Source organism: Pyrgilauda ruficollis, unplaced genomic scaffold, assembly GCF_017590135.1.
Source record: "Pyrgilauda ruficollis isolate IOZ18807 unplaced genomic scaffold, ASM1759013v1 scaffold340, whole genome shotgun sequence".
Classification (NCBI taxonomy): Eukaryota; Metazoa; Chordata; class Aves; order Passeriformes; family Passeridae; genus Pyrgilauda; species Pyrgilauda ruficollis.
Window position 1 is genome coordinate 2,166 of NW_024524823.1, and position 67,981 is coordinate 70,146.

The following is a 67,981-nucleotide window of genomic DNA, read 5'->3' on the forward strand; positions in this document are numbered from 1 at the left end:
CCGGAGCGGCGGCGCGGACACGACACGGGACACGCTCAGCCCGGCGCTGCTCCGGTACCGGGCACAACCCGGGCTCCCTCCCACGCTACCGAGGAGCTTTTCTCGGCTCAACCCCCCCCGAGTCATTTCCTGCTTTAGCCGGGAAGGCTCCGCAAGGTCGCACGGAGCAGAAGCGGAGCCGCTCCGGCAGCCGACACCCAAAGGAGGAAGATGAATTTCTGCATCGCGGTGCTCCTGGTGCTTCAGTCCTTGCCGGGTAAATCAATTCCCCGGGGTTTTTTGGTTTGGTTTTTTTTTTTCCCCAGGGTTTTTTAAGGGTAATTTGATTTTAGCTCGCTGCTTTGATTATTCTCACGCTCCTGGGATGCCGCGGGGCAGTTGAGGGAGGGGATTTGGAGGCTGAAAGATCTTGGGGGGATTTTCTTGGAGAAAGGGGAAAAAGCAGCGGGAATACACGATGTAAATTACTGCAAGTTTCCTAAAGCCTCTGCTTGGAGAACAGTGGCATCGTGAACGTTTCCCGCATTGTGATCAAACCACTTGCAAACTCCAGCTGGGAGCTATTAGGAGACATTGAGAAAAAACCCCAACAGGATTTCCTGAGAGTTATGTGGGCAGTTTGAGATGGGGAAGAGCAGAATCAGGGTATTGAGGGAGGAAAACCCCAATCTGGAGCTGCTTAGGGATGAGCACGATATTCCCCCATCTCTGGGAAGGTGGGGTCAGAGCAGCACCGCCTGAGGGGAACTGAAAACTGCAGCTCTGCCATGCCAAGAGCTTCTCTCTTCCCCTTTCTCTTCAGCGAAGGAACAGATTCAAACACGAAACATCGGGCGAGGGGATTCCCAGCTGGAAGCTCTTTTCAGGACACGGTTGCCCTGTTATTCTTAGTGGGGCTGAAGTGTGAACGACCAGCTCGGAGTGACTTTCTGGGAAAGCTCCGTGCAGGGGATCAGGTGCCCCAGAGCTCAGTGCTGCTGGAGCACTGCCAAAGGATGAGCATGGGAAGGAGGGAGAAAGGTCACAATTTCAGCCCAAATTTCTCCAAAAGCTCAGGGTGGGAGTGGGACAGGTCAGTGTGAGGCTGGGCTGTGTTCCTCCTGCAGAGCCCCGGTTCCACCTGGAATCTTCAGCCTCAGGCACTGTTTTCAGAGAATTCCCTAATGAGGATTTTGGGATCTGGACTTCTCCCCGAGGTTTTGCCAGTGCTGAGAAAGTCAGGGATAGGAGAGGAAGAAGTGGGAGGGCTTGGAGAGGGACCTGCAGCTACAGCTGGCCCTGGGCATGACTGACAGCATCATTCCAGCTATTAATGGTGTCACTTATAATGACAACATTATAATTATCGAATTTGTGACTATAAATGAGAACCAAACTATAAAAATATCTTATTATTCCATATCTGCCACTCTCATGAGTATCTTAATGTATGGATCTGTGACTATTAGAACATGAATATTCCCAATTAATTTGCTTTTAAAAAATCCTCCCAAAACCCAAGAAAACACACAGGAATATGTTTGTAATGGGGAATGTTTAGAATAGGGAATGAGCCACTCCCTCCGACTGTGACAATGTCACATGGGTCAGAATTTATTTATAGTGGCTCAGCGCTAAGAAAACATGAGGGTCCCTTGTGAGCCCTTGGAAGCCAAAGGCACTGGAGCAGCTGGATCCTGGATGAGAGGCTCATCCCAGGGGAGATCCAGCCCAGCTCTGGGTCTGGGGTGCAGGAGCACAGCAGAGGCTCCATCCCCACCACTGCACCTCTCACTTCCAGCACAGCCACACCCAAAAACGAAGGAAAACCCCAGCTCTGCTCGGACCTCCCACACCTTTAGCTGGGATCTAATTCTGGGTCAGGTTGTAAATGCACCAGTCCCACAGGAAAGGGGTTTTGCCCAAAGCACCAACAAATCAGTGAAGCTTCCCACGACCCCACGCCCACGGCTCGACCCGAGGCTCCTCGTGCTGATCCAAACGTTATTCCTTTGCTTTCAGGGAAGGCGGAGGTCGAAGATGACAAGGAGGAGATCACACCGGATTTATACGAGTACATGGCTCATTTAAGTGAGAAATCCTTTTTTTTTTTAAAGCATTTTTATCATTTTCCACAAGCCAAAGGAGGGAGTTGGGATAACTGGGGCTGGGAAGGGATTTATTTAAGTTGTCCAGGTTAATTTGAGTTACACAGAGGAGAAAAGCTGGTGATCACAACCCAGGACATGGGGGAGGGACTCACCTACCCCATGCTGGACAGGAGTCCCCAGTCCCCACAGTGCCACCTCACCTGGTGCTGTTTCCATTCCAGGTAATTACTATTATTCCACAGAAGATTATTACGACGACAACATCACGGCAACCCCTGCCACGTACGTGTACGAGTTTGATTCATACGAGGTGAGTTGGTATTCCCCTAAAAAAACAGGTTTTCCTCACCCAAATCTCTGCCACAAGGAAGAATAAATGGGTTAAACCTGCTGATTTTTAGACCACAGAACAAATCTAGTGAGTTTGAGTGTCCATGAACAGCAATCATGGAATGGTTTGAGTTGGGATTTATTTCTCCAGTTTGCACAGAATCAATGGGCAATTCCTTGTTTTCCCAATTAAATACCATCAAAGCCATCCCAAGGAGGGATCTTTCTGCATAGGAGTTAATCCTGTGCTGTGACATACCAGGTTATTTCTTTTTCTCTACATCCAGGCAAACACCACTGGAGAGCTGGACTGGGAGAAGTGGTTTCCAGAAGAGAGTGCCACCACTGAGGTTTCAGGATTACCAGATACAAATACTCCAGGGGTTTCTAGGGATGCTAAGGACAGTCAGGTGGGTGCCTGTTAGCTCAGCAGCTCTGCCACAGGCTTTTAGCCCACGGGACTTTCTGACTGATTTCTTTTCCTTGATTCACCAGGATTTTCAGGACTCACTGGGATCATCCCTGCAGGGCCACCTCACCCTCATCATCCTCCTCAGCTTCCTGGGTCTTCTGCTATGACCCCCAGACTCCTCCTCCAAAGGTACTCTGGGATTGCAACACTCAAAGTGTGTCCTTCAACCCAGGGAAATCCAATTCTTTCTGAAGCAGCAGCTTTCCAAAACAAAGGAAAGATAACAAGCCCTTCCAGGCAGATATCAGGGATCCCAGCTGTGAGGCCAGGGAACTCACCAGCAGCTCTGACCCCACTGGAAAGGCTTTCCAGGGTGTTTCCCCAACGACCTTGGCATTCAGGGACCTTCAGGGGTTCAAGCAACCAAACCCCCTGTTCCATAAAACCCTGGAATGGTTTGGGTTGGGATGAACCTCAGAAACCAGCTGGTTCCACCCTCCTGCCCAGGTTCCTCCAACACTCCCTCCCACCTGGCCAACCTTTTCCCACTGGAGCTCTGCAACATCTCAGGAACACCCAAGCCCCGTCCTGCCACGCTCTGATCACCTTTTCCCCTCGTCCCAGACATTGTGGCTGGGATGGTGACCAGGACATTGTCAGGTGTTGATGATGACATCCTCTCCACGAGGCGTTGTGTTCCAGAACTGCTGAGACTTTGTGTCTGAAGGTTTTGCTGGAGGGCCGGTGCACGAGCACGGAGAGCTCAGCAAGCTTCAGGCCTTTCCTGTTTCCTCGGATTGTGTTGTAAATAAGAACCTCTGCCAATAAAATCCCCAACACCTGGTGCATGGTCTCTCATGGTAAATAATCCAGAACTGGAATACACAAACAATGAGTGCAGTGCTTGTCCTGTCAGAAGGATCTTCTCGAGCTTCTAAACCCAGCCAGGAGCTTCCAACTTTGTTTCTTCCAGAACTTCTCTTCACACCGTTTATTTTCCAGAAACATCCACAATATCTGGGAGAAGATGGACCAGAAAACCTCCCACCCCCCGCCATGGAGAGCAAACTGTTGCAGAAATGGGTGGTTTTGGTCAGGAAATCAGAGTTAAATTCCTTTTTGGGGGAAAAGAAGTGTCATCTCACACTCGGTGCCTATGTTGCTTTTCCTTGGGAAACTTAGCAGGCAGGAGAGATGGAAAACTGGCCCAGGTGTACCCAGGACAAAAGAGACTGAGTCAAGCCAAGGGCTGTTGAGTCAAGCCAACAGGAGACTCACGGTTGTCACAGCCCCAGAGCCCTCGGATCCCTCCAGACACCTCCAGACACCAGACCCCGGGGGAATCTCCCGAGCCACCAGAAATGCTCCCATCCCGCCCACCTCGCCGAGCAGCGGGGCCAGCTCACAATTCCCAGGATACCCAGGCCCCCAGCCTTGGAAAGAAGAAAACTGGAAAGTAAAAGGCTCGAAAGGTTCAGAAGCGGCGGGAGTGAGACCGGATGTGCTGCCTGGCAGTGCCACCTCCTGGCTCTGTGCTGCCATAAAGGTGGATCGAGAAAAGCCGAGAACGCCCCGGAAAATTATTCAGGAGCACACAGCAGTGAGATTTCCAACCCTGGAGTGGAGTAAAAAGCAATTAAAGGAAAATAAAAGGTGTGGATGAAGGTGATGAGTTTTTCTACAAACCATCCCTCTTATGCAGACACAGAAAATAAATCAGTTTGTTGTAACCTGGCCTAACTATAAATTGAATAACTCCCTTCCAGAGCAAATCCTCAAACCAAATCCTCACCTTTCAGCGGTGTTTTGGGACAGCAACGTCCAAACACACCACGGATGGACAGCTGGACATACCCTCTCTGCTCCCAAAGCTGGGAATATTCACCCAAACCTCTTTAGTCCCAAAATCCATCCTCCTGGCTCTTTCACAAGCTCCTTTCCTAGATTTACCCTTTTCCCACCACTCAGAGGGTGGTGGTGGCTCCATGGCCACTGTCTCCATGAGCAGCCACCCAGCTCTCCTGGCAAACCCCTGGGATTTAATAAGCAGCTTTAACACAAAGAGGATTTTCCCTGCAGTTGTGAGAACCTTTCCCATTTACCTCCTGGTAGGAAGCAAGCAGAAGGCTCTCCAGGTCTCTGGTGTTTTGCAGCAGCTCTTTGTCAAACCATCCTGGAAATATTTTCTCCATGGAGTTTACACAAAGCTGGAACAAACCCAAAATTCCCATGCTGGTTGTTGTATTTTTTTTTGTTGTTTGTTTTTGTTTAATTCTGTCACCATGCTGCCAAAATGTCTCCGGTTATTTGTGCCTCCAAAGTTAAGAGTCAATATGTAAATATTTAGAACTGCTTGTCCCAGAATTGTCCTGCCTGGGCATGAGGGATATCAGTGGCTCGCAGGCTCTTTTCAAGGATCATTTTCCAGGAGAAAAGCTTCAATAGAGAAACATTCATTTATTATTAATTTTAAACAGGAAAAGAATTTCCATAGGGATATAAATCCCGTCTATCCACTGGGGGAGATCTAAATTACATATATCCAACTAGAGGGAAATATAAATCCCATCTATCCACCCCAAGGGGGTTATAAATCCCATATATACAACCCAGGGGGGTACAAATCCCCCTGAGCGGGATGTGAGCCTCATATATCCACCCTGAGTGGCTCAGATTTTAGGAACTGGGCTATTGCCCAGCCGCGCGAACCTGCCTCCCCTCCCCAAACCCCTCAGAGCCGTGAGACCCTCAGAGCCGCGACCCCCAAGGCAGCGACCCCCGACCTCTGCCCACCCCAGAGCCCTGACCCCCTCAGAGCCGCGACCCCCTCAGAGCTGCGGCCCCCTCAGAGCCGCGGCCCCCGACCCCCGCCTACTCCAGAGCCGCGACCCCCTCAGACCCGCGACCCCCAGCTCGGTGCGACCCCCACAAAGCCCCGACCCCCTCAGAGCTCTGAGCCCCTCAGAGCCGTGGCTCCCGACGCCCTCCCACCCCAGAGCCGCGACCCCCTCAGAGCCGTGACCCCCTCAGAGCTGCGGCCCCCGACCCCAGCCCACACCAGAGCCGCGACCCCCTCAGAGCCGCGGCCCCCTCAGAGCTGTGGCCCCCTCAAAGCCGCGACCCCCGGCCCCAGGGCGCGCGCCCCCGCCGGCCCCCGCGCGCGAGCGCAAACCCCGCCCCCGCGCGTTCTGACGGGCAGCGCGCTCGGCCAATGGCGCGGCGCTCCTCGCGCCAATGACGGCACGGCGCGGGGAAGCCCCGCCCCGGGGCGGGGCGTGGCCGTGGGGGGGCGCCATGCGCCGTGTCATGGAGGCGCAGTGTGCGGGCGGCCATTGACGGTGCCGGAGCTGCTGCGGAGCGGCGCGGCCGGGGCGGCCCCGGCGACCCCCGACCCACTCCCGGCGCGCTCCCGGCGCCCGCCGCAGCCGCAGCGACCCTCGCGGCCGCTCTCGGCCACCCTCCCTCGCCAGTGCGGAACCGCGGGAGGGGGGGCAATGGAGATGAAGAAGCGCATCAACCTGGAGTTGCGGAACCGGGCCCCCGAGAAGGTGAGGGGCGGCGGGGCCGGTGGGGCGCGCTCCCCCCGCCCCGTGGGGCCGTCGCTGCCGCCTCGGGCCGCGCAGGCCCGGCGGCACCGCTGCCGAATCTGGGTCAGCCGTGGCGCAGGGCCCGGCGGGGCGCGGGCGGCGCTTCCGGCGCGGCCCCGGGACCCGCGGCCCCCCCTCATTCCCCCTCCGCCTCCTCTCTCGGGGTGCCCCGAAGTTCCCGGGGGGCGCGGTGGCCTCGGCTTCCCCCGACGTTAATCCGCCGCTTCCCCCGGCCGCAGTAAACAGGTCACGGCGACGGCCCCGGCCGCGGCCCGTCGCTCATCCCGGCGCCTTTAATTAGTATCATTAACGTTCTTTCCCGCCGCCCGCCGCCCCGCCGGGCGTGCCGTGGGGTCCCCATACCCCTCCCCTTCCCGCCGCCGCGCTTTCAACTTTCCATTTCTTAGGAAAGAGCAAAAAAAAAAAATTTTTTTTTAAAAAAAATATGAAAAAAAAAAAGCCCCGAAAGCCCTGGCAAGGCGGGAGCGCACGTGCGCGGCGGGGCCCCGCGCTGCCCCCGCCGCTCCCGGGGCTCCGGAGCGGCGCTCCCCGCTTCGCCGCTGGGGAAACCCGCGCCCGCTTCGCCCCGAGAGTAAAGTCCTGAGACTTTCGCTTTCCCTGACCCGACGCACGTGGGGTTTTTTTTTTTTTGGGGGGGGGAAAAAACCTGCCCGAAGCTGTTGGTTTAAGGCGGGTGGCAGGTAGCCGGAGAGGCCTCGTCGCAGCTGCTGGGGATGAAGCTGGGAACTTCCCTCTCTCCCCGGCAGATTGCCTTAAAATTTGGTGTCTGTATGGAATAAGGGGTGTATTTTAATGAAAAATTAAAGTAATGGTGGGAAGCTGGCCTCGTGGTGCTTGGGGTCGGCAGCACTCCCAAAATTTTGTTAGTGTGTGGGGAAGAGTCACCTTGTGCCTGTCCTTTACCAAGTGGATGTTCTACTCTAGATAAAATAATTTAAAATTAATTGGCTGCTTCTTGTTGCTGCTTCTCCAAGTACGCGACCTGTATTGATTATTGAGTGGCTTGGGCACAAGGAAATTATTTATTTGGGCTTCATTAACCTCTAGGACTCTCTGGGAAAATAATCTGGAGTCAGAAGGTTTTAGGTTCAGAGAGAAACTGGTTTTATGAGTTTGGTTATGCACAGTTAAATGATGAGGAGAAGTCAGCAGTTAGTTGGCTACAGTGCTTCTGTGCGGAGCTGCACCAGTGTTCTCTGTCGGTGGAGTTTTGGGGTCGGGCGGCAGTTTTTGCAGAGTTTAATGCGTGCTTAGAGAACAGGAAACTACTGCATAATTTTTAAATTAGGTGGGTGTTGGCGATTTCAGGGCAGAAACCTGGTCTGATTTTAAATGAAGCCCCAAAGCTGCAGTCCCTGGGGTGGCTTTCAGGGTGACTTTGCTGCTGTGACACCCGCGTGTGGCCCGTTTGCAGGTGACAGAGTTGGTGCTCGATAACTGCCGGTCCAGCAACGGGGAGATCGAAGGGCTCAACGACTCATTTAAGGAGCTGCAGTTTCTCAGCATGGCCAACGTTGAGCTGACATCACTGGCCAAACTGCCCACGTTGAGTAAGCTGCGGAAGGTGGGTATCTTTGGGGTGGCACAGTCAAGGTGGTGAGCCTTTGGCTGGATTGCTGAAGGTGCCTCGTGGGCCTCTGAAATGTGTTTTTTTAAGAACTGAAATTGTTTTGGGTGTCTCCAGTTAATTATGGCGAGATGGGTTTGGTCAGGGATTCTTGGGGCAGTAACTGCTTGGGCATTGTAAGGTCCAGCTATGGACTTATAAGAAAGCCTTGGTAAGAGGTTCCTGGGTCACTCAATGCTGGCAATAAGCTCCAGTCCTGGTAACTTAAAACTGAGATGCCCAAACCCACAAGACTTTAAGGAGCAGTTTATAATTCTCAATTTACAGGAGCTTTTTAACAGCTAAAGCTTGTTACCTTGGGTGAGTCTTCAAAAGTGATTACATTCTTAGAGGGAGAACAATTAATGATGCAGCTGAATCTGAGGCTGAAAATCTATTTGTTAATTCCTTTTTTTTCTGTCCAATAGCTGGAGTTGAGCGACAATGTCATTTCTGGAGGCCTGGAGGTCCTTGCAGAGAGATGTCCTAATCTCACATATCTAAATCTAAGTGGCAACAAAATCAAAGATCTTGGCACTGTGGAAGCTCTTGTGAGTATGAAGTGGGAGGGACTCTAGGGAGATGTAATGAGTACTATTTTTTATCAAAAACCCTTAATATTTTTGCAATGGATTGGTACAAATGTTCATCAGTCTCGTGGTTGGTGTGGTTTGATCGACTCAGTGCCATGGTTATAGGACAGCATGTGTAACCCCAGTGCTGGAAAATGTGTCAGGAATGGGATGTCCCAAATCAGAAATGGTTGGGCTTGTTTTGTCTTGGAAGAAAAAGTGGCTGAGGTGTGTGGTGCTGATTGCCCTGTGCTGTTCATTAAGGTGTTTTCATTAAACTGTGAAGTGACTCGGACACGGGTGTGATACAGCCAGCAGTGGGACAGTGCAGCAGTGGTGATCCATTCACCCATTTTTCTGGGTGGTTTGGGTTTCTGCCCAAACACACAACCATAACCCCCAAGGGAGTTATTCCATACAAGTGCCTTTGGTGGGATTTGGCTGCTGCCAGCAACTTGGACTGAACTTTGAGGGGAAAAATTCTAACTAGAAATGAGGGATGAGGATAAAGTAAATTCTGTTCTTCCTGGGTTGTCACCCTGCTGTATCTGGGAGCACCACAGGAAGAAAGCAAATATTTTCATTTTTTTTCAGCAAAATCTGAAGAATTTGAAGAGTCTTGACCTGTTCAACTGTGAGATTACAAACCTTGAGGACTACAGGGACAGCATCTTTGAGCTGCTCCAGCAGATCACATACCTGGATGGGTTTGATCAGGAGGACAATGAGGCACCAGACTCAGAAGATGATGATGATGGTAACTTCCTGAAACAAACTGGGGCCAGGAATGGGATGCTGGAATAAAGATCTCCATGTAGTGCAGGGTCTTCCTGAGCACACAAGTGCAATTCTGCTCGTGCTCCTGAAGAGCAGAGTCCAGGGTGTGTTTGGTATTAATGCACTGATAAAGAACAAAAACAGGGTTCCAGTCCTGCTGAAGCCACCTGGGCTTAAGGGAATTGGACTAAAGATACTTTTGCAAAGACAAAAAATATTCTTGTTGCCAGCAGCAAAGCCCTTTGTGCCACTGAGTGATACAGAGCACGGGGACATGAACACTATTTTGAATAAAAAAATCACAATTTTACAGGGTTTTGTAATGGTTTCAGGCCCCTGCTTCAATATAATACAAATTTTAGTTCCAAAAGCACACCTAGTTCTTTTTGGTCCCAACTTGGTTGGAGTCCTTAAGGGGGCTTTTAGGGCTGGCAGGAGTTTGTATTTGTAGCTGCTTCAGACATCAAGAGTTCTGCCTGAAGCTTGTGATGGAAAAAAACACTGGGAGTCTTTCTTTAAGAAAAAATGACAAAATTTAACTTGGTTACAATCATGGTCATTCCCCATGTGTTGCCTGGATTTAGAAAAAAATTAAAAATCCCCAAATCCTTCAGGAAAAAAAGCTTATTAGGGCCAGCCCAGCCTGCTATACTCATTCAGGAGTGAATGGAACTGAACTTCTGGTCTTATATGTGTGTCCTTCACTGCAGAAGGGGATGAAGATGATGATGATGATGAGAATGAAGCTGGGCCTCCAGGAGAATATGAAGAGGAAGATGATGAAGATGATGGAGCTTCAGATTTAGGTGAAGGTGAAGAGGAGGAGGAAGTTGGTCTTTCATACCTGATGAAAGAAGAAATTCAGGTAAAGTTTGCAAATGCTGCCAAATGCAGGAAGCAAAGAGAAGCTCCTGTGGGGTTCTGTGGTTACAGAAAACAGTTCTGGTACAGTTCCCAGAGAACAGAAAACAGCCACCTTTCAGGAGGTGATGAGTAGAGTTCTTGTAGCTATAAACTGGTCACACAAATTACAGGACAGCAGTAAAGCCCTGGGTCCTGCTCGGATCCTCCCCTGCTGCAGGGCCTCGACAGGAGAACGTGCCTGGTGTGGGGTTTGTGCCCCAAAACAGCACCCCCATTTGGGATTGAAGGCTCCTGTGGCCAGCCACTACTGGTTCTTTGATAAGAGTTTGCTTCCTGCCAGGGAGTTAATGTGGAGTGGGTTTAATTCCTGTATCCAAGGGCCGTTATCAGAGGTTTGTTTCCCCATTCTGATTTGTCACACTCCCCTGCGTACAAAATTCCGCCAAGCAGAGGGATATAAAAACAAGACTTGGGTTTGTCGAATTCTCTGGAGCTGATTGTTAATTTGTTTACATTCCTCATCTATCAGCTTTAGAACAAGACAAAAAAACCAACACAACTCACTTGTTTTTAGGAGTTATGCACCTTTCCCTGCTGACTGTGGGTTCAAAAGCAATCTAGAGCTGCTGGCATCTCTCTCACAGTTAATTTTTCAATAACCTTGAGCTGGCTTAAAGAAGTGAACAGTGGGAAAAGCAAAGAAAGGAGCCTGTAGGGCTGACTGATGCCCTGGTGGGGAAAGTGCAGGGAATTCCTGGATTTCTCCTTCACTGTGGAAGCAAGACTTCAATAAACAGCAGTTGTAAAAATGTCTCCCAATTTTTGTACAGGATGAAGAGGATGATGATGACTACGTTGAAGGAGGTGATGAGGAGGAGGAAGGTAAGTGCTCAAATATTGAAGTTGTGACTGAAACAATCAGTTCTCTCTTACTTTTTTTCTTTGTGGGTTTGAGGCATGCACGTTAACACAAAAACAAAATAAAGTAAAAGTGAGGAAGAAATAAGTTTTCTGAAAGGAAAGGCACTGTATGCTGTGCAGTTGCAAATTGTTCTTCTCTGATATGGAGAGGAGTGGGGCTCTGCTGTGCTTCTTGTTATTAACATTGAAAATATCCCTCAAGTGCACCAGAGTCTCTGCTGGCAAAGCCTGGCAGTGAGGAGCAGCTGGAGCTTTTCCTTTATCCAGCTTCTCCATAAACAATGGAGAATGTCCTTCTGCTACAGGGACAGAGTTCTGTTTGCAAGAAGTGCCTTACTGGAGTATTTTTTAATAAGTTTTTTCATAAAAAATTCCACGTTTTTGTAAAGACAAACCCCAGAATTTCTCCCCGGCTGAGCTCCCATCTCCTCCACGTGCTGGGCTCAGTGGAGCAGGTTTGGGAGCTGGATTGTCCACTTGCAAAAACGGTATTTCTGAAGGAGCAGTGTGAATTCTTCACTTTGTACAAATCCTGGAGTCAGGATGGGCCACTGGTCAGGGAGTGGCTGCTGGGGAGTGAATGGGCTGGCTGGGGCAGCATTGCACTGCGGGCTCCCACCAGCAGAGCGCACAGCACGCCGCCCAAATCCGGCCCTTGGCCACAAAATCCCGGGGATGTGCAGGATCCTGGGCTGGGATGTTCCATCAGGAGCACCACCCAAATCGCCCAAATCCAGCCCTTTGCCACAAAATCCCGGGGATATGCAGGATCCTGGGCTGGGATGTTCCATCAGGGACACCACCCAAATCCAGCCCTTGGCCACAAAATCCCGGGGATATGCAGGATCCTGGGCTGGGATGTTCCATCAGGAACACCACCCAAATCACCCAAATCCAGCCCTTTGCTGCAAAAGTCCCAGGATGTTGTGCAGGATCCTGGGCTGGGATGTCCATCAGGAGCACCACCCAAATCGCCCAAATCCAGCCCTTGGCGACAAAATCCCGGGGATATGCAGGATCCTGGGCGGGGATGTTCCATCAGGAACACCACCCAAATCCAGCCGTTTGCCACAGGGATCCCAGGGATGTTGTGCAGGATCCTGGGCTGGGATGTTCTGGCCCTTTGCCACAGGGATCCCAGGGATGTTGTGCAGGATCCTGGGCTGGGATGTTCCATCAGGAGCACCACCCAAATCCAGCCCTTTGCCACTGGGATCCCAGGGATGTTGTGCAGGATCCTGGGCTGGGATGTTCCATCAGGAGCACACCTGCACCACACACACTCCCCATTCCCCTCCCCTGGCTCTAAGTGCTGAGCATAATGGGCTGTGTGTGTCCCTCTCTCTTAGCAGAGGGTGTCCGAGGGGAGAAGAGGAAACGAGAGCCCGAGGATGAAGGCGAGGAAGAGGAGGATTAATTTGCAGGACCAGACTCTCCAGTTACGGAAGACGCAATAGTGATTATGCAGCTCTGTATGTCCATGTACCATAGATGTCCCGACAGAAATCCTATGTTAACTTTTTATAGCAGAAGTGTGGTTTTACTATTCCTGCCCCTTTTATCATTCCAGATAAGCTCTGATAGCCCATAGGGAACCTTCTGTAGAGAACAATTTTCAGCCCTATAATCACTGAAGCCATTGGCAAATTCCCCCCACCAGACTTTTCTTTGGAGCTCTTTAATTTCGTACAGTCTTGCTGTGTTGGTCATTGTTAGCCCTGAATCCAACCCCATGTCCCATGGGTTTAATACTGGGAGCTTTCATTCAGGATTTTCAAGTTTTCATGCTTAAAAAGCTGAACTGAAAAGTGCTCTACAGTGAATTCCCCACTCTCTTAGATCAGTTGACTCTAGGCCAAGTTTTCCATGGATTCAACTGGAAACCCCCAACTAGATGACACCTGTGTTTCAGTTTTTTAAAAGGTGACTCCTGTGATTTTTTTTTTTTTTTTTGAAGGCTCCTCTCTATTTTGGGTATTCCAGGGTAAAGCCTCAGTGGGTTTCAGAAGATGTTTTTGTTTTCCTGCTTGCTCCAATGTTCAGTGTTTGGAGTATTCACTAGATTCCTTCAAGGGTGTATTTTGGCAAACTGAAAGAGTTGTGATCCTTACAGGGTTGCAATCCATAAATTTTCCCCCAAGTCCATTGTCACTGCAGGTATTAACAAAGCAATTAATGTGTAGTTTTAAACCTTTTTGCCAGAAATCTTTGTTAAACTTTCACTCACTTTGCTCTTGCATTGTCATTCTGGGAATTCTGCACCACTCATGGCTATAAAATGTATAAAATAGATGAAATATGCATTTCTGATGCAGAAGTGAACGGGTAACTCCTCCAAGCGTGTTGTTTTCCACCCCCCAGCTTTTCTAGAACTGTTGAAGGGAAGAATGAACCCAAGTTGGCCCTTCTCTGCACGTCACCTCTTAAACTGTTTAAATCTGGCTGTAAAACACTCAGTTTGTGTGTAACAGTTGGGAATATTTGGGGGTTTACATTGAGTGGCTGCAGAGACATGTCAGGAAGCTTTTTATCTAGCAGCCTTTATAATTCCTAATCTGCCCCAACGTATCATCTTTCCCGTTGGAAACAAATTTTCACTTCCAGCATTCCTCCTTCAGGCGTGATCTGCGTTTCACACAGTGTAGTCGTGGTATCACACTGACTGACATCTTCTCACGTAGGTCCTGAACCAAATATCACACACAGCTTTATTCCAGAGACTTATTTTTGTATCTGTCCTGGCTGTCAATAGCTGCCAGAAACTGGGGAGAGCCTGCAGGTGGGAGGAGGGAGATTCCTGGGCCTCATCACCTGGTTCCCTGTGGATGTCCCTTAGGAATTTCACACACGAGTTCAGTGTGACCTCCAGCTCTTCGGTGGAGTTTAGATCGTGCAGGGTTGAAGTTCTGCAAAGCCCCACTCCCTGTGTGTGTGGTTTTTTTTCCCCCCCAACTAGAGCCTTAACTCTGGGTTTCTCCTGAACCTTCCCGGCCTCGAAGCGGAGTCTGGCGGGCGGTGGTACACTCGGGAACAACTGACTCCTTGGGCTTTGTGTTTTCTTAAGGAATATCTCTAAAGACACTAGAAAAGCTGTGGTGAAACTTCCTTTGCAGCCACAACCAAGTCCTGTGTTTGTGATGAGTCCTGGGTGGGTCAGTGCATGGTTGTCATGTCCTGAAGGCTCTGGGTGAGGCACTCACTCCGTGCTCAGCTTTGAGAGAAAAAGTGTTTTCCCATCCTTTTGCTTATTGTCCTTAGATTGAAACTTGTTATTTATAAGTGTGTACGTTAGAGCACCTCCGTGTCAGGGTTTTACTTAACTGTCTGTTACTGATGCAGATAAAATTAGTTTTAAATGGAAGGAAAAAAAAGAAAAAAAAAGAGTCTATTTTGATGGATTAAAATAATGTGGGTAGTGGGCTTGTTTGGATAAGCGAGTCCAGCTCCTGAGACCAGAGCTCTGAGGGGTGACAGCCCTTCCCCAGGCCAGACTTCCCACTCCCCAAACACCCACAGTTCCACCACGTGGAACCTGAGCCCCTCACGAACCCAAGAATCTGTCCCAATGTCACCATCCCCAGTCCTGTGTCCTCCGCTCGGCATGCAGCAACAGCGTTTTTTAATGAGGAATTCAGAGCCTCCAGATAACTTTTGAAACTTTTTTGCTTGGTGGGTGGTCTTTTCATGCAAATACGTCAGGGTGGGTTTTATATTTTGTAGAGGTTTTGTCCTATTTTAATGCTCTTTGTATGGCAGTCTGTATATAGTGTGGTTTGGTTCCTTCTCCGACTCTTTCCTGAAACTTTGGAGTAACTGATTTTGTGCAACTGTGTTTTGAATAAAGCCATGACAGTGTTAAATTAAAGACAACAGCCCTGCAGCACTCTTCTGGTAACTTTTAGTTGTAACAAAACATGTTTCCTCCCCATGTGTGCTGTAAATTTTAAATTAAAAAGTTTTCAAACCGAATTATTTCAAATAAATTGAGACTATTGTATTGGATTACTTCTCGGGGTATGTCCACCTGTGGCAAGGAATGGAGTAAGGGAATTTTCTTTCTGGTTCTGTTAAAATGGGGTGTAAATCTGCAGAATGGTGTGTGTTTCTGGGGATGGAACTTGGACTTGTGGACCTTGGTAACATGAGGAAGGATGTTCTGGAAAACCTGAATGGTTCCCTGAGTGTTTCCAGGTGAGTTTAACACAGATGTCATAAACATCTGAGTCTGGGTGAGTCTTGAGATTTGCTTTTCACAGGTCCTGCCTTGTGCCTGGCAGCCTGAGCCAAGTCTGGTGCTGAAATATTCCTCACACAAGAACAATGTTTAAAAAAAACCCTGCTGCTCCTCCCGAGCTAGAGAAAGCATTGTTTTATCTTGGGATTAGTCCAGCATTCCTGGCAAAAATCCCTTGGATGCACTTGAGAAAGCCCTTGGCAAACAGGCTTTTCTGCTGCTGGATGAGCAATTAGGCAAGAAATGGGTGGTGACTTTCTGGGATATTTTATTTAAAGGGTGGAGAAGAATTGCTGTTCCAGCTGAAGCCCCACACCTCTACCCTCTGCACCCATTTCCCACTGGATCTGGGGCCAAACAGGGAAACTAAATTTGGGATGACTTTAAACAGATTAAATCCATCTTTTGGGGCTGCAGGTGGGTGAAGCAAAACCAGACTGTCACACAGTACTTTGATGGCAAAGGAGAACGCTCCAGCGGTGTGTGGGCACATCTTCAAAGCCAGGAAAAACCTGCTGTGTGGTTCCTCAGCTCCTCATGATGTGGAACCGGCCCTCCCTGCCCCAGCCTCTGGTTTACACAGCTCACCTGCTGCCACAACGCCAGGCACCTGTCGCTGCCGGTCTCTCGAGATGGAATTGAGCAGGAACCGAGGGATGCGGCTGCCACCAGCGCCCTGGCCTTGCACAGCCTCCCCGCCCTCCATTTTGTTGCAGTGAGGGGAAGCCGTGCCGGCGGGCGGCTTCCTCCATCCTGCTCCTTCCTCCTCCTCCTTCTCCCGGAGCTTTTGTCTTGTTGTACTCCTTCTTGCTCCCTCCCCGGCCTTTATCTCCCCCTCCCAGTGGTGCTGCTTCCCCTCCTTTTCCTTCCTCAGGGCTCGGGGCTCCTCTCCCCCCTCAGCCCAAGCACCCTCCTGAGGGGGCGCGCGGGGCCCCCGAGCGCGGGAAACCGCGGCCCACGGGGCTCCCCAGCTGCGGGCAGCAGGGGCCGAGCCGCGACCCCGCCGCTGATTGGCTGAGATTTGCCGCAGTTCCGCCCCCTCCGCCTTCCCGCCACCCGCGCGCGCGGCGCCCCGCCCACGGCCCCTCAGGCCCCTCACGGCGGCGGTGAGGGGGAAAGGTGCTCCCAAAGTCCCATTTCCACCCCCAAAACAGCTTGTGCTCCCACCCGAAATGCCCCATTTCCGCCCCAAAGCCTTCAGGAGAGGCTTTTCCCTTCGGGTTGTGTGAACTTCATTGCGGTGATGGAAAACAACGCGGAGAAAAACCCCGAAAGTACGAACCGTGATCCCGAAGGTGGCTGTCAACGTCGCGTGAGGAAGGGTAAATTCAGCCAGGATTTGGTACAAATGCAGCGGGTGAAGATAGTAAGAAATTCCTCATAAAATTCCTCGGGTTGCTTAGTTAAGCCCAGTAGCAAGGGAACCCCAAAATGTGTTTTCAAGCAGATCCTACTGCCATGTAGTTCCTAATGTCCCCCAAATTGCTCCTGCTTTCCCAGGGCAATGTGGCATGTGCAGGTTCCAAGGCAAATCTCCCCCTTTCTCAATTACATCCCTACATCTCATTGCCCATTTCCAGGTTAATTCAACCCAGCCACAGTACTGAAGGGATTTGGGGTTATTTTTGTGACCAAGGTGCCTGGGTCAAGGGAGTGGTCTGGGAATCCCACAGATCAGACTTCCAAAAAAGGGATTTTTTTTTGGTATGAAATGTGACCAAGAACTACTAGAACTATCTCTTGCCATTCCTGCACTTTCCATAATGACCAGTTAGCATTTTTGCCCCTTTATTCTCCCTCAAATGAAATTAATTTAAAGACCTCATGCTGCCAAGGATATAAACCCCAAGGATCTCTCAATGCCTAACCCGCAGGCAGCTCACTTTCAGCTTTACTCATCTATATTTTTATGTGAGAATGGGGAAGCCAACATTCTCGTGGAATCCCCTGAATTCAGGAATTTGGCCTTGGAGAAAACTCTAAAATCCTTTGAACTGCATGATGGAGTAATGAGAAATCTCAGAATGAAAACTGCCCCATTTTCCAGCAAACAGAGCTGTTGTTGATTTTGGCAGCAGAGCTGCTGTGTGCTAAAAATACACCAGTTTCACTGGTCATACCCATTGCAAAGGTCTGAAGCGAAGAACAAGATCTGAATTTACGAGGTAAAAAAAAAAAAAATGATGCTTGAATTATTTTTACCCGTTTCCCAGCCTCTCACTTGTGCCAGGGGTTGCTGTGTCACGTTAGATGTGCACACTCGTGTTCTCCATTTGCTCATCGATCGACTGGCACAAATGGAGAGTCAGGAATGCAGCTCCCCCGGGGTACCAAAACCCATGGGAAAGGACAGAAAGAGTCAGGGACAGCAGCTGCTTGAAGCAGGACATGGAAAATGTCCCTCTGCAGAGCCTGGGGCAGGGAAATTCCTGTTGCTGCTGCTGTTGGGAGTTAGAGTTTGGTCTCCTGGGGAGCACTCCTCTGGTTTTAAACTTTACAGTTCATAGTATGCTTGGTTTCTGCTTTGAGTGTGTCTCGTTAGAAAAAAATAATAAAAAATGACCCCCACAAATAGCCAAGGAAAGTCTTTCCTATTGCTTCTAATTGAATTGGCACAAATGAGGGAGAATCCAAAGATAAATGTTTGGCCACAACAGCAAACCAGCAGAAAACCACAGGACACATTAAAGCTGGGAACTCCTGGCACTGAGAAGAGGATTCTGTTCTAGGAAAAAAATGACCCCAGAGTGTGGGTTCATGTTGGAAAAGGAGCTGGTCTCTCCTATCTGAGTGTAATATGTTCACACAGGATGTTTGAGGGGCATTTCCTTCTAGACTAGAAGGAAGATAATAAAAATAAAATAATCCAGTGATGACTGAGGAGCAGCCAGCCAGAGCTCCTTATCATTGCTCTGGTGAAGCACTGATGTCTTCTGGCCATTTGTGAGGGGCTTGGTCACATCCTTGTCCCTGGGAATGTTGAGGACATGCAGGAATCATGTTTAATTAGGAATCTGAGGCTGGAAGGGAGCTCCTGGCTAATGGTGAATTGAAGCTAAGGCGTCCCTGCAGCAAGTGCCTTTCTGCACTCATTTCAGAATCACATCTGTGTCTCTCAGCTTCATCACCACAATGAGTCATAATTATCCTGCTTTAAAGTGTGTGCTGTGTGTGTTTCTTCTACGCCCCGTGTGTTTTGAGTGAGCTCCCATGTCACAGCAAAACCCAGTTGGAGTGAATTGGGTAATTTGTGTTCCTGGAAACCAAGAACATCTTCAGTCTGTTCTTTCATCAGCATCACTGTCGGGGGATCCACACCAAAAGCTGTAGGATCAGCCTTGGGAATTCAAGTCTTGCCCTGTTTTGTGCAAGTCAGAAGAGTATTTAAGGATGTAATTGAGTGCTGACTTTTTAATGCCAAACACTGGCTGTGCTCACAGTGCACACCCACCCCTCTCCAGTCGTGCAGCTCCAAAAGTTTCTGCTGTTAAATTCTGTGTTTGAGGTGTGCTTTGAAGAGAGCAAAGAAAAAAAAATTTTTTTTGTGGAGATGAGGATGTTTTCTCTGATGATCTTCTGAGGGGTATTTCCATCTCAGTCATGCAGAGCTGGGGGGGGTGGAAGGCTGCTTGTTGATGAAACCTCTTACATTAACATACTACACAAATTGATGAGGTTTTTCCTGAGAGATCCCACAATCATCCAGAATTCCTCCTCATTCACATCCCTGCACAGAGCACATCACTCCTCTGCAAGCAGCAGGAGGAATGGAAGGAGGAACAATATTCACCTCTCTCTGCTCTGAGGTTCTGGATCACTGGAGGCTTCAATTGCTGCAGAATTTCTGTATGGATGTTCAGCATTCTCACTACAAAGAAAACTCCCAGATCAAAAAGTATTCCCTAGAACAGAGTGAGGAACCCCAGAGAAGACAGGAATAATCAAATGCCCACAAATTAGTTAAATTTGGGAATTCTCATGTGCATCTCAACGCAAGTTTTTGAAGTGCTTTACTAAACTTCCCAAACCACTCTTTCTCCTCTCTCCAGCACACCTGGGTTTCTGATGGTGTGAAAAATGCACTTGCACTGTGAATCAAAGAGGTCTGGAGCAAAGTTAGGGCTGGTTCTTGGCTGCGTTTTCCTGTCAATCCGAGCGCGCACTGCACGGCGAACCGGGTGTGATTCCTCCTGTGCCACGAGGGAAATAATTCAACAATCGCACTTCCACGGAAAGCTCCCGCTGGTTACCCCTTAGGATCGCATTTCCCAATCCTCCCGGTGAACTCGGGTTGCAGGAGCCCCGGAGCGGGAGAACGAACGAGCACTAGAGGGCACAGCGCGACCAGCGACCAGGGGGAGGCAGAGCGCGGCTGTGGCTGTGCTGCCTTCCACCCGTGAGAGTCCAAGTGACTCCTTGAAACGGCATCTTTCACAAGGTGCTGGGAGGCGAGGCCCTGCAGAAGTTGTGGTGCACTGGGGTTATCAAGAGCATGTAGGTAGAAGAGTGAAAAAAAAAAAAATTGTTAAGCACGGGAAGGAGTCAAAGACAGAAAATACAGAAAATCCGTGGTGGGAATTGACTGAACTTATGCTGTTCTTTGCACTGGGTACCATGGGAGTTTGGTGATGACAAACTTTCCTGATTCATTTCTGATCCCTCTTGCTGCCTCCCAAGAAACCAAGATTTCCCAAGATATCTTTTCTTTCCTATGACTTGATTTCTAGAAACCTGGAAGGGAAAAATGCCAGAAGGAGTAGCTCTTCCATTTCCTTCTGATTTCATTTCCCTACATCTCCTGTAACATAAATAATTTTATAAGTGATATAAAACATTTCCAGAAAGCAGACATTGAAAACATGAAGCCCTCAGGATCTTCTTCCAAACAAACTCCTTCCTTCCCTCTCTGTGTTTCAGTGAGCGCTCAAGCAGCCTCATTGTTTGGATAATTCAGGGTGCCAGATGGCTGTAAATATGTTCACAATCCTCCTTACCCTGCTCCCTCCTCCCTGGCACCCTCACTGCTCTACCCAGTACTGAGCACCTGGTCTGTTCCCATTTGGAGTCTCCCTTCTCCCCTCTGGAGCTAAATTGGCACTGCTGGTTTGTGTTTTCCCTTTAAATGAAGTGGGAAAATCTTAGGGAATGTTTTGTGCCAGGGAATGCTGAATATTTCCTTCACTGTCACTTGCACCATCAGTTAATTGAAAATGTTCCTCCTGCCCTGTGGCATTTCCTTCCTGCAGGAATTCTGTCCCTGACATAGGAGGGTGCAGCTCACCTGCCGGGAACCGCGAGGGAGGAGCGGCTTCTTCCTATTTTGAGCTCAGCGATCTCATGCTTACCCTTGGCATGGGGTAAGGGCACACAGAACAGGGTGATTCATCCCAAATCGTGCCCCAAGGCCCTGGCAGAGGCAGTGTTTGAGCAACCAGTCCCGTTCTTCCTGCCTCACAGGCTCTGGATTCATTGTTACACTCTGATCCTGTTATTCCATAAATCAGGAGAGCCCAAATCCTAGGGCCTGAGCCCCTGAGATAACTTTTCTGTGTAAGGAAACATTCCCAAGCTGCTGAGCAGTAAGAAAATGACAGAAAAGTGTTTCAATGGCACTATAAAAAGGGAAGTTGGTTTTAAACCATCTGAAAATACAGGCAGTGACGTTTTGAGAACTGAGGAATAGCTGAGGTCACGAGCTGCCTGAGGAACGCTGCAGCAGCACAGACTCAGGTCACGGGAAGGATGAGCTGTGCCCATGAAGAAACAAAAATTCAGCCAGATTTGTCTGTGGTTTTGCTCTCATTGATGAGCTGGTGGGTGAACTCTTCCCTGGAAGGCAGGATGGAGCAGATGGCAACAAGCAAATATCTGACTTGAGCAAGAAGAGAGAAGCTGATTTTCCAGAGGATCTATTTGACATACAGAGGCCACATGTTATTTTTATGAGCCAGTGTGAGCCAGACCTCTCATTTATTGAACTTTACCAGTTTGTGCCCTGCCAGCAGACCTAACTTGAGTGACCCTGTGACCTATAAAGGACAAGAGAGCCAGCAGTCTGGAGCAGGCATTCCGAGCAGGCTTTTCCAGGAGCCGTCAGCGTTCTGAATGCCACCTCACGATTTCTGGGAAGCATGACTCCCAGCTAGCTCTGCAGAAAGGTAGACAGCACTCAGATTATATATAGCAGCAAGTGGGCTGGGAGGAGAAACACTGGGCTGCACAGAGAGGGAGGCTGCTCTGGAGAAAGCCAGGGAGTGTCTTGTGGTGCAGCACAAACCTCAGTGGCACCTGGTGAGTGGAGCTGGGCCAGCGCTGGCCTGAGGGCAGCTGGCACTAATGGAGTGCAGGAGAGCCCTGGGCAGTGCCAGGGGCAGGTTGGGTGCACACAGACTGATCCCTTGCTCTCAGCTCTTCTTCATCCTGTTCCATCCTCTGCCATGGGGCAGGGACACCTCCCACAGGCCCCATCCAGCCTGGCCTTGGACAATTCCAGGGATCCAGGGGCAGCCACAACTTCTCTGGACACCCTGTGCCAGGGCCTCCCCACCCTCACAGGGAACAATTCCTTCCCAAAATCCCATCTAAACCTCCTCTCTTTCAGTTTAAAGTCATTAATGACTCAGCCCATTTGTTGAGAGTCCTTTAAATAATGATGTCCACATCTCCACTGGCTCATTCCAGTCCATGCCAGACCTTTGCCTGCTGCCCAGTGTCAGCCTGTGAGGCACAGATTCCTCCAGCTCTGAATGGTTCCCTCTGTCCTCCTGTCCTACATGTATGGGCTCTTTATTCCAACCACAGGCCCCTCAGCCCCAGGGCAGGGGTTTGGAAGGAGAAATCACCATTTCAGTGCAGAACTCCCAAGCTACTGGTGTCAGGAGGGGGCTGAGCTCTGCCCTTTGAACTCTGGCTGGTCTGGCCTCTCCCAAGCATTCCCAAATGTTAGAAAGATCTTAAAATCTTCTCTTGCCTCTGAGCTGTGTTGATTTGTGTCAAAACAGAGCAACAAATTTTTAAACACATTACAAATTAAGGAAGTGGAAGAATCACTGTAGTTTTCAGTCCCTCAGGACATTTTATAGAGTCAAACAAATCAACAGAGTCTGAAAGCAGAGATTTGATATTCCTGGGCCAGGCTCAGGAAACACTTCCAATAGGAGGGAATGCTGCACCTTTCACCTTTTCTGTGGTGTCACTTTACTAGGTGTCATGTCAAACATCCCCAGTGCCAAACCAGCCCCTCTGGCCACTCAGGGAGAGGAGTGTGGGGATCTCTGAGCCTGATGAGGAACTCTCTGACAGCTCAAATTTGATTTAGGGAAAAGAAATGCAAGGCACTGAACTGTGTATCTCACCAAAAAATTCCTTTCTAAAGAGAGGGAAGACACACAAATCTCCACATGTGCATATTCCAGGGATACATTTTGCACCAAGGTGTATCTGGCATACAAAACCACTGAATTATCCCCTTTTCTTTCTTTTCTTTTTTTTATTTTTTTTTAGGGAAGTGGGTCTGTTCTTGCTGAGCTTTAATTTGAAAACCCACTTGGAACTTGTTAAGTCAATAATTATTCTTGTGAATGTGGGTCAAACTATTTTATGTCTCTTCCTCTCTAGGGACTTGGAAGAAGATTTAATCCTCCAGCACTCCAAGGTAGGAAGCACCACATTTCCCATTTTATTTCAAAAGTCCAAACTGATTGTCCCATGGGGGTAAAAGCTGAAGAGGGACAGGGTCAGGGTGTGAGTGAGTGGCATTGCTGGAGCCCCAGGTGTTCACCTACAGCTGCTGACACAGATGTCTAGGAAAGAATGCCCCCAGCTCTGATAACATATCAGAGTGCCTTGGGATCCCATGGAATTTATTCTAAGGGTATGCTGAACATATTATTCAGTTGGGATATTGGAGGGTCTATAGCTTCCCACCTTCCACCTCTGCACACAAATCCTACTTTCTCTTTTTAAAGCATTTGCTTTATTGGAGAATAACAAAATAAGCAACTATTTCTGTAGTTTTCTCCGTCAGTAACTCCAAGAAATCCTTCTGCGCAGCAGGAGCCATTGGCTGTGTTGAAAAATTGTATTTATCCACCCCCTCCTCAGCCTGAGAACCCTCTGCCATGGGTTACTGGTGTTCCTGCTCACTTGGGAGGTTAGGGGCTATTTCCAAGGTTGGAAACTGGTGAAGAAACTGGACTTTATCCACCCCAATTTTATTGCTGTGAACTGCTTTGTTAGGTGTAATTCCAGCCTGCAGAGTAGCCCACTGCTGCTGGAACAGCACGAACCCATTTCTGCTTTACCCCCGAGTTCTGCCGCCCGTCAGCAGTGTGAAAGTTGCCTCCAAGTGTAAATTCTATTTAAAGCCACCAAAAGCTTCTTAATCGGTACCTCCTGCTTTCCAGAGGCCTCTGAGCACTGCAGAGACACTGCAGCTGCTCCCTGTGTCCCCAGAGCTGCAGTGGGTGAAACTCAGGGCAGCCGTGTGCCACAAGGGGCTGATCTGTGGGGCTGCTCCCCAAAATGTGTTCCTTGGGCAGGAACTCTCTGGGGTGGGCCAGCTCTGTCTGAGGGCTTGTGGGGGTTTGTTGGGTTGTCAGCCCTCTCCTCCCAGGGTGTTGCGTGCCAGTGTTTCATAGAATCGTGGAATCACACAATGCTTTGGGTCTTGGGAAGGACTTTTCATCCAAGTCCACCCCTACCATGGGCAGGGACACCTTCACTATCTCAGACTGCTCCAAGCCCTATCCACCTGGCCTTGGACATTCCCAGGGACAGGGCCACCACAGCTTCTCTGGGCACCCTGTGCCAGTGCCTCCCCACCCTCCCAGGGAGGAATTTCTACCCAAGAATTCCATCCTAAGGTGTCTCTCTGTTAATTCCCTTAGAAAGGCAGAGGATGGAGAGAGGGAGGGAGAGAGGGAGGGAAGGAGGGAGGAGGGGGTTCGCTTAAAGCTTTTGAAGCAGAGAGGGAGAAAAATAATCCAAAAAAGGCTCTTTGGCTGGGAGGGTGGGTGGGCTGCTGAGTGCAGCGTGCAGCCGGGGATCCTCGCCCCGCGGTCCTTATTTGGCTGGGAGCGGGAGCACTCCGGGGATTGGCTGTGCTGGGAAGCAGGCAGGGAGCGCAGGCACCGGAGCCGAGTGCCAGCTGACGAGCAGAGCACACGCTTACCCACTCCTCAGCATGTGTTGAGCAAATTGCAGCTATTTTTATAGGAGACGCTTTGCCTACATCTTAAGAATCCAGTCCCAATCCCGTCTCCCTGTAGTGTAATGGGAAATCCCCTTCCCAGCCCCCTTTTCCCCCGTTCTGTACGTGTTTTCCAAGGCACAGTTGGGCACAACCCAGAATTCTTGGCCATTATCATGCTTCAGACTTGTCTGCTGTGCACTGCCTGGCCAGGGCGCTCTGTATTCCTGTAATGATCCAATGTTTTGTCTCCAAACCCAACATAATTGCCGGACTGGACAATACCAGCCCTTTCTGGGCATGGCAGACGGCTGCTGCACTGCTGGGAGAGCACGGCCCCTTTGTGCAGAGTTACTCCCGCATGGATAGAGCCACCGGCCAGGGGGCGGTGCACAAAGCCACGTCTGTGCTGCCCTTGGCTTTGCAGCTCTCTAGGGCTCCCGGCACCCTGCCAGAGGTTTTTGGAATGCCACCGAGGGCAGGGGGCTGGCAGGAGGCAGCAGGGAAACAGAGGGGGAAAAACTGGGAGGGGTGAGCAGAGAGGCAAGATCGCCAAAATTGCCTGTAGGAGCTTCAGGGCAGGGCTGCTCAGGTGTGCCAGGGGCAGCTGCACCAGCAGCTGCTTGTGGTGGCCTTTCAGACCTTCCCAGAGGGTGTGCTGGCTCTTCTTCTGTTCAGAGCAGCATGGCACTGAGCATTCCAAAATCCAAGGAGAGTTGCTGGTGTGGGACTGGCACTACCTGAATGCAGGTCACAATGGTGGTTCAGTGGTTCCTTGAAAAAAAAACAACTTTGTGAAGCAATCCAGTTCATCAACGTGGAAAGTTATCCCTGGAAGTATCACTGGAGTCTGGTTAAGCCAAATTCATTGGGAAAGGTTTGGGGTTTGGTTTTATTTTTCCTTTAATTTAAAAAAATATTGTCATCACAGCCAGGAGAGGAAAGAGAAAACATTAACCAGGAGCAGGAAGTAACTCTGTGGGTTTAATATTTTTGTGAACTATTTGCCATGTAGGTAAGAGAATTAGGTTTCCTTTTAAAAAACAAGGAACAGTTGGATGTTACCACGAGTGAACTTGTGAGACACAGCCATGTCCTGCTCGTGGGTGGGAAAGCTGAGCCAGCCTGTGAGCTGATGATCTGAGCTCTGCTCTGGGCTCAGCTTTCCTTCCAGCAGGGCTGATTCAGATCTTGGGCAGAGCCTGCTGCTGACTATGACACCTGAGAGAGCAAAGCAAACCTATCAAAACTGCCACTGGCTTGTGGTGTCTGGCTCCCACACACACCCCCTGACTTTTCAGCTCAAAGAAAAGGTAAAAAAAAAAAAAAAGAAATTAGAATGGAAAAGCCCAACCCCCCCCAGCTGCCTGTGTGGGCTGTCAAATCCAAGGCTTTGATCCTCTGGTTGCACAGAAGGGAAGACACATCGCTGCTACCTCCCACTGCTCAGGGCCAGGGGGGTCTGTGAAGCATTCAGGATCAGGGTGGGTATGAATTCTGTCACTGCTGCCCTTCTGGAGGGCTCTGTGTGCACCCCAAAATAACAGCTGCCAGCCCCAAGTTTTCTAGGGGACTGTGCCAGGACAGAGCTCTGAGAGCTACACCCAGCAAATGCCTCAATGGTCTGAGACCAGCCTGGACTTCCCACATCTTCAGGAGAGTTCCTGGATGATGGGGACTTGCAGGCAGTGCTGGGGATGGACACCTTTTTTTGACCTTTTAATGTCATTTATTTCTGAGAGGGAACAGAGCAAGTGTCCCAGTGAAAGAGAATTTGGGGCACAGCCCAGACATGAGAGCAGCAACACCAGGGCTCATGCAGCTCCACCCCATGGGATGCTCCAGGCAGACATGGGCATTTCCAGGAACTTGCTCCTGTCCTTGGAGCATGACAGGAGCTGGGGCCTGCAGTGCAAAGGGAGTTCTTACAAAGGAGGTATAAACTGCAACTGATTTATTGGAACACTGGGTTGATTCATCAGGGGATGCGATGGAGGAAAGGAAGGGTCCAAGCTTTGAGAAGCAAATCTGGGTGAGAACAGGCACCTTTTCACTCTTTTGAACACTGTAAATAATAATAATAATTAAAAAAAAGACCAGATGGCTGCCCTTCCCAGTCCCTCCCTCCCATCCCAAGGCTTGCCTTCACATCATGCTCTTCCTAAACTGCAACTGTGAGCTCTGTTTGGGCTTCGAGTCTGACTGCTGCAGCTCAAACTGTTTGTACAGGTCCCTCAGCTCTTTGATCTCCTGCAGCACCCTCTTGGCTTGGCTCCAGGTGGAGGAAGCCTCCCCCAGCAGCCTCTCAGATTCCTGCAGGATCCTTTCAGAGTCCGACTTGGAAGATGATGAGGAAGAAGAGGTGGTGGTGATGGTGGTGCTGGTGTTGGAGTCCTTGGTCTTTCTCTTGCCTTCCCCGTAGCCCTTCACCTCTGTCAGCAGTTCCTGAGTTTTTTCCAGTTTCAGTGCAACCAGTTCCTGTATCCGGGACAGCTGCTCCGGCTCTGCCGAGGCAAACTGAGCCTCCAGCCCCTTCCTCAGCACCGCCCGGTGTGTGGAAGAGTCCCGCCGGGACAGGATTTCTTCCATGGAGGCACATTTATTCTTTTCTGAGTGTGAGAGCTTTTTGGGGACCTGCGGTGTGTACATGGTCCCTTTGTCAAAGGAGTCATTGCGCTGCCCGGCTCTGTCCCACGAGGTCGCGTCCTGCCGGGGGAGGCTCCCTGTCCGCCCCTTCTCGGATGATTTGGTGTTCTCCGAATCCGAGCGGCGCCGTCCCGCGGTGAGGTGTGCCACGGACTTGTCCAGATCCACCCGAAAACTCTCCTCGCAGGTGCCGTGATCCTCCGGAGAGGCGTCTTCCTCCTGGATCAGGTCGAGGGTCAGCATTCCGTCAGAGGTTGAGGTAGATGCCTGGAGGAGCAGAAAGCAGAGCTGAGTTGGCACCAGAATGGCTGTCCCTGCTTCCAGGGGTGTCTGCACTGCGGATACACACTACAGGGAGGGAGGGGGAATGCTCCCTCACTCAGAGACAGAGCCCGGGGATGGACTTTGCCACAAGGTTTGCACAGTGCAGTGATCCACGAGAACAGAGGATGAGAGCTGACGACCCCGAGCTGTCCTCATGGCAACTCTTCAGTTCAGGACGGAGCTCCAACAACTCCACCTCCAAATGGAAACGCTTCCAGGGGAATTTCACCCCAGCAGGTGTCTGGGATTGGTTGTACCTACCACAGCCATGAGGTGACCCCGCGTGGGAGGGCGCCGGGAGTGCTGGATCTTGGCTCTGTCACGCGTCGGGTGGGCAAGGAAACTGTCCTCTTCCACGGTGACCTGCAGGGTGACACAGGCTGTGAGCAGGGAACAGGAGCCATTCCCAACTCCTGGAGCTGTAAGCAAGAGGAGGCTGGCAGGGAATGGGGTATGGGAGTCCAGCCTTGGAAGCGACCCAGTGTTTGCCTGGTCTCTCCCCTCTGTGCCGTGGTGGGATTACATCTGCTCAAGTCAGATTCCTGACAGCTGAACCTGTTTGCAAAGACTCCTGTGACAGGCTGTCCTGGAAGCCATCTCTCCTGGTGTTTGCTGTGCTGTCTCCTGCTCTAAAACCTCTCCCACAGTCTGACCTTGGTTTTTCCTTCATTCAGGCTCTGTGCTGCCATCCAGGAGAGGAAAGAGCCTCCTGGCAGTGCCATGGTGCTGTGGGAAGCTGAGTGTGAATGGGAGATCTGAGACAGGTCTGAGCTGAGGAAGGGTTGCCATGAAACATTAATGTGAGAGTCAGGCCTGGAGCGAGGGCACAGCTTGTTCCAGGCAGGTTCTCCTTCCCACTGAAGGAAACTGTGGAAATGCTCACCCTGACCTGCCTCTGCCAGCCCACCTGGCATTCTGAGTACACCCCGTGTCCCCAGGAGGAGGCTGAACCGGGGCTACACTGTTATTTTTCCTGGCAGAAGCTGCTTTGTGTAACTGGGACTTTCACACTCCCCTTGAGAAGCGGGAGGAGCTCTGCTGGAGACACTTTGTGTGGATGTGCCCCCAGGACAGGGCTGTTCCCAGCAGCCTCAAACCTTCACCCAGGCTGACACAGGGTGAATCCCACTCACCTCGTCCAAGATCCGGTTTTTAGCACGTGTGATTGCAGAGTTGAGGGCGTTAATCCAGGACTCTTTTTCTTCTGGACTCACAGCCAGGAAGATCAGATTTGGTGCCTGCAAAAGAGGGAAGTCAGGTCAGTGCTGGAACTCACACAGAGACAGGCCCTGGCCAGTGTGAGGCCTCTACAGAAAAGGCAAAGCAGAGCTGAGCCTCCAGCCCTATTTTCCTCACACAGCAAACCCCAGGAGCACCTACATCCCTTCCCTGCATCCCCCAGGACCATCCACATCCCTGCCCACCCCTGGAGCCAGTGGCTTTTGGGCTGGCTGCATCTGGGCAAGCTCCACACACATACCGTGTTTCCAGGCTGCCTGGAGTGGGCAAGGGTAAATTTGCTGTGGTTCTTTTTGCTTCTACTTTTGGACTTCCTGAGTTCTTCACATTTCTCGTAGTCACTCAGATCAAACATTTCCTGTACGTTTTTTTCATCTTTTACCTGCAAGACAGCAAGAAAATTAGAGCTTTGCAGATGTCAGACAGAGACTCTGATGCTCCAGGCAGCAGGATTTCAACATGAGGGTTTTGACTTGTCTCTTCTGGAATGAGTGAGCATATTTAGAAAGACAGCAAGAAAATCTCACTTTGCCAGGTTAACTCCTGCCTCTTCTACCCCCAGAGAGCAGGGGCTGCCAGGCTGTCACAAGGCTTTTAGTGTCCTTTAAAGAGTCCTTTTGAGCGACCACTTTATAAAATGTCCCATTTTCCAGGTCTGTTCCCCAACACTCTGAAGTGTAACAGGTACATGGGATGGATCAGTGTCACAGAGGCTCAGATGAAAGATGGAGCTTGCAGAGGGTCACTGAGGCTGCAGCTGCACTGGGGGACAGGCAGGGATCTAGGGGCACACAGGGGTCTGGATGCTGACCCCTGAGGGTGCTGTCCCTTGGAGGCACTTGGAGCAAAGGGGAAGTGGCAAAGCTTCCTCTTCATCACTCTTATAACGCATCATCCTCAATCCCACTCCTACAGCAGGGAAGCTCTGCTCCTCTATGGTAAACACAAGGAATGAGGGTTTGCATGTCCATTACAGACACTGCAGCAGGCTCAGATCTACATCCATCTGCTTAATCCGACTTCAGCCAGTCATCCCAGGCTGCAGCAGTGCTGCAGGGTGTGTAACTCGGGCGCTGGGCAGGCAGATGGTGGTGAGGTCTGAGCCCTTGGATTTCCTGAAGGGACTCCACCCCATTTCATACATTTCCTCCACAGTTTTGGGAAGCACTGAAGGAACTCCCTATGATTCTTCCACAGAATTTAATCAAAGAGGGTGACTAAACCAGCTTCCTAACCCAATGGAATGGATAAACTGACCATCTGGCCCTGCCTGATGACAACAGCTCCCCTCTATCCTTCATCCTGACTGTGTCCTCAGGATCCACAGGACAATCACCGGCACTGCTGGTTCCTCTTGTGACACATCCCCTGTGTCTGGGTGTGATAACAGAGACTGTCTGGCTGCACATCCTCCCCACGCTCTGCTAATCGGCTTTGATCTCTTCCCACTCCCATCCTACAATCCACCTCTTTCCAAGAATCTCAGCTGAATTCTGCCCCACTCATTTGCAGCAGGAAAAGCTGATCCCCCTCCGAGCCCCCAGCTGTGCTCTGTGGCTGAGACCAGAGCTCTTGCTCCAGATGTTTGCTCATGTGGGTCACTGGGGCTTCCCCAGCCCTCCCTTTCCTCCTCAGAGCTCACACAGCTGGAACTGAACCTCCTGCCTGCAGGAGTGTCCCCGGGAGGCTGCAGGACAGAGCAGGTGCCTTTGGTTCAGACAAACACCCTGCAGGTGCAGCTCGTCCTTTAAACACCTCTGAATGACACCAGGGCTCTGACACTGCACTGGGACAGCTCAGGGGATCCTGCTCCTGTGTGTGACCCCTTATCAAATGCTTAAAACTGGGAATAAACAACATCCACGCTGGCATTCCTGGGGGAAGAGGGGCAGCAGCAGCCTGGAGTAGGTGGCTGTGGTGGCACAGAAATGCCAAGGGGGCACAGGAAGAACAGTGGGTGTCTCGCTAGGGGCATGGCCACCTGAGCCCCCTCTCATGCTCATGTAACAGAGCATCCAGTGTGCAGAAAGAGAAACTGGACAGGAAGGTGAAAGGCAACTCCAGAGGCACTTGCCAGCTCTTTTGTCCTTTGTGGGAAGCTCCTGAGGCCAAAAGGAGGGAGGTGGTGGCATGAGAGGCAGCACAGAGCAGCCTCGGAGGTAGGAGAGGCTGAGGACAGTAATGCTGCCCATTCTCTGTGAAAACAGGACAAAACCAGCCCCTGAGGAGCCATGTGGGCAACAGAGCTGAAATCCCAGTCACCGTGTCAGTCACAGGTGGGTGACAAACCTGCACGGTGTCACCTCCTCTATGTTCTCAATGAGATAGGGGCTGTCCAAATCAAACCTTCCAGGCTTCTCCAAAGAGGATTTGGCTGGATGTTTCCCAGACCCAGGCAGGCCCCAGGATGAAGCAGCCTCTGGTATCAGTTCTCAGTAGGAAGGGATGAAGCAAGAGGCTGGTGGTTGATTTTGGCAAAACCATTCCCTGCTGGGAAGTTTCCAGCAAGTCTTTCCTTCCCCACAGCTGCCAAGGGCTTAAGAATTGAGGGATGTCAGAGCCTCACCAGCAGGCAGGTCCTGCTCTCTGTGCCCTGTGGGGAGCTCAGGATTGGAAGGATTAAGGTGAATCAATCCCAGCAGGGGCTGCCCTGGCTGTCTGCTGGCATTGCTGAGTTATACCCATCTGAGGCAGGCAAAACAACCTTGCCCTGCAGTTCCACCTGCCTCCTACCTGTGGCTAGGTGAGGGAAGAGAAACTGAGGCATGGAAAAGGAATCAGAAGCATCCCCCATCCCTACAGCAGGGAACATTTCTCTGCAGCTATGGGATCACACAGCCCCACACCCCTGGCAGCTGCCCCTGCTCTGCTCGGGGTGTCAGTGCCTGTGCCAAGGCTGACGCTGCTGGGATCCGAGGAGAGGAGCTGCATTCCTTGCACTCCTTCCCCTCCTTCCCCCGCAGCTGCTGCCCGCCCAGGCTGGCCCCAGGGGCACCCAGCACTCCCTGTGCCCTGAGATGTGGGGGGCTGTGGGCATGTAATGGGTCACAACACCAGCCATGGCACCCAAATCCCTTCTCCAGAGGGTCACAGCTGTTTGTGCTTCCAAAGGTCTGCTGCCATAGGAAGGCTGGTGGCAGAGCACTGGCAGTGGGAGGGTCTCTGACCTGGTTAATTAACTGCCCTTGGGTGTCTCACTGATGAGAGTTTGCATTTCCTCATCAAGCTGTGACCTGCAGTGGCTCAGAATCTCCTGGACCCGGCTCAGGGCTGTGTTTTGGGACCAAACCATGCACAGAGGGGCAGGGCAGGTGCTCAGTCACCCCAGTCTGGGATTTTTGGTGATGATTTGAGCAGTTCCCTGCTGCAGTGGGACACAGAAAAATGCGGAAGGTACAGAAAATCACAAGACACTCAGTGTAAGGCACCCATGGGACACTCGGGGGGGGTCACAGTGTTGCTCAGGATGTAACCAGAAACCTCCAGACTCTCTGTACAGCCAAATACCCAAACATGGGCAGTTTTGGGACAGACAGTTCCCCTTGCAGGCTACGACCAAAGTTTCAGTTCCTCCAGCTGAGAAGCTCTGCTTCAGCAGGGGACAGAGCTGCCTGCAGACCTGGCCGAAGCCAGGCTGTCACTGGGACAGGGATGCACACTGGCACTGTCCAGTCCTTGTCATGGCCAGGTCGCTGCCCTTAGCTGACCAGGGGATGGTGGCAGGACGTGGCTGCTTCAATCCCTTCCCCAAAGAGTCACCACCAAGGCTACCAGGCACACAGGTTCCTCAGAATCACTGAATTATGACATGGTTTTGGAGGGACATTAAAGCTCGTCTAATTCATGGCAGGGACACCTTCCACCAGCCCAGACTGCTCCAAGCCCCATCCAACCTGGCCTTGCACACTTCCAGTGATGGGACAGCCACAGCTTCTCTGGACAACCCATGCCAGGACCTCCCCACCCTCACAGGGAGGAATTTCTTCCCCAAAATCCCACTGTGCTGTATTCAGCGGCGCTCACCGACGGCAAACTCCCCATGGAGCATTAGAGAACCGAGTATGCAAACACACCCCCAGCCCCCTCGCCGGCTGTGCCGAGCTGGAACCGAGGAGCAGCACCTCCTCGAGTGCTCTTGTGCTAATTGAGCCGATGCCTTTGGTAGCAAACAAGCGAATGCTCAAGAGAAGCGTTTCCTCATCCCCCGAGCTGACACAGCCGGGCTCGGGCTGTCTGGCAGCCCCCGGCTTCCTGCGAGGAAGTGCCGAGCCCGGCTGTGTCAGCTCGGCCGCTGCTCCCCGGCTCAGGCAGGGACAAAGCTGGGCCAGGAACAGGGAACAATTCCCAGAAATGTGCCGGGAGGGGGAGGGACCGAGGGGAAAGAATGCAAGAGTGAGTTAAGAAGGTGGTGGTGTGCTCAGCACAGCTCAGCTCGCTGCAGCTCATCTCTACAGAGCTGGTTTTGGCTGATGACCAAACGCTGAATAACCCAAGGGTTTTGGTGTGAGTTCACGGAGTTCAGCAGCCTTGGGGGAGCGGAGTGAGCACGGCCACAGCCTCAAGCTCCCATTTTGGGAGGTGTCAGACAAGTCCCACAGCTCTCAAAGGGCAGCACTCAAACACCCTGTTAGCATTTTCCATCAGCTGGGCTGAAAAACTACATTTCCTCTCCTTACAGACTCGGCTCTGCCAGGGAGAAGCCCAGGCTCCTATCAGGCATTCCCAAATTCTCCTGACCAAAACAGAATCATCAGGGCTGGTCTCTGACCTGCAAGCCCAGACACACAACTGGAAAAGCACACAGATTCCCAGGAGGAATCAGCGTGGATATTGATTGGATTTTGTTAGTCTGAATTTTGGAAATCTCCCCATTCCAGACCTCAGCCCATGCTGAGCTCTGGGCAGTTCATCAACACCTGCCCCTAGCCAACGTAATTCCCAAGGGATCCTGGTGTGGAACAGGCAATTCCCTGTCCCCGTGTGCTCTGGGGAGATGGGATTCATTGCCCTGCTTCCCAGATGGAGAAATTCAGGCAAAAGTAAATAAATGTCTGGTTTGAATTCATTTAACGAGCGCATGGCAGAGCCGAGGAGCTTCCAGGAGCCTTGGGATTTAACCCTTTCTGCTCCGAGGTGGTGGGGAGGGCCGGGAATGTGGCTTCACCTGCAGAACCACCTCTGGAGCAGCTGCTGAGCCCCAGATGAGCTGCCAGGAAACAGCAGGAGCTCTGGGAGCAGAGCCTGGAGCCACACATGGGCCTTCCCTGGGGCCTGGGAGGGCTCCTGCCTCTGCCAAGTGCATCAAACCTGCACCACACCTGAGAGCCTGTGAGCTGGAAGTCTTGGGACACCCCCAGGAACCCCGAGGGATTCCCCAAAATGAGACCCCCCAGGATGGCAGAGTCACCTCTCAGCGCACACCAGCAGCACGTGTCACCTCCGTGGCCAGCACAGAGTCACCTTAGCACCCACCAGCAGCAGATGTCATCTCTGCTGGCCACACATTCTTCCATATAAAGCCTCAGCAGTGCCTGCTGCAGGTTATTTATGGTCCCTCACACGCACGTGGAGCCCGGGGGCCTCCTCAGGCCCAGCTGTGAGGTTTTCCCCTATGAAACACAAACACAAGAGCTTCTTGTTCAGAGCAGGCTCCTCCAGCCTCATCCCAGCACACCTGGATTTGATCTGTAGCTACCTGGATATCTATTGCCTGTTCCTGTGTTTCCCTCTGGCTCTGGAGCAGCCAGGAGGTTGATGGAGCAAGCTCTGGAATGCCAGCAAGCAGCTCAGCACGACCTGGGCACTCAGTCCAATTTTTTTAGGCCATTTCTCTGTTTTAACAAGCCCTGACCCTCTGCCTGTGCCATGTCTATGGCTCAACTAGCCTTAAATCAAATTATCCCTTCCTCTCTCCAGGTGCTGACAGAGCCAGGCCATGAGGGGGGAAACCCAGAGAGACCAGGATTTTATCCCAAATCCCCTGAGTTGGAGCAGCCCCCATGCCTGCTGTGAGCACCACCCTGCAGCTCTGGCATGTCACAGGGGATGGGAGGGAGGAAGGCTCTGGCCTGGGGAGTTCTCCCTGATGGATTTATGGAGACAAAAAGCACAGGAGGGGGCCGTGCAAGGACAGCCAGGTGCTGGCTCAGCCTGACAAGTCACATCCGATTACCTCCAATGTCAACAGCACGTTAAACCCCAAAGCCCAGCAAGGAGACGAGGGGCAGCGGAGGGGGGCACGTGTTACACCAGGATGTGCATCCGGGGTGAAAAATGCAAGAGATCGACTTGTAAACGGCTCGATTGCGGTCGGGAGAGTGGAGTTATTTCCAACCAGAGAGCGAGCGGGTGAGAACAAGGCAGTGCTGGGCTCAAGGACGGAGGACAGGCACAGAAAGGAGCCGGCATTGCTGTCGCCGCGGCGGGAAGAGCTTTGAGGGCTTAACTCTCTCTAAGTGAATCCTTTCGTGTCTCCACGCCGGGAAAATGTCTCCCAGCAGATTTGCCTGGGAGAATCGCTGTCAGAGCCGACCCCGACCCCGGCAGGGTCCCGCCGGCGCCAGCCCGGGGACAAGAAGCCCCCGAGGAACCTCCCGGGCCCGGCTGGCGCTGGAGGGGCGCTGGGCAGGGCCGGGGCTGCGCCTTTCATATGCAAAGAGAGGAACGGGGGGGATGGGAAAGGAAACTGAAACCGATCCTACCTCCTTCTCCGAGATGTAAAGCTGATCTCCCTTCAGAACCACATAACGGTTTTTCCAGATTTCCCTAAAAATGCCTTTCCCGCAAAATTTCCGCACCCAGCCGACCTTCTCCGGTTGCACAGGTTGCTGGTTTCCATCCTGGTTCCCCTAACACAAAGCGAGAGGGAAGAAAATGGGCGAAAACGCGATTATTCTTGGTTTTACACTCCTTTTCTCCCCCCCTTTCTCTCTTTGCCCAACTTTTGTCTCCCCCTCCCTCCGGCCCCTCTCTCCGCCGACGCCGGGACCGAGTCCTTTTCCCTGGGTCACTCCACGGGGATTTTTGTCACGAAGCGACAGCAGCAGCATCGGGAGGACGCTGCGAGGAGCGGGCAGGGTTCCCTCCGTGGTTATATAAGCCAGGCCGGCGTCTCTATCGCCTCATCCAACGGGCATTTACCCATGGAAAGGGGAACAGGAGGGGGATGGGCGGAATTTAAACCAGCTGGGGTTTTATTCCGCGGTGAAAATCGCATTTTGGAGCTTTTTTTTTAAAATGAGCAATTAATCCAAGAGGTGAAATCTTCTGGGTGGTTTGTATCAGAGGTGTCTCGGTAGGCAGCGATGAGCGGATCGCTGGGTGCAGCACACAACACGGCAAAGAGCGACGGATTGATGGTGCCTCCGGATTTTATCGTTTCCTTGTGTTCCAAGATGAAAACTGCCTGCCTACATCACCCAGTGTGTGTGGCGGCTGCGGGAGGCAGGAGGGGCAGGGGCAGCAGCGGCGCCGGGAGCAGGGTTTGGGTCTCTTTGGATCTCCCTGGGGGTCTGTGCGCTTTCTGCGGGGGGAGCAGAGGCGAAGCGAACACCCGGCCCCGGCGAGACAACCCCCCCCTTCCCCAAAACCTCCACGAGCCTCCCTCACCCTACCTCACCCCCGGCAAGAAAAAAAAAAACAAAAAAAAAACCCCAATTCTCCACTCACCCTTTTCGCAGAATTATTTTTTTTCATCGTTCCTCGGTGCGCTCCCAGGCGATTTGGGGCGGGGGTCGCAGAGGGGGCTCCCGCGGGGAGAAAACACCCGCGATGCGTGGCTCAGGGCCCTCTCCCGTTACACGGAGCCCGGTCCGGTGCTCTGAGCCATCGGCAGCGCCGCCGCCGCCGCGTCCCCCCCCGCCGCCATCATCCCGCAGCTCGGGGGGCTGCGCCGGGCTCCCGAGCTCCATCTATAGCCGTGCGCCCGTGACGTCGGGGTTCGCGGCACGGGGCGAATCGCAGCCCACGAGGGTTTTTCTTCTTTGTTTGTGACTCAAGAGGGGCCGTGGGGTAGCGGGAGAGGGGCGGGCGGTGCCTCGGTTGGTGTGCCGCAGAGAGGGCACAGCTGCGTTGCCGGTGGTGGGTCAGCGGGAAAGTTTCTAGGAGAGGGAAAAAGTATTTGGGAGGGTTTTGTGTACTAAAGGTGTTGGGAAGTGGGGGAAAATCACTCTGGAGAGAGGAGCTGGGAGATTTCCTGGGGAGGGGGCTGGAGGAAGGGGTTGCTTCCAGCGCGGAGGGTCTGACAGCCAGGATTCAGGTGGATTCAGAGCATGGCTTCCAAAAATAAGGAGACACTCATTCCTAAAAAATGCCCTTTTTTGGCTTATTTTGTATATCTCCTTCATGTCCTGCAAGAAATAGATTGATCCATCAGTGGATCAGCTTTCCAATGACAGCGTCCATCCCATCCCTGGACAACATCCCCCACCCCTGATTTCAAGCTGTAGTTTCACCCCAGCACTCTGGAATTAATGCACGCAGAGTCCTAGGGATGCACTTGGATTATAGAGTATTTCCAGAGCTTTTGTAAGTATTTGTATCCCATTCTGAGCATTGACATTTTTGCCATGAGCTAAGGATGCACTGCACACCTGAGAATACCCGGGACAGACACAAATCACTCTCTACACCAAATCCAGGGGTTCATTTTCATCCTGTGCAATCCTGAACTCCATGGGGCTCAGGACCAGGATTTGCCATCTGTGTGCCTCAGTTTCCCCTTTTACCCCAAAGCTTGGTCCAGGCAGTGCTGATGGCAGAGGGACAGATGAACCACACTGGCTGCCCAGGGCCTCCAGTGTATCCCCAGGACATCACAGAACCTGCCAGTTTATTTAATGACATTTTGCCTTCCAACTGGACTTGTCCTTCCTCCCATCCTGTTTTTGGTGGCCAGGGCCTGCCGAGCAGCGGCTGATGGCCAATACCAGATGGCACAATGCTGGTGGCAGTAGGACAGCTCTGTCGTGCCCTTTAGATGCAGGGCCCACGCTCTTCCCAAATATCCTCTGGTGCCAGGGAAGTTGCCCTGAAAGCACAGCAGGTAACACACCTGCACACACCTCCCCAGCCCCGGGAGCAGGAATTCAGCTGCACTTGGAATCCTCAGGCTGTTCTGACAGTGAGTCACGCTGTGAAGGATGTGACCAATGATTCAGAGCTGGAAACATCAACAATTGACAGGGAAGGAAGGAGATAGGAGGGACCCCATCTCCCATTTCTGCACCAGGAACAGGAGGCTGCACTTCCAGCAGTGAGGCTGACCCTGGGGGCTGCTCCCCAGTGGGACAGGTGACATGGTCAGTGCAGCTTCTCATCCCCATCCCATCCCTGTGGGCAGAATGAAAAGCCTCTCCAAGGTGTGTTTATGTCTCTCCCTATATTCACATGCCCCCTTTGCTACCCCTGGCAGCTGTAGCTGCTCCTTGAGCTGATCCATAACAAACAGTTGCCAAAATCGCCTCTTCTTGCAGAGCAGATCAGCAAACTCTTGGTTTATTTATGTATTTAACAACCCCCACACAGCATTTTGCCTCTGGATATCAAGTGTGAAGCTGCTGCCTGGAAGGTGAGTGGAGTTTAATTAGGACACATGCTTTTCTGTGCCTCTGACAACAGTTACATCACTGGTGTCTGGGGAAGGGGCTGCTGGAGGAGTGGATGGGGCAGGGGGCTGCCCAGTATCCTCTGACAGCTGTGACTCAGCTCCCCTCTCTTGGGGTCTCAGGCTGTCAGACACCTGAGTCACCTGTAAGGGGGAATTCTTGTGGTTCTCCTGTCCCAACGACCCAAAATTCACCAAAAATTCACCATACAGGTTCCCACCCAGTTCCACCCCTGGCTGTGGGCAGAGAACCCCCCCACAGCACAGGCTGTGTTCTCCCCTCCCTTCCCCAAAGAGCTGCCCAGGACCCCCAGGGCCAGGTCCCCTCCTCCCTGCAGGGCTTTGCTCTCTCCCACATCAACAGGACTTAGTTGTGATACCAAGATAATTCCCAGGGATTTAGGAGCTCATTTCATTTGATCTGGCTTGTTAATTCCCAATCAAATGCTGATTAGAGGCCAGGGAGCAGAGCTGGAAACACAGTTGCAGGTTCCTTGGTGTGGTCCTGGAGGGGAGCAAAAGCTCCTGTGCAGGCTCAGGCTGTAACTGCACCTTGTGGCCTTGGGAAAGGGAAAGTGGGAATCATCTAGGAGACAGATTCAGCCAAAGTGGGGGATTTAATAGGATTCAACATATACAGACAACAGCAAAGGGCTCCTGTGCCCACCAGCCACACCCCCACAGCTGCTCCCCCTGCATGGAGCAGCACTGCTGGGCTCCTCATGGGACTCAGCCCGTGTGTCCTGTAAAGAGCCAGGAGCTGCAGGGATTCAAGGGCTTTCCCAGGCTCTCCTCACGCTCTCCATCCCAGTCCTGGAGCTGTTTGTGAGGGGACAATGAGGAGCTGCAGTGGGGGCACATCCTTGCTGTTGGGCTAGTGCCAGCTCCAGCATTCGCTGTCGTTCTGGGTGTGGAAGGGAAGCTCCAGCTGCAGGGCAGGAACATCCTGCTCTGCTCTGAATGTGCAAAAAAAATTATTAATTCCTTTCATTCCTTCAGGATTCACCGTCGGCTGCTGGACCTTGGTGGGACCTGGGAGCTGTCAGAGCTTCGACCGCGGAATCCTGCGGCTGTGACCTCCTCCAGGAAGCTGCTGGGACAGGTTCAGGTCAGTGGAACAGGGGACAGAGGGGCTCATGGCACCCTGACACTTGTCCCAGAGGTGTCAAAGAGGGGCTGTGAGTGTCCCCAGCACGAGCCTCAGGCCTGCTGGCATCACCCACCCATGGCTGGGAGCAGCTCCCAAAGGCAGGAGTGCTCCCAGCTGGAAGGATGCTGCCTGAGGATGGTTCCTCTGGCAATGAGACACCACGGCCATTCCCAGGCTGACTCATCCCTCAGTGTGCTGATCAGGTGATCTCAACAGCAATGCTTCAAAAAATACCCCAAAAGATAAAGAAATACAAACCACGATATGCCGCAAATCCTACAGAAATGGGAATCCCCTAAACTGGGGCTGGAGCAGCTCAGGTTGTTAATCTTGAGGGGCTTGAAAAATAATAAAACCCTCAAATCTGCAAAACCCTGCAGCAACACCCAGCTCTGAGCCCCCTCAGACACAGCTGGGAGGGGGCACAGCCAGGGCACTGCCCACCAGCTCTGGCACCTGGCTTTGTGTTCCAGCCTGAGCTCTCCCTCCTCCAGGTTATTTTTAGGCACTAGAACCAGGCAGAACTGAGCTCTGGCAGGGAATGACTGGTGTTTTTAGGGGTTCTGTGCTGTCTGGAGCAGGTTGTGCCTGTGACCAATGACACCTCAGGGCTCCTCAGCACTGCCTCTCTGAGCACATTCCCAGTCTGGAGTGACTGGAGGCAAGAGCCAAACTCCCACCTGGCCTCCAGGGATGAGCTGCACCACAGCACAAACCCCCCCTGCTGAGGGGACCCTGCAGATCCTGCAGGAACAGGTAAAAACCCAGCACAGGCATCTGCAGGTACTTCCACAGCTGCTCCACCCAGCCAGGGCCTGGAGATGGAAGTCCCAGGAGAAATGAGCCTTGTGCAGTCAGCAGGGTCCCCAGGAGGATGCGGTGCCACCAGCGTGGCTGTAACTGGGTAACTGGGTCAGGCCCCACATCCTGGGATTAATCCCAGCAGGTTCATCTCAACCTGCCCAGGATGAGTCAGCCCCAAGCACCAGATGTTCCTGGCAACCCTTTTTTATCCGATTATTGATCCTTTGTAACCCTTTCTCCTCCAAAGCCTGCGGAATTGCTCTGGAATCCCTGGGAGCAGAGCGGATTCTCCATCCTTTGGGCCACCCCTCTGGGCCCACAGATGTTGGTCCCAGTTCCAGCAGGGAGTAAGAACAATGGGAGCAGGATTAGGTGCTTACATGCATTAACACCCAAATCCCCTTGTTTCTGGTGACAGATCTGCCCTAATCCCACGGGAATCAGCAAGGCCATGGATTATGTGAGGGGTTGGGACACACTAAAACCTGGCTTTCCTCGTATCAGACACCTCATGGATGTGCTGAGATATCCCTGATCCTAGGGCACTGTGCTGGAATTGTGGATAACAATAGACAGGAGACAGTTTTATTGTCCTTCCATCCTCAGGGAAACCTTATCCAAGAGAAAATGGATCATTTGGGACAGGGCTGTTGCAGAACAGGCCCTTTGCTGTCCTCCCCAGGCAGGACCGGGCCACATCCAGCCCTTCCTTTTATTTTCCCTTTTTTTTTTTTTTCTCCCCCCACTTCATTCTTTGAAATGCAAATTTGGATACAGAATCCCAGCTTTTCTGTAAATAATTCAGGGACTGCACAGCAGCAGAGCCCAAACCAGCCAAGGTGGCTCCTAGCAGCACCAATCCAAGCAGATCCAATGATGGAGCTGCAGATCCTGAGCTTCAGCAGCAGCAGCTCAGGATTTTCCCACCATCCCACACTGAGCACTGGGAATCTGGAAAGAATTCCTGCTCTTCTGCCTGGCCAGCAGCAAGCTGTGCTGATGGGAAGCAATTCCCATTGTGGCCTCAATTCTTTCCTGTCCCCAAAGTGAGTAATTTGGGTTCAGGAAAAGTTATTTGTATTTATAAACCAGACATTTCCCACTGGGAATTCCATACTGACGGAGATCTTTGCCCACCTTTAGTAAAGCAGCTGCAGGTTCATTCAGTGCTGAATTCCCATGGCTTCCCAGTGTTATAAACTAGAAAAACTCTGTGGAAAACTCAACTTGCCTGCCCTTGAACTCATGGAAATTCAAGTTAAACCTCCAGCTCAGAGATCTGTCCCTGAGCCACCATGTGTAGAGCTGGGTCTGGATCACTGACACCCATTTCCACCTGGGGATCTCCCAGGCATCCCAAATTCCTGCTGTGCCAGCAGTTTCACAGGCAGGCTGTGCAGAGGGGTGGATTTTACCTCCTGGTGTTGTGGATGGTGGTCCCACCCAGGACGATGCGGACGCCGGGGTTGGAGCGGTTCAGGCTGAACACAGCCAGAGCCTCCTCGTAGGTGGCCCCTCCAATGAGGAACACAATAATGTCCTGAGGCCTGGGATAAAGGCACAAATCATGGAATGGTTTGGCTTGAAGGGATCTAAAAGCTCATCTCTCAGGGACACCTGGCAGATCAGGTGGATCCAAGTCCTGGCCTTGGATATTTTCTGGGATGGAGCAGCCACAAATAATTGAGTTGGGATCAGACAAAGCCAAGGATAAGTCCTGCACCTTGGAGGCAGTGATCCATGATTCTGAGGGTGCCTTCTCTACACCCTCCCTCATCTCTGTGATGTGCTGGGCTCAGTGCTGAAAACAACCCCAAAACCTCTCCTGAACTTTGACCCACAGCCCTGAGCAGCCTCCAGCAGCTCCACCCCGATCCCTGTGGATCCACGTGCCATGTTTAATGCATGATCTGCTGGGGCTGGGAAATCAGGATCGATTTTGGAGTCAGGCAAGGACACGGCGCTGCCTGGGAGCTCCCAGGCTCAGTGACTGATCAGGAACTGCCAGGATTTGTGCCTCAGTTCACCTGAGGGGACATTTCCCAGCCAGCAGGGAAATGTGGGTTGGTGGAGAGAAGCCAAGCAAGAGGAAGGGGGGAAAGGATGGAGCCTTCCTCCATCCCAACACAAACTCAGGTTGTTGTGCACATCCTGCTTTCCAGTGAGCTGCTCCTTCCTTCTCCTGTAACCACCCTCCCAATCCCTTGGAATGAACAACACCAGGGATTTCTTTCTTGGATCACTGCATGAACAGCATGACCCAGAGCAAAGCTGCTCCTGCCTGGCTGGGACACAGGCAGAGAGGGAGAATGTTGGCCACCAGATCTCCATGGATCCCCACACCACTTCCACTCTGCCCAAGGGATGTGGGAAAGCAGGGAAAACTCATGAAAAAGGTGAGATCAGTGCTTTCCCAACATGATCTGTGTCACCACTAAGCACCCAAAGCCTGTCTCCTCAGAGTCTGGGTTAGGTCTGCATGACCCTCTCCAGCAGGATCCCACTTCCATTGGGAACAGGACTGGCTCAGGCAGCTGCAGCTGGACTGCTTTTGGCAGTCCCCAAACACCACCACAGAGGAGCAAGGGCTTCATCCTTCACCTGAGCCACCCAACAGGAATGGCACATCCAAGCCAGCAAGGCAAGCCAGGATGAGACATACCCCAGTCCTGGGAACCTTCTCCAGGGAACATTCTTGGGGATACAAGAGAAATCTCTCTACAATCAAGAGATTTCTGTGCCAAGCCCCAGCTCTGTTCACCATCAGTCCCACCCCGCTGTGGGGACAATGTTGGGGACAGCAGGGATGTCCCAGTGCTCTTACCTGTCCCGGAGTGTGTTGGGGCCCAGGTAGGGGTACTGGCTGTCCTTGAGCTTTCCCTTGATGAGCTGATCCAGGGTTTCCTGGAGCAGGGGCTGGTGCTGGGTGTACACATTCTCAATGCCCTGTGGCCAGAGAGAAGCTCTTTAGGAAGTGGCAGCAAGGAAGGAGGATCAGCAGAGGCACAGCAGGTACCACCCCTGCATTTAGGATTGAGAAGCTCTCCAGCAGCTCACTGCTGTTGTTCTCAGTGGAATCAGGCACTGAAGCTGCTGAGCCAACAAGCCCTGCTCCTCTGGGCTGCAGTTTTGAGTCTGTCCCCATTTCCTCAAGACATCTCAGTACCTTCAGGCCTTTGAGGAACTGCTTGGTGATGGCCACGGCATCCTTGGGGCTGAACAGGTCACTGCCTCGGACCCGCTTCCCTCCGTACTCCACCACGGCAGACACCAGCTGTGCAGGGAGAGGGCAGAGCCCCATCAGCCTGGCACTCCTCCCAGGCTGTGGTGGGGACACCTCATGGAGGTGTGGAATAAGGACAAGGAGCCACGGAGACGATCCCAATGGAACAGCACATGGAGGTGAGGGGGCAGAGCAGCAGCACCCCCACGCCCCCCAGCCCACCCCGACCCTCCTGCCTGAGGAGAAGCTTCATCTCCATCGCCTGCAGCAGCGACATCAGCTCCTCCACACGAGCTGACATCATCCCTCTCCTCCACCTCCTCCCCAGCTGCTCCTGGCACTGCTGCCTGTTCCCTCCCTGCCAGCTCCTCGCCATCCCCAGCCCCTCGCTGCAGCCACTGCCTGTGCTGCAGGAGCTGGGGAAAGTGGGCGAGGAAAAGGAGAGAGGAAGCACATCCCAGGCCCATGCCGGTGCCATACTCCCCTCCCAGCAGGCTCCTGCCATCCCTTCTTTATTAAATCCTTCATAATATCACGGAATCACAGACTAGTCAGGAGTGGAAGGGCCCTCTGGAGTCCAACCCCTATTCACTAATTCCTGAACTGCAAGATTGGACTTCAACCCCAAACCAGCTGGAGTCATTCTGCCTCATTTCCACTGATTTAGGAAATGGAATTCGAGTCACTTACTTAAAACACCTTTTAAAGCCACACCCACAGGTCCCACCCGAGCTCCGTGCAACAACACAGCCCTGGGCTGACCCGGAGCAGGTGGGTTTCACCCCGAACAGCAGCGATTCCCCCATCCTCTGGGACATGGGGGTGCCTGCCCCCCATCCTGTCCCTCCCTGGGATTACCCTGAGGTACCTGCCCCACCCCGGGGTTACCCCACAATACCTGTCCCCCATCCTACCCCACCCCGGGGTTACCCCACAATACCTGCCCCACCCCGGGGTTACCCCACAATACCTGCCCCCCATCCTACCCTGCCCTGGGGTTACCCTGAAATACTTGCCCCCTATCCTGCCCCTCCCTGGGGTTACCTGGTGGCACCTGCCCCCCATCCTGCCCCTCCCTGGGGTTACCTGGCAGTACCTGCTCCCCGTCCTGCCCCACCACAAGGTTATCCTGAGGTACCTGCCCCCCATTGTGCCCCACCCCAGGGTTACACTCAGGTACCTGCCCCACCCTGGGGTTACCCTGAAATACTTGCCCCCTATCCTGCCCCACCCTGGGGTTACCTGGCAGTACCTGCCCCCCGTCCTGCCCCTCCCCGGGGTTACCTTGCGGTACCTGTCGCTGCCTCCGCGGCCGCGCAGCTCCTCCAGGAGCGCCGGGAGGCCGCTGCTGGCGTGGCGCTCGTAGCGCAGCGCGTAGAGCATCACCAGCCGGGCCGCGTCCAGCTCCGACACCCGCGGGCTCTGCAGCAGCCGCCGCACGCTCTGCGGGACACCCGGCACGGCTCAGGGACACCCGGCACTGCTCAGGGACACCCGGCACTGCCCCGGGACACCCGGCACTGCTCAGGGACACCCGGCACTGCCTTCATTACTGTCACTGTCTTATCGGTCATTTATCGGTCACTTATCACTTATCAGACTGGTTTCACTGCCCAGCAACAACACTGCCACAGTGGAAATGCAGGAGGATCCAGTTGTGGTATAAACCCCACAGCTCGGCTCCTCAGGTGTTTCACAGGAGGATTTACTGGAGTACAAGTTGGTTTTGGGTCTTTCCGTGGAACTGGGAATTCATAATTCATCTCTGATGGGTCCTGAGCACCTTGTGGTGCTGCAGGAGGCACTGACACCTCCAAGCTCTGCCTGGGTCTTTCCAGCTCGAGCAGAGCTACCCCAAAGGTTCCACCACTATACTGGCTGCAAAAACCCCCTCAGGCAATCCCCCCACCTCCATTTCCTTTTTGGAAGGTGCAAGGCAGAGGCATCAAAGTCTCAGTAATCTCATTGAGATGTGGAAGAATAAACTGCATGTTTGTAAGAAAAGGAGGGAAGGAATTAAAGCATGGAAAAAGAGATCCCAGCTGCAGGGAAGAGCAGGGATCTGTTATCACTCCTGACCTGCTGCTGGATTCACCACCCTGGCCCAGATGTTTGCTGGCATCTATTTAACTGATGCCGACTGAAAACACAGCATAAAATCCTGGCTGTGAGGAGGATCAAGAGGAATTTCACCACTCAAGGTCAGGAATTCACCTGTGAGGGGAGAGCCAGAGCCCCAGGGAGGTTCCTGTGCTGGCAGTGCCAGGACCAGCAGGAAGCAGAGAACAGAAAACCCATTGTCCATGGCAGGAGCTGGGATTCCAACCCTCCATTCATGCTCTGTGTCAGGGTTAATGAGAGCCCAGGGGAGGAAGAACCCAAATGTCCCAGACTGGGGAGGGGCAAGTCCACCAGAGATCCAACAATCCCTGAAGTGACATCAGGGGAGAACAATTCCACCCTTATTCCAGGCTCTGGCTGCTGTTCTTGTCCCGTGGCCTTGCCCTTCTTGCTGCCATTGGGAGCTGCAGCAGGGACAGCCCAGGGCTGCAGGGACAAAGATCCCACCTGCAGGGGTTTCCATTTACTTCCAAGCTGCTGCAATATCTCCCAGTGGCCTCAGCTGCCAGAAGAACAACAGGGCTCTTCAGGCACAGGACTGGAAGGAAACTGAGGCAGCATTTCTGTTCTGAAACAGCAGAAACGCTGTTTGTGTAGAGCAGGACCAAGGTGACCCCCAGGAACACCAGGATTCACCTGGCACCAGCTCTGTGCTGTGTATATTCCATCAAAAATCATGGCTCATGGAGCAGGGAGGGAGCAGACTGGGAATATTTGACTTTTAAACTGCAACAACCTGAGCTGGAGACAGTGATACAGCATGAGGACCTCAGAGGCTGCTTCCAGCAAACACATTTCTGGCTGCATTCCCAGTTCCATACTCAGCCATGTAAATCCTGCCAGACACCAGCTATGGAATCCCATCCCTACACTCACTGAGTCCAGAGGGAAGCATCAGCCCAGGGGATGGGAGCACATTCCACCTCTGGGGACAGGCCAGTGTCATCCCCTCAGCCCCCACCTGCAGTTCAGAGTCACAGAGGTGGGGAAGAAACTGATCTCAAACCTGCTGGAGAGGCTTTTCCTCATTTCCCAGTCCCTCAGCTTCCCCAGAGCCATGCAAGGGTTGGGAATCCCCCTCCACTATTGAAAATCAAGGAATCATTTCTCAGAAGTGAGTGGCTGCTCCAACCCTGCTCTGAGCCAGCCCCATCCCAAAGCTGCTGTTGAACACCAGCCCAAATCCATCACCGCTGACTCTGCCAGACCCTGCTCTGCTCACAGCACAAGGGGCCACACTCAGCTGTCACAAAGCCTCCCTCCAGCTTCTCCAGGCCTCTCTGCCAAAGAAATCTTGGATCTAAGACTCTTTCCAGTGGCTTTTCTTAAAAAAAGAGGTAAAGACAATTCCATGGATTCCAGCTCTTCTGCTGCCCAGCAAGGAGCTCACATCAGTTCCTGCACAGCATCTGAGGTTGTTTTATCCTGGTGTCTGCCAGAAACCAACTGGCTGAATATAATGAAAGAATGTTGGATTGTGGGATGTAAGGACAGGATTTGTAAAGATGCTTCTCAAGCCAGTTATTAACGATGACTCATTCCCATCTGAGCTGAGCACTGAGGAGCAATTCCACACGCAGTGTCCCTCCCCACAGGGCATCCTCACACAGCTCCCACTGCCTCCCAGCATCAAATCCCCACTCCCAAGGGAGTGATGGGATGAAACCCCCCCAGGATGAGTACCTGGAGGGCACTGGAATGGTCACTCTGGCAGGCCAGCTCCTGCTCCACCTCTGACACCTCCAGCAGGTTCCGCTCCGCCACGAGCCGGGACAGCTCCCCCACCACTGTCACGTGCTTGGACACTGTGCCTGACATCTTCTTGAACTGAGGGTAGTTCTCCACAAAGGCCTGTGATGGGAAACTGAGGCACTGGGTGCTTCCAGGGAAAAGCAGGAGATAGTAGAAGATGGGTGCAGCCAGCTATAAACTGTACAAATTCCCAGCAGTTCTCTGCAGGTGTGCAGAGGATCAGACACCTTGATCCCAGGAGCCCACAGGATTTCTCTCATTACCAGATTTCTGGGAGAGATGTACTTTTTATTTACTCCTAACATTAAAGGATGGGACACAGCTGGGATGGACTTTGTCCATACCTTCATATCTGCTATGGACTCCAGCTTCTGCTGCTCCTTTGGCTTCCTCCTCTGGAAATCCTCCATCAGGTTCTTGATGTTGGTGCCAATCTCAGCGAAGTTCAGGTACATGTTCTGTGTGGGAACAAGATGGGACGCAGAGGGAAACTCACTTGAGAGAGTCTTGACCAAGGAATAGCCTTGAGCAGCTGGGAGAAGGTGGCTCCATCCCCCAAAACCTGCAGCAAGCTTTGAAACCAAACTACAAACACATTTTCTACGACATCATCTCACATCAGGTATCACTGCTGCCGCACAGCGACGATCACAAATGCCACATCCCCACCCTGAGGCTCAAACTCATGGAAAAGCTCCTTTCCTGTGGCAAACCCCCAGACGTGGGTGCAGGTGAAGCCCCCCTGGGACACCTACGTTGGCGTAGAACTCGTCGTTCTCAGCTGACAGGACGACCTCCCGCAGGTCCTTGCTGATCCCCGGCACCCGGGACAGGTCGATGCGGTTGTTGTTGATGCCCAGCAGCTCGTGGACCATGGCCTGGTATGTCCACTGCCAGAGGAAGGCAAAGGGGTGACCTTGGTGAGACACAGCACTGGGAAATCAATGGATTTCAGCAGCCAGAGCTGCTCCTGCTAGCCCAGGACACGCAGCAGAGGTTGGGAGTGTGACACTCAGACCAGCCAGGGCGTTGTGATGAAAATAAACATCACTGATAAATAATCAGATGGGGAGACAGCGCAGAGGGAAACCACCCCCCTCCAGGGCCACTCCAGAATCACAGCATCATGGGATGGTTTGGGTTGGAAGGGACACTAAACCCATCCTGTTCATTCCCACCAGATCAGGAATTCCTGCAGGTACCTTCAAAATGGACTGAAGAGGGATGGGGATTAATATTCCTGTTCCAACACCTCTGTTGCCATCAAACCCCCCAACTTTCTGCCCAGGAAGGGAGAGGTCCCACAGTTCCGCTGCAGAATTCCCTCCATGCTCCACTGGCAGGAGAATTTCTGCACATCAGGAGTTTCTATTTTTATCCTGAGAAGTCTAATAATAACCCAGAGAGAACAGTGACAGCTGATCAGAGCCCTGCCGTGCCCAACACTCCATTTACATCCCCGGGAATCTCTTTGGGGTAGGAAATCCTGAAACAGCAGATAATGCCTGATGCTGAGCACAATCCTAAACACCACAAATCAGGTGTGGGCTGGGCTGTGACAGCCACACCCCTCTGTGACACAGATGTCACCTCCAGCTCCTGCAGAACTGGTGTTACAGCACCTCTGGGGCTGCTGATCCCACCCAGGTGCAACTCCTGATCCTCAGGTTCCAAGGGAACCCCACAGAAACGAAGGGAGACCACAACAGATCCTGCCAGGATCTGCAGCACAGCATGGAACAAATAAATCCAACAGCTCCCAGCAAATCCAGCAACCATCAATAACAGAGGGAGACTCAGCAGGGCAAGGTCACTCGACAGCCCTGTGCTGCCACAGCCCCACAAACAACCCTTGGGAAAGGCCCTGCAAAGCACTGGGGCTCCAGAAGCCACATGGAAGTGCTGGTGGCCCTGTTTCCCACGGTGCTGGGTCCATCTGCCACTGAAGTCAGCACAAACAACCCCCACTCAGGTCTGGAAAACTTAGCTAGGGAATAAAAGAGGAGTTTTGCAGGGATTGGGGGTGGGAAGCAATACTTTTCTCTCCTACATCCAACCTGATAGGGGCAGAACTCCAGCTGCTGCAGGCCTCCCAGCCCTGCCCCAGCCTGGCACAGCTGGCTGTGACTCACCTGGTTCAGCAGGGGGGTGATGGCATCGTCCGAGCGGTCCAGGATGAGGAGCAGGGGAGGGACCTCAGTGCGCCGGAAATCAAACAGCTCGTACTCCTTCGTGATCACTTGCTGTGCAGAAATGGGGGGAAAAAATGGGAAAAATCCCACTTGAAGGCCTGGAAAAGGCTCCCTCTCGGGCAAAGAGGGAAGGGAGGGTGAAAGCCCAACTGTGCTGCTTTGTCTGCACTGCCAGGGAGGAGCTGAAGGCTCCCAGGAAAGCTGTGCTGGGAGCAGAGCAGGACATGACCTGCCCAGTGCTGGGCCTCGAAGTAACTAATGGAATTTACATGAATTTACCAAACAGTTGTTTCCCTCCACATGTAAAAAACTAACCAAGACTGAATTGATCCAAAAGGGATGAGCTGTGGGCTGCTCTCACCTTCACGCACTCGGCCAAGCGCTTCGCTGGCTCTGAGGAGAGCTGGTAGCGGATCATGGGACACTTCTTCAGGGACAGCAGCAGAGCAGTGAGCCCCTGGGTTGTCCTGGTGAGCTGAGCCGGGTCCCAGCTGCGGCCCTGGAAGGAAATGCTGCACCTCACTGCAGTTCCTAAACTTCCCACATCTTTGTTTCCAAGTCCTGAAGTCTCACAGGAAAGCACAGCTGTGCTGGAGCAGCAGGCACCCAAGGGCTGAACACAAAATCTCCTTGCCAAGGCCCATTCCCCCCCAGCAGCCCCCCATCACCCCAAGAGCTACACATTATCCAAAGCAAGGCCAACTCGCCGTGTTCCTACCCGACAGCAGCCCAGCAGGTTCAGGGAGAAGACGTGTGGGTTCACTGCAATGTAGTCGCCATAGAACTCCTGGGGAGGGGAGCAGGACAGTCCTGTGTCTCTGACCCTGACCCCAGGCACAGCCATGGGCCAGCACTGGCCACCCAGCCCCCACCACCCCCTGGACAGAGTGGCTCAGACCATCCTTCCTTCCTGCACCCCAAACCCCGCTGACAACTCCCCTCCCACTGGTACTGTGCATTGCTCCAGCGCCCAGCTCCTCATCAGCACCACAAAGGTGGAATCATGGAATTTCTGACTTTGGAAAAGCCCTCTGAGACCACTGAGTCCAAATGTCCCTCTAGCACTGCCAAGGCCACCACTAACCCGTGTCCCCAAGTGCCACATCCACATGGATTTGAACGAGGCAGCACCTTGTGAGACACCAGAAACAGCAGCAGCTGTGAGAGCCCAGGGCACAGAGAAATGGGACCTTTTCTGTCTTTTACCTCTTCACCCCACATTTGTGTCCATCCCTCCTCCCACCCAGGCCTGGCATGCACCAGTTGGGAACAGCCCTCCTGCTCCCAGTGTCTGGCAGCCCAGACCTTCCATTTCTGAGTTTGGATCTCCCTAAAACATCCAGACTTCACCTGGACTTCAGCCACGACCTCCTGCTCATCAGCCTCAGCCAAGGCCTTCACATCGCTCTTGCTGATGACGTTGCTGAAATCTGGGAGGAGACAGGGAAGGGACAGTGGGGCTCCATGTGGGATGGCAGTGTGATCCCCTCTGGAGCAGGAGCAGACCCCACAGAGACCCTCTAACCCTGCAGGTGTTGGAATCCTGAGCCACCTCCCAGGGATGCTCCCAGCTCGCTCCCTGCCCATCTCCCCGGCGTCCTGCAGAGCCACAATGACATCTAGAGGCCACTTCACCCAGTTCCTGGCATCTCACAGATTAATTCCTGGCCTGTGGGACTGCACTTCAACCCCAGAGCAGCTGGAGTCATTCTGCCTCATTCCCAAACCCATGGAACATGAGCAGGACAGGTGGGAAGCCCCTGCCTGGCACAGGAAGGTGCACTGAGGTGTGGAGCCTGTCCCATCCACACTGGGAGCCTGTCCCAGGTTTATGGAGCTCCAGGAGCCCTGGGCTCTTCATACTCACAGATGAAGTAGACGCTGTACTTGGGCCTTCGCAGCTCCTGCACCAGGAGCTCCACGTTCTCCTGGATGGAAACAGCACCAGGGAGAGCAGAGTTAAGGAATAAGGAATCATGGAATCCTTAGGGTTGGAAAAGCCTCTGAGATCTTGGTGTCCAGCCATTCCCCCAGCACTGCCATGGCCACCACGGACCCCTGTCCCAACTGCCACATCCACACGGATTTGAACAATTCCAGGCACTGTGGCTCCACCACTGCCCTGTTCCAGGGCTGAACAACCCTTTCCATTTAGCAATTCTCCTGAATATCAACCCAAACCTCCCCAGCACCATTTGAGGCCGTTTCCCCCCGCTCTGCTCCGTACCTTGGTGGGCCTCAGGAAGCAGATGGCCTTGAGGTGCTTCATGGGCTCCCTGTTGGGCGAGTCGAGGCGTTCGAAGAGATAAACCTCGCGCTGCAGGATCTCGGACTGGGTGTACACCACGCTCACGGCCCCGGTCTGCGGGCGGCAGGGGGGCAGCGCCCGTCACGGCGAACCTGGGCCCGGCTCCCGGCCCCGCCGCCCTCCACGCTCCCGGCCCAGCCGCTCCTCACCGTCTCCCGGTCCATCAGCAGCACCTTCATACCGGGGCCGCTGTCCTCGATCATCTTGGACACGTACTGCCGGACCGCCAGCACCGCGTTCATCTTGGCGGGGATGCTGCTCTACCGGGCTGCCCCTCACCCGCTTCGGCTCTCTTCGGCCCGCTTCGGCCCTGCTTCGGGGCTCTTCGGCCTGGCTTCGGCCCGATTCGGAGCTCTTCGGCCCGATTCGGTCCCGCCCCGTCCGGCCCCGCTGCCTGCTGGGAGTTGTAGTCCGCCAGCCGCGCTCCCGGGTCCCGCAGCCCCGGCCCGTCCTTCCCCGCCCGAGGTGACCCGAGCAGTTTGACACTGAACCCAAGCAGACTCACCCCAGACACCCTTCAACCCACCCAAACGTACGTTAAAACAACACAAACCCGCTCCAACCCACACTAAATCCACCCTAAACCAAACCTAAACCCACCTGAAACACAAAAATCCCCTACAGATCTACCCAAACCCACTCCAAACATCCGCAAATCCTCGCAGATCCACCGCAAGGAAGGCTCGGCACACCCGAGGGTCCCCAGGGATAAAGGACGTGACCCGGTTCCACCGAATTTGGGATGGAGAGCGCTCCGGGAGCAGCCCGGCCCCGCTAATCCCGGGAGCAGCAGGCTGGGATTAGGAGCTATTCCCGGCAGGACAGAGCTGACCCGGGCCAGGCACCCCCCCTCTGCCAAAGCCCTATTTATAGCGGGGGATAACAATTAATTAATGAGTATGTCCTGCCTTTCATTTCCAATTAAGGGGCTCCCTGCTTCCTCTTAGGGTGACGGAAAATTTTGGTGTCTTTAATCCTTCCAATTCCTGCCGAGATTTTACTTTTCACTTCCAAACGCTTTGAGGCTTCTTTCCTAGAGGCTGGAAATGTACAAACCCCAAAGATTTGTGTGGTTTAAATAGGGATTTACCTAGGAAAATGCAACTCCAGTATTTTCTTTATTGCATTTTTTATTTCTTGCCTGATTTTGTTTCTCATATCCAAAGTGATGCCTTAAGGAGTGTGGGGTGCTCCTGGCTAAAGGAGACACACAATAATGGCAAATTGTATAAAAAATTGGGATTTAATTGCATCTGATTTGATTGATTTCTGGCCTTATTGTTAAATGATTCAGTGTCTGGAAAGTGCTGGTTTAGTTATTGTCCAGTTCCCTTGGAAATGCTTTTGGATTTTATTGTGAACTAACCAGATCCAGGGTGTCATCTCCTCTTTAAATCTGTCCTTAGGGAAGAGAAACCCCTGCTCGTGCCATTTTAATGAAATTAATCACAAACCCAAACCTCTGAGGCTTCTTGGTGGGATGTTTATCCCTGATTTGCAGGTAAAATGTTTTAAATTAATGAAATTAATCACAACCCAAACCTCTGAGGCTTCTTGGTGGGATGTTTATCCCTGATTTGCAGGTAAAATGTTTTAAACAACTTTTATTCTGCAGAAATGTTACACTTTTCATTCCCCACAGGCCAATATAGTGGGGTGGGAGTGATTGGAATCATGGAATTGTTTAGGCTGGAAAAGACCTCTGCGTTTGCTGTAATTTTTAATTTAAACCTTATAATTCTTTTAAACCTTAATAATTTTAATAACCTCTTTTAAACCTTAATAATTTTAACCTTAATTCTTTTAAACCTTAATAATTTTAATAACCTCTTTTAAACCTTAATAATTTTAACCTTCTAATTCTTGAATAAGAATTTATTCAAGTACAATTCTGTACATAACCCTGATTTAACCTCACCAATAACTGCCCTGGGCCTGTCACCACTGCCCAGGCACGAGGACAGACGTTGGTCCCTAAATTGAGGCAATAGGATTGTCTGGGATTATGGCACTGCTATTTTAAGGGATTGAATTTGGTGTTGATTATTTCAAAAGCGATGGATTCTCCACTCCTGACTGCGAGGAGAAACAGCCAGGGCAGGCTGTGCCACCCCTGCGTGGGGCAGCTGTCCTTGTCCCTGTCCCCATGGCCTTGCCCTGGAGGGAGCAGCAGCACCAAGGGCTCCTCAGGGGTAAATTCACCTCAAAACCCTCTAGCTCAGCCTGGGAATGGTTCTGACTGCAGCTGTCAGGAATGAGATGGGGTTTATGTGTGTTTGGCATTGTGCTGGCCTCTGGCTGTGGCTGCAGGAGGAGCAGGGGGGAACGGGGTGAGAGGGAATGGGCAGGGATCTCTGTGGGGAAAAAAGGAAGAGGAAGGTGAACCAGGGGGAAAATTCACCAGCAATGGGTCGGTGGGAGCTGTGCCAGCGCTTCCCGGCACATCCTGACGCAGCTGGTGGCATCACCAGCCCCTGCTCTGGCCACCAGTCCTCAGGCCGCATACCGGGGGTCTCAGGCCCCTCATGGGGGTCTCAGGCCCCTCACGGGGGTCCCGGGCCCCTCATGGAGGTCATGGGCCCCTCACAGGAGTTTCAGGCCCCTCACAGGAGTCCCACGCCCTTCACGGGGGTCATGGGCCCCTCATGGGGGTCTTGAGCCCCTCACGGGGGTCCCAGGCCCCTCACGGGGGTCTCAGGCCCCTCATGGAGGTCATGGATCTCTCACAGGAGTTTCAGGCCCCTCACAGGAGTCCCACGCCCTTCACGGGGGTCATGGGCCCCTCATGGGGGTCTTGAGCCCCTCACGGGGGTCCCAGGCCCCTCACGGGGGTCTCAGGCCCCTCATGGAGGTCATGGATCTCTCACAGGTGTTTCAGGCCCCTCAGAGGAGTCCCAGACCCTTTATGGGGGTCTCAGGACCCTCACGGGGGTCATGGGGGTCTTGAGCCCCTCATGAGGGTCCTGGGCCCTTCACAGGGGGTCTCAGGCCCCTCCTAGGGGTCATAGGCCCCTCATGGAGGTCTCAGGCCCCTCTCAGGAGTCTCAGGCCACATACAGGGGGTCCCGGGCCCCTCATGGAGGTTATGGGCCCCTCACGGGGGTCCCGGGCCCCTCATAGAGGTCATGGGCCCCTCACGGGGGTCCCGGGCCCCTCATGGAGGTCATGGGCCCCTCACAGGAGTTTCAGGCCCCTCAGAGGAGTCCCAGGCCCTTCACGGGGGTCTCAGGACCCTCACAGGAGTCTCAGGCCACATACAGGGGGTCACTGGCCCCTCACAGGGGTCTCAGGCCACTCATGGAGGTCCCGGGCCCCTCACGGGGGTCTCAGGTCCCTCACGGGAGTCTCAGGCCGCACTCAGGGGTTCACAGGCCGCATACTGAGGGTCTCAGGCCCCTCCCGGGGGTCCTGGTGCCGCCCCGGTGTCCCGCGCCCTCTCCGGGGTCCCGGGGGGGGTCTCTCGGTGACGCGCACCCCATCGCGCCGCCAGGGGGCGCTCCGCCCTCCCCGCTCCCGTGCACGCGCGGCGGCGCCCGAGAGGGGCGTGGCCTAGCCTGGCCCTGCGCCGCCATTGGCCCCTGCCGGCACGGCCGCGTGCGCCCGCCAAAGCGTTCCGGGCGGGAACGGGGGTGGCGGCGCGTTCCGCAGACACTCCCTGTGTACACTGTGCCATTTCCAGACTGGCAGAGCACAGCAAACCTTTCTAATTCGGCGGCGCCCGCCGGGTCACGGCGCGGCCTCAGGGGGCGGCGGGGGCGGGTCCCGGTGTCGCTGCCGGGGTGCGGCTGCTGGGCTCGCTCCCGGAGGTCGTCCCGGGCTACCGGGGTGGGTGGCGGGGTGCGGGTCCCGGCTGTGGGTCCCTCCTCAGCCCGGGGGCCTGCGGGGCCGCGGCCGTGAGGGCTCCCGGCCGCCCCCCGCCCGCTCCCGGTGCGGAGCCCCCCGGGCTGTCCCGCCGCCGGAGCCTCCGCGCTCCGGGGGCTCCCCGGGGAATGACATTTTCCTGGTCCTGGCGACTTTGGGCCAAATAATTTTCCTCTTGGCGCTTGTTTTCTGCCGGGATCACCGGGATTTCCGCGCGGCTGCCCGGTGCTGCCGTTGTGCCGTGCTCGGGGCCGGGCTCGGGTCTTTCAGCAGCGAAACACGAGCTCAGAAAAAAGGCTGGAGTTTGCGGGTCCCGATCTGTAGGAGAGGGAATTCCTGGTGTGGCTGATTGCCTCGCCGTGCCCGTGCTGTGGATGTGGGCGAGGAGCAGCTCCCGGACCATCCCCAGCTCCAGGGAACCTCGCTCCCGGTAGGGGCACGACGGAGCCTCCCGGGAGTTGGGTTGGATGCCGGTGCACCGGGAATGCTGCGGGGCTTTCTTGGCTGTGAAATGGGTGCTCGGGACCGGGGATCTCCTGGTTCCTAAAAGCCTTGGTGTCCACTGAAGTCATGGAGCTGGAAAGTCTGAACTTCCAGCTGGGATTTTTCACTCTGAATAACTGGCACTGCTGGGTTTTATCTTCCTGACCCGGCACACATCCATGCTGAGGTTTTTTTTTTGGGGGGGGAATGGGATTTTTAAGCTACTAAAAGATGGTTTTGTGCTCAAGAAGCTTCTGGAGTGGAGATGGTGTGGCCACCTGTGGATGCAGTGTTGGAGGTGTCTGAAGGGGTGGCTGGCAGCATACACAGCTGGATCCAGGCATCTCCTGTGCTTGCTTCAGGTGGGAGAGCCTTGAGAGCCCCTGCTGTGGGCAGGAACATCCAAACCCCACTGGGATGGAGCACAGCTGGGGATGGGAAAAGGAGCTGTGTGCCCAAACCGCTTAAAAAACCAGGACTCTGCTCTTCAGTATTGGTTGGGTTTTCTGTTGGGATTTATTTCATTTTCTGCTGGTGTTTGTGGTGAATCCGTGCCACTCGGACCCTCAACTGGCACTTCAGCCCTCCCAGCCCTGAGCTACACCCTAAACTCATCCCTGCAGAGGGCTGAAAATGGAGCAGCACTGGGTTGAAACATTCTGGGGTGAAAACAGGCAGAATTGGTGATGGAGCTGCCCTGGCCTGGATTGCAGAGGGGACTCCTGGAGCATCCCCTGGGACAGAGGCAAGGACAGCATGTGCCAGGCTCAGCTCTTGCAGAGAACCAGCCTGGAAATAGTCATGGCCTGGTTTAAGAGCTTGGCTCCGAGGGAATTCCTTTGGTGCAGGCACTGAGAGAACTGAGTTTGTTGTCAGTGCTTCGTTAGAGAATGCTGTAATTTTGGGAGCAGCTGATAACCAGGAGGGATGATGATGGTGGGACAGAGGCTGCTGTGTTTGTGTTGGAGACTTATTGGGCTTTTATCTGTCCTGGAGATAAAAGTGGTAGGTTCTGGTGTGTTCTTCAGCCCAAGGTTCAGGATGAGCTGGCTGTTGGGAGGAGCCCAGCTGTGTCTGGAGCTCTGGGAAAAACCAGGATAAAGCTGTCCATTGAAGCTTTATAAAAATGGGATGATTTCCATAACTTTCACTTCACTCCTGCTCCAACTCCTGAGCACCAGCGTGGTTTTAGGAGCCCCTGTTCCCTGCTGGAGCAGCTCATTTGTGGGGATTATGTGCTGTCCCTTTGAGCTGTGCTAAAAAGAAGTTCCCAGAATGGCAAAACCTGGAGAGCTGCTCCTACCAAGCACGAGGTGCAGCCACAGCTGCCTGTGCCCTGTGTCCCCCAAGATCCCTGCTCCTCCCTGTCACACTGCCTTCCTCCTGTGGGCTGAGGGGCTCCAAGGCTGTCCTGCTCCATCACTTTGATCAGGAATAACTGGATTTTTGTTGATAAGCTGGGTTGATTCCCAGCCTGGAAGAGGCAGGCATGGTGTGTGTCCCACCCAGCACTCCAAGGGTGTCCTGCACCATCAGTTTCACCAGGAATAACTGGATTTTTGTTGATGCTGCTGCTGATGATGATGATGAGCTGGGTTGATTCTCAAACTGGATTTTTGTTGCTGATGATGATGAGGAGCTGGGTTGATTCCCAGCCTGGAAGAGGCAGGCATGGTGTGTGTCCCACCCAGCACTCCAAGGGTGTCCTGCTCCATCACTTTGATCAGGAATAACTGGATTTATGTTGATGCTGCTGCTGATGATGATGAGGAAGAGCTGGGTGGATTCCCATCCTGGAAGAGGTAGGCATGGTGTGTGTCCCACCCAGCACTCCAAGGGTGTCCTGCTCCATCACTTTGATCAGGAATAACTGGATTTATGTTGATGCTGCTGCTGATGATGATGAGGAAGAGCTGGGTGGATTCCCATCCTGGAAGAGGTAGGCATGGTGTGTGTCCCACCCAGCACTCCAAGGGTGTCCTGCTCCATCACTTTGATCAGGAATAACTGGATTTTTGTTGATGATAATGATGAGCTGGGTTGATTTCCATCCTGGAATAGGCAGGAGCTGCATGGTCTGTATCCCACCCAGCACTCCAAGGGTGTCCTGCTCCATCACTTTGATCAGGAATAACTGGATTTTTGTTGATGCTGCTGCTGCTGATGATGAGGAGCTGGGTTGATTCCCATCCTGGAAGAGGGAATCAACCCAATTTTTTGTTGATGATGATGATGAGGAAGAGCTGGGTGGATTCCCATCCTGGAATAGGCAGGAGCTGCATGGTCTGTATCCCACCCAGCGCTCCAAGGCTGTCCTGCACCATCAGTTTTATCAGGAATAACTGGCTTTTTTTTTTTTTTTGATGATGATGATGAGGGGGGTTTATTCCCATCCTGGAAGAGGCAGGCATGGTGTGTGTCCCACCCAGCACTCCAAGGGTATCCTGCACCATCAGTTTTATCAGGAATAACTGGATTTTTGTTGATGATGATGTTGCTGATGATGAACTGGCTTGATTCCCATCCTGGAAGAGGCAGGAGCTGCAGGGTGTGTGTCCCACCCAGCACTTCCAGATGGAGCTTAGTGACACAGCACAGGTGTCAGGTCAGGACGGGTGCTGCTAATCCTGGCAGCGTTAGGTAACCTGCAGGGCCAGGACAGCCATGTAGGGTGGGATTGGGACAGCCCCCACTGTTCTGGGGGGCAGGAGGAAGCCAGAAACCTCCTTCAGGAGCATCAGGCAATGCTCACTCAGAGCTCATGGAGCAGCTCATTTTTCTCATTGTTACTCTGATGGGGCTCAGGTTGGAGCTGCTCCCATGTCCCACCTGCAGGTCCCCTCAGGATCCCCCTGCTTAGCCCTGAGTGCTGCCAAATTTCAAGGTTTTGGGGTTTAGCAGTTGGATATCTGTTGGTTTGCCACTCTGCTGCTGGTGGGAGTGAAAACATCCATGTGGGTCTGGCAGGATTAAATTTCCCATGGATTTGGGCACCTCCTGCCTCACCTGCAGCTCCCTGAGGGTCTGGCTTGGTGTTCCCTGTGGGGAAGGGATGTTGAGGAGGGGCTGGGTGAGGAGCAGAGCTCTGGGAGTGGAGTTCTGGCTTCCCAGCTTGGTTCCTGCCCTCAGCAAAACATCACGTGGCAGATCCGGGGGAGAGACGTCAGAGTTTGCTGCTCCTAAAATATTTCTGGAAGTGTCTTTATAAACACAGTGGAGCCACAGGTCGTGGCTGACCTTGGGTCAGGATTTGGCCCTAACAAAGAGAATTATTTCCTCTTTCTGCAGCATGTTCAGCAGGATTGAAATCTGACAAAATAAGGGAATTAAAGCCCCATAAATTCCAGTCTGGAACTTTAAATGGATCCGGTTTTGCTGCTCCACAGTTGGTTCTGGTGAACTCTTTAAATTCAGCGTTCCCAGTGGTTGATTCCTCCCAGGATGGAGCTGAGAAACACTGAGCTCTTGGACCTTGTGAATTCCTCCCTCAGTTTCCTGATTTTTCTGATGTTGTCAGGGGTGCAGTCCTGCCTGCAGAAGGCTGGGATGCTCCACATGCTCCTGGTGAGTCCCTTCCCAAACCTTGATGGAGTTGGAGTTGCCCTGGGAGAGGCTGTAGGCAGCAAGAGCGAGGAGGCTCCGGGAGGTTTGATGACTTTTCCCCTCATTTTGGATGGACATTTGGTGTGAGAGGTCTGAATTCCCGTTAGGAAGGATTTGCAGGCTGCCAGGATGGACCAAACCCAGCTTTGCCCCATTCCCGAGGCTGGAACTGGGCAGACTGCTCTGCCTGGAAGGCTGGAGGTTTGTGTCAGCGTTGGGTGGATCTGTTGGCACTTTGGAATGGAGCTTTCACTGGGTTCCCATGGGTGTGTGACCATGGAATTCTGTTTGCATGAAGCTCCAGCTCCTTCTGGTCCCATGGAGGTGTGACTCCAGCACAGCTGATCACTCCTCACTCCTGTCAGGAGCATTGCTGTGCTCAGGCCCTGTGCAAACGTGGGGAGATATTTGTTAAAAGCCCTGCTGATGTGTCCTCCAAAGAGCTGTTGGGATCACAACAACCGGGCTTAGCCCTAAATTCATGTTTTGCACACATTTCTGATTGGAATGTGCCAGGAACGCTCACTTTGGATCACATCCAGCTGTGCTGCACCCCCATGCACTCCTGGGGGTTTGGGGTGTGCCTGCTCCATTGCTGGGGGATGGATTTGCAGCTGTGCATCTCCTGGGGCTCATATTTCCCACCTCTTCTGGAAGGAGGGAAGAGGAGAGAGCATTTCCCTTCCACAGGGAAAGGAAATAATCAATAACTCTGGGCTGGGGACATTTCTCTGTCCAATCCCTCAATAAATCTCCAACAATCCAACACCTCCTCCTTGGACCCAGAGTTTCCCAGCTGTGTTTTCCCTGGCATTTTTGTGCACGAGGGAGTTTGGAATGCCGTGGATGAGGGGGTGGGATGTGCTTCTTGTTCCCTCCCCAAACCTCTGCTGTGCCTGCTGAGTGTTCATTTGCATTGGAATTCCACACCCACCTGCAGGGAGCTTCACCAGCCAGTCTCATCCTGGAGCTGCTCCTTGCTCCTGCAACTCCTGCCAGGGATTAGAGGATCCAAACCTGCGCCTCCTAATTAGGGATGTTCCCTAAATTGCTGGAGTAAAAGCAGGAATCGCTGCCAAATCCCGCTCCAGGAATGTGCTGGGCTTTGGCATCGCAGTGAAGGAATCCAGAGGTTTTTTTTTTTTTTCTGGGAGGAGGAACTTAACAACTCGATTGTGGGGATGGTGTTTCTCCAGCAAAGCCAAGAGATTCCAGGTTAAAGTCTGGATGCTTGTGGGGAGTTGTGCTGTTAGGGAATTTCACCCATCTTTAAGGATAATCTTGGAAAAAAAAAAACATTTCAAGGCACCAGGGGGGTTTTGCCTGTCTGTAGGGATAATTCTGAAAAAGAGACTTTATTTTTCAGGCAGCAGGAAAACAACCAGGTTTGTTCATATTCCACACAATCCTGAAATTTGTTCTTACACCTAATACACCAGCACCTCCTTCTCCCAGCCTTCCCAGATTTTCTCCTTCCAAATTTTCAGCTCAGCATAAATTCCTGTTCCTTGATGGCAGAATTTTTATCCCATCCTTCAACTGCAAAGCACCAAACTCCACGGAGCACTTTGCCCATCTGGACTCCCACAGATGAGGCTGCTCTTCCTTTCTCTCTCTGCCCCTAGGAATGCAGAAAATCAGGATTTGAAGGCATGGCAGGAGCACACACCTTCCTTCCACAGGCTCAGAACCCGACAAAATCCAGATTTGTGGAATAGATCTGTGGTTTTATTCCCCTCTGGGAAGGAGCTCTGGACTCAAAGGAGCTCTGGAGTGGAAAGGAACTCTGTCTGGACATTGATTTTGTCTGACAGAGCAATTGGGATTGTTTAATTTGTTTTTTTTTATTTTTATTTTTAGTTTTTAAAATGTATTTTCCTTAGAACACATCTAATTCTAGCATTTTGTCCTTACTTTCCTTTCCCTGCCTCACAGCTGGGGTGCTTGGAGTGGGATGGGGCTGGGATTTACTCCCTGTAAATGCACAAGACAAACTTCTTGCTTTCTCATTGCTCCCAAATATTCATTTATTATATCATTTACTCCTAATTTACAAATAAAACTCCACCTCCTTAGAGATGAGAACTGAGTTTAGCTCATGAATTTTCCGAGGAAATGCTGTTTACAGCAAATCGGGCGTTGTTCTCCCAATGAAATTCATTCACTGCTGGAATGAACCAGCAATCCTGGAGCACAGTTCATTTTTGGGGGATGGTTCATTGACCCCCTGAGCTCATTCCCACCTGCCATCCAGGTGTGCTCTCGGTGTCATTCCCAGGTTGATGCCGAGGAGCCGATCCGGTGCCGCTGACTCCGTCTGGCCTTGGCTATGGACATCGTCCTGTCGGATTTTGTTCGCTCAACGGGGGCAGAGCCAGGGCTGGCCAGAGACCTCCTTGAAGGTATGGAAAACTGGGAATAATGCTGGGAATTCCCAGCCTGGCTGATGGGGAGCCAGGGGGAAAAATGGTTGGAAGAGGGTGAGGGAGGTGGGGGCTGGAATAGTTTCCGACGCGGGTGTTTAGGAAGTGCCTCGGTTTCTGTGCGGGGTGAGGGTGGGTGGTGCTGCTCCACCTGGAATGGGGGAAAATGGGAATAATTCCTGGGAAAATGGGGGAAATTCCTCAGCTTTCCACCTGGAATGGGGGAAAATGGGGGAAATTTCTCAGCTTCCGCACCTGGAGTGGGGAAAAATGGGGGAAATTCTGGGAAAAATGTGAGAAAATGGGGGAAATTCCTCAGCTTTCACACCTGGAATGGGGAAAAATGGGGAAAATTCCTCAGCTTCCACACCTGGAATGGGGAAAAATGGGAAAAATTATGGGAAAAATGGGGAAAAATGGGGAAAATCCCTCTGCTTCCACACCTGTAATGGGGAAAAATGGGGAAAATTCCTCAGCTTCCACACCTGGAATGGGGAAAAATGGGAAAAATTATGGAAAAAATGGGGGAAATAGCTCAGTTTCCACACCTGGAAAGGGGAAAAATGGGAAAAATTATGGGAAAAATGGGGAAAAATGGGGATAATTCTCCTATTCCACACGTGTAATGGGGGAAAATGGGAAAAAATGGGGAAAATCCCTCTGCTTCCACACCTGTAATGGGGAAAAATGGGAAAAACGGGGGCTCCACCTCCCCATGCAGGCAAGAACTGGGACCTGAGCGCGGCGCTGAGCGACTTCGAGCAGCTGCGGCAGGTGCACGCCGGGAACCTCCCGCCCCCCTTCGCCGAGGGCCGCGGCGCCCGGCCCCCCGAGCGCGACGTGGCGCGGCCAGGGCGGCCCCCCCTGCAGCGCCAGGATGACCTGGTGCAAGGTCAGTGTCCTGCAGGCAGAGGAGATGCGTTGGGAGCTTGTGAGATGTTCTCCCCCGCCCCAGGGGTTTGGTGCTCCTGCCTGACTTTGTTGGTGGTTTTTTTGTTTCTTACCCCCAGAGAAGCGTCTGTCCCGTGGTATCTCCCATGCCAGCTCCACCATCGTGTCCCTGGCCCGTTCCCATGTGTCCAGCAATGGCAGCAGCAGCGAGCACCTGCTGGAGATGCCCATCTGCACCTTCCAGCTGCCCGACCTCACCGTGTACTCCGAGGATTTCCGCAGCTTCATCGAGCGGGATCTCATCGAGCAGTCCATGCTGGTGGCACTGGAGCAGGCTGGTGAGTGCTGGGTCCGTGCTGGAGTCCACGGGAGTGTCACCCACAGGAACACCCTGGGATATCACGTGGATGCATATCCAGCAGGGAATTATTCCATCATTTTTATGACCTGCTGCAAGGGTTGAGTAGGAGCTGCTTCCCTTCAGCTGTGAGAGCTGAGTGTAAACAACCCAGGGCTGTTATCACTGTGCACTGCTGAGAGGGAAAACACCCCAAAACTGGTGTTGTCTCACCCCTGGGGCATCCCAGTCCTGTGGAGAGACAGAGAAAAGGGAATTCCTGTCTAATAAATTCCTGCTGATAAATTCTGAAGGTCAGTGCTGCTCCAGTGCCTGCTGGGTGCCTGGGGAGGAACCCCCTGCTTTGCTTCCCCTCAGGTTCCTGGAGAGCTGCCAGGGGGTCTGGAAATGAGGGAATGAGGGGGACATCCATGCTGGCAGGGAAAAACCTCATCCCTGGCACCAGGAAGGTTCCTGTGAGCAGGAGCAGCACGCCGTGAGGGATCTCAGGAGGGTTTACACTCCCCCACTGTTTCTGTGGTGCTGCACATACCAGAAAACACATTATCCTTAGGGATAACAGACACTGAGGGCCCAGCTTCTCCCTGTCCTGGAGCTGCTGTAAGAAATATTCTCATGTTTTGGGAATGAGCACTTGATCCCAGCGATCCCGTTACACGGTGACACCGCGAGGTGACAGCAGAGCTGCTGGCTCTGGTGCAGATAAACCCCAGATCTCATCCCAGCAGAGCCAGGGTTTGGGTTCCTGTGTCCCAAACAAATCAAATGTGGGGCTGGGGGTTGCTGGGTGCTTCATCTGTGGGCTGGGGGCACTTCCAGGTGTGCTGAGATGCTGTTAATGGGAAGGAGTTTGGAAATTCAGTTTTAGAAAATGCCTTTTGGAGACTTGGAGTGTCTGTGGGTTGTTACAAATGAGTGTTTTGTCTGTAACAAAGGGCTGTAGTGCAGCTATGAAATATTCCAAGTAGGGTTTTGAGCATGGTGCTGTGATCTACAGGGATTCCCGTTATTAATTTAGCACACACCATCCTTAGGGGATTAAGGAAATACATCTTATAGCCCAAAAAATGTTCAGATCCTCTTCCCCATGTCTTCAGAGGTCCTGTTACACCATTGTGGCAGAGTGAACAATTTCAAAGTGGCTGTAAACTTCAAGGAGATCCTCTGGGAATGCTTTGAATGGCTTTGGAGTGGGATGGAAGGGTCTTGGTGGAGCTGAAATCTCTTCCCTCAGTGGAACCTTGGTGTCCTTTGACCCAAACCCTTGTGGATCAGGAATCAGGCTGAGCTGGGGAGCTGCAGACTGGGTTTGCTTGTGTCACACAGGGAGGAGCAGTCCATGGCACCTCACCTGAGGATACTGGGGGATAAAAATCATGAAGAACTGAAAGATCCTGATCCCCTGGAGCACAAGGCCTGGGGAGCAATCCCTGGGACACTCCCTGTGTCAGGAAGCCAGAGTGGATTCCCGGTAGCCTTGGGGAAACCATTTAAGGTTTGGATGAGGCAATCCTCCCTTCAGGCTGGGTGGAGCCATCAGTTCCTTCCCACTGCTGTCACCTGTTCAGGTGGTTCTTGCTGGAAGATACAATGGGATTTCCCCAAACACCCTGTGGGGTGTTCTGTGGGATAACACAGGCTCAGGGTGCTGGATGCAGAGGGAGCCTCTGGATGCCAATGGACTTTTCCCCTGTGCAGAAAATCTGTTGCCACCGTGGCCGTTCTGGGAAGATCCCTCAGGCTTCTAAATCCAGTTGATTTCCCTGCAGAGCTCTCAGGGCTGGCTCTTAAGAGAGAAATGTGTTGTTTTCAATATTTCTGGGCTGCCTCTTGGCCTTTCCCCAGCCTCGACAGGAGCAAAACACCGGCAGGAGAGGGTTGGGCGTGCGGTTCCTTTGGAGACAACTTCTCTTGCATAACTGGAGTCAGTGCAAACACTGGGCACAGAAATACCTCTGCAAGGTGTGTCCTCTCAGGCCTGGCTGGGGCAGAGCTTGCACAACAGCAGTTACAAGAAAAGATCTCAAAATGTAGCCCAATCTCTTGTGGTTTCCCGTGATATTTTTAACACTGACTACATTGGGAAACGTATTGCAATTAATTCCCATACAGGAATGAATTTATTGTGGTGACAACTGTGTTAGAGAAGGCTGTCAAAACTTTGTTTAAAACCAGACCTGTCTTGAAAAATCTGGATGTAGAGTTTCCAAAAGCCTGGATGTGTTCAGTGTGGTTCCTCCTCTGAGCAGTGGCTCCCAAGCACCGACTGGACGTGCAAACTCTGGAAAAGAGCATCAAATCCTGCAGGAATGAGTGGAAATGGAGAAGAAGGTGCTGCCCCTAGCAGCATTACGTGTGGGACAGCTCCTGTGAGGCACCCCTGGCCCTGGGCCACTTGGCCAGGCTCCCAACTCGGCCGTGCCAGGAGCTAAATTGAGGGAACAGGCGGCTTCTCTGTGCAGAGCCATTGTCCCCAGGCTCAGTGCAGAACACTTCCAGCTCTGGCGGGTCCCTTTCCTGGTGCTGGGAGCAGCAATGACCTGCCTGTGTCACCCTGAACTGCGTGGGTTTTGTTTTCTGGTGTTTGGGGATGTTTTAACCCCTGTTTTCTGTGTGTAGTTCCTCTCCAGTTGCTCTCCCTGAGGTTGTACAAAGCATTTCCAGCAATCCCATGTCTGTGTGCTGGGATCCCCGGCAGGGATCGTGCTCCAGAGGAAGGAGAGGCTCTTTGGAAACCATGGGAAAGGGCTGGTTTCCTGCAGGAGCAATTTGAATACAACTTGGAAGCCTAAACAGCTTCATCCAGCCAAAAACCTGCCTGTTGCACAGGATCCAAAAACCCCTGGAAAACAGGGCAGCCAAGGAGGGATGTTGAGGGCAGGGCAAGACACAGATAGAGGTTCAAAGTCCTGATCCAGCTCAGCTTCATTCCCTTGGGAAGGGCTGAATCTGACTGAGCTCACTGGGCATTTATTCCTACCTTCTTTTTTTAGCTGCTCTTGACTTGAATCACCACAATGACCCAAAACTCCCAGTCTAAGGCGCTGTCGCTTTGCATTTGCAGCAGGAAAGCTGCTGGGATCAGCAGAAATCCTGGAGTATTCTGCCTAAAAACCAGTGAGCAGGGAAACGTGGCCATGAGAGACTTGAAACTGGAGAGATTTGGTTCTGAGAAGCAGCAAAATGCTGATTTTCCCTGGAGAAGTTGTTTGTGCTGGGTGCTCCTGGTGGCATTTCCAGCCTGTTGGGCTGTGGGGAGAGAAATAAGGGATGTGGAGGAAAAACAGATAGAGGAGAGCTGGTCTGGGTGGAAGTCCTGGCTCCTATTTGTGTGACTCCAAATTCAGCCCAGTCTTTTCCTGGCATCCTCAGGGTGTTTTGTAGCTCCAATCTCCTCTTTTTGTTGCTTTGTCACTGTCCTGACTCTTCCCCACCCAGTCCTGGGATGGGTCTGTGCCTTCCCACCCATCCAGGTTCTCCTTCCACCCTGTCTAAACTGCTTGTTCAGCTGTTTTTTTTTCTTGGCCGTGGTTTCAGAAGGGTTGAAACCACAGCCTGCAGTGCTCCCAGAGTCCCCCCAGTCCCATGCCATGGTTTCACACTCTCCCAAATCTCCCCAGGTCGTCTCAACTGGTGGGTGACCGTGGATCCGAGCTGCCAGCGCCTGCTGCCCCTGGCCACCACTGGTGATGGGAATTGCCTGCTCCACGCTGCCTCCCTGGGTAAGGCTTGGCTTAATCCCCCAGGAAACAGCCAACCAGTCCCTGGGCAGGAGCCCACCATCCCTCTTTGGGGGCAGGAGCCACCCATTCTGGTGGGAAGCCAGATGTTGCTGCTGCTCCTGGCTGTGCAAGAGCAGTGGCAGTGCTCGGGTTCTGTGGGATGGCTTCAAGGGAAGGGGCTGCCAGCAGCTTCTCAAATCCTTCTCCCCCTCTGATGGGCTGTGGGGAGGGAAATAAAGGATGTGGGGGAAAAACAAATAGAGGAGAACTGCTCTGAGTGGAAGTCCTGACTCCTATTTGTGTGTAATTCTGATTTGTGCTACCCCTGGCAAGTTTCCCTGGATGCCTAAAGAAAATGTGGGATAACGGAGCAGCCCCTTCCCTTCTCTGCCAGGGACCTCAACGAGTCAGGGAGTCACACTATCCCCTCCTGACCTTCCTGTTCCTTCTCCCTGCAGGTATGTGGGGCTTCCACGACCGGGATCTCATGCTCAGGAAATCCCTCTACACCCTGATGGACAAGGGCGTGGAGCGGGAAGCGCTGAGGCGGCGCTGGCGCTGGCAGCAGACGCAGCAGAACAAGGAGGTGGGAGCCAGCTGAGTGCTGCTTTGTGCCCTCTTTGCCAAGGGGAACGTCCTGGGAAAACGTCCCGTGGGTTTGGGAGGTGCTTCC

The 67,981-nt window shown here is 52.8% G+C and overlaps 4 protein-coding genes across 9 annotated transcripts in view; 2 read left to right on the top strand and 2 right to left on the bottom strand.

Moving 5' to 3' along the window:
- Positions 1-6,098: 6,098 nt before the first annotated feature.
- ANP32E (acidic nuclear phosphoprotein 32 family member E) lies at positions 6,099-15,182 on the top strand. Of its 2 annotated transcripts, none has more exons than XM_041475227.1 (7): positions 6,099-6,380; positions 7,855-8,004; positions 8,475-8,597; positions 9,213-9,375; positions 10,106-10,260; positions 11,090-11,141; positions 12,530-15,182. In XM_041475227.1, the coding sequence occupies exons 1-7, from the start codon at positions 6,327-6,329 to the stop codon at positions 12,595-12,597; spliced, it is 765 nt and encodes a 254-aa protein (XP_041331161.1). In that variant the 5' UTR covers positions 6,099-6,326; the 3' UTR covers positions 12,598-15,182. The 2 variants fall into 2 exon arrangements, with proteins under 2 accessions (XP_041331161.1, XP_041331162.1); XM_041475228.1 differs by having other exon boundaries at positions 6,117-6,380; positions 12,533-15,182.
- Positions 15,183-26,543: 11,361 nt separating this feature from the next.
- On the bottom strand, positions 26,544-36,725 carry PLEKHO1 (pleckstrin homology domain containing O1). Of its 3 annotated transcripts, XM_041475217.1 has the most exons (7): positions 35,755-35,960; positions 35,515-35,661; positions 29,055-29,195; positions 28,708-28,812; positions 27,836-27,937; positions 26,748-27,517; positions 26,544-26,669 (listed from the first exon to the last, which is right to left on the bottom strand). In XM_041475217.1, the coding sequence occupies exons 1-6, from the start codon at positions 35,860-35,862 to the stop codon at positions 26,750-26,752; spliced, it is 1,371 nt and encodes a 456-aa protein (XP_041331151.1). In that variant the 5' UTR covers positions 35,863-35,960; the 3' UTR covers positions 26,544-26,669; positions 26,748-26,749. The 3 variants fall into 3 exon arrangements, with proteins under 3 accessions (XP_041331151.1, XP_041331152.1, XP_041331150.1); XM_041475218.1 differs by lacking the exon at positions 35,755-35,960 and adding an exon at positions 36,482-36,725 and having other exon boundaries at positions 26,544-27,517; XM_041475216.1 differs by having other exon boundaries at positions 26,544-27,517; positions 35,755-35,961.
- A 2,290-nt stretch (positions 36,726-39,015) lies between these two features.
- VPS45 (vacuolar protein sorting 45 homolog) lies at positions 39,016-52,358 on the bottom strand. Its single transcript, XM_041475219.1, has 15 exons — positions 52,117-52,358; positions 51,887-52,021; positions 51,527-51,587; positions 51,010-51,089; positions 50,378-50,446; positions 50,021-50,158; positions 49,600-49,710; positions 48,223-48,357; positions 47,812-47,925; positions 47,399-47,566; positions 44,879-45,037; positions 43,538-43,645; positions 43,196-43,317; positions 41,787-41,918; positions 39,016-39,507 (listed from the first exon to the last, which is right to left on the bottom strand). The coding sequence occupies exons 1-15, from the start codon at positions 52,207-52,209 to the stop codon at positions 39,420-39,422; spliced, it is 1,713 nt and encodes a 570-aa protein (XP_041331153.1). The 5' UTR covers positions 52,210-52,358; the 3' UTR covers positions 39,016-39,419.
- Positions 52,359-55,711: 3,353 nt separating this feature from the next.
- Positions 55,712-67,981, top strand: part of OTUD7B (OTU deubiquitinase 7B) — a 20,629-nt gene continuing 8,359 nt past the window's right edge. Inside the window, exons 1-6 of one of the 3 annotated variants that reach the window (XM_041475224.1) lie at positions 55,712-56,673; positions 62,193-62,316; positions 63,059-63,229; positions 63,348-63,566; positions 67,207-67,308; positions 67,767-67,894. In XM_041475224.1, the coding sequence (XP_041331158.1) occupies positions 62,244-62,316; positions 63,059-63,229; positions 63,348-63,566; positions 67,207-67,308; positions 67,767-67,894 (693 nt within the window). In that variant the 5' untranslated portion in view covers positions 55,712-56,673; positions 62,193-62,243. Of the gene's footprint in view, positions 56,674-58,845; positions 62,317-63,058; positions 63,230-63,347; positions 63,567-67,206; positions 67,309-67,766; positions 67,895-67,981 lie in introns of those variants that run through there. The other 2 variants (XM_041475225.1, XM_041475223.1) reach the window with 2 other exon arrangements.

Excerpts from the sequence above, each read along its gene's own strand:
- ANP32E (XM_041475227.1), top strand. The coding sequence starts at position 6,327 with ATGGAGATGAAGAAGCGCATCAACCTGGAGTTGCGGAACCGGGCCCCC. Across the intron at positions 8,005-8,474 it reads CGTTGAGTAAGCTGCGGAAG|CTGGAGTTGAGCGACAATGT; the intron begins GTGGGTATCTTT and ends TCTGTCCAATAG. Across the intron at positions 10,261-11,089 it reads TGATGAAAGAAGAAATTCAG|GATGAAGAGGATGATGATGA; the intron begins GTAAAGTTTGCA and ends ATTTTTGTACAG.
- PLEKHO1 (XM_041475216.1), bottom strand. The coding sequence starts at position 35,862 with ATGCTGCTGCTGTCGCTTCGTGACAAAAATCCCCGTGGAGTGACCCAG. Across the intron at positions 27,938-28,707 it reads AAAACCGGATCTTGGACGAG|GTCACCGTGGAAGAGGACAG; the intron begins GTGAGTGGGATT and ends GTCACCCTGCAG. Across the intron at positions 27,518-27,835 it reads GGGGTCACCTCATGGCTGTG|GCATCTACCTCAACCTCTGA; the intron begins GTAGGTACAACC and ends CTGCTCCTCCAG.
- VPS45 (XM_041475219.1), bottom strand. The coding sequence starts at position 52,209 with ATGAACGCGGTGCTGGCGGTCCGGCAGTACGTGTCCAAGATGATCGAG. Across the intron at positions 49,711-50,020 it reads GCTTGGCCGAGTGCGTGAAG|CAAGTGATCACGAAGGAGTA; the intron begins GTGAGAGCAGCC and ends ATTTCTGCACAG. Across the intron at positions 47,926-48,222 it reads ACGACGAGTTCTACGCCAAC|AACATGTACCTGAACTTCGC; the intron begins GTAGGTGTCCCA and ends GTTCCCACACAG.